A 72,089-nucleotide genomic window follows, 5' to 3' on the forward strand; every position below is an offset into this window, starting at 1 on the left:
AAAATGTCTACCTCCCACTCATGCATGTCTACCATCATGTGATGTTTTATTAATTGCATTAAGATCAGAAACATTTTAAGCGATTTCTCTCTTTATATATTTGTTACAACTTCTTTTATATTCTGCCATATGGTCCATTTTTTAAAATGTTTCATGAATGCCTGAAAAGAATGTGTTTTAGACAGGTAAGATCAATAAATAGATCTATTAAGTCCAACTGATTTATTGTGTAGTCCAAATTTTCAGTATCAATTATTTTAAAAGATGTATCAAAAATTTTGCTATGATTATGGATTCATCTACCATTTCTTTTTCTGTCAAATTTTGCTTGATGTATTTTGAGACTATGTCATCAAGAGCATATAAATTTTAAATTAATATTTTCTGTGGAACTGAAACATTATTTTGAATCACCATTGGTACTAATAATTTTTGCTTTAAAATCTCTGTGATAAAATATTATTATCACTATTTAAGTATAGTTTTTGAATAGTATTCAAACACTTTCTTTTTGTACTCAATAATATATGTGTGCCTCTTGCAATTATTTGAATGGCATTAAGAGAAAACATTGAGGTCTTCTTTCTTTTTTCTTTTTTCTTTTTTTTTTTTTTTTTTTTTTTTTGGTGCTTGGGGTTGAATCCAGGGCCTTGTGCATGTGAAGCAAGCACTCTACCAACTGAGCTATATCCCCAGCCCAAAGTCTTCCTAAGAAAGAAGAAATTTCTGCTATGTATTACAACTTCTGTTTCAGCACCAACTCAAAAATTTTCCAGCCTGCCTGCCTACCTTTGGGACCTCAGACTCCATAGACCTAAGCATCCATAAGCATGGAAACTAATTCCTTGAAATAAATTATATATAATTGTGTATTGTGTGTATGTATATATAATACCTACATATATATAATACCTACATATATACACACACACACACACACGCGCGCGCGCACTACTGGTTCAACAACACTTGGTAGCTGTCCTTAGGTCTTGAAAAAAATGAAAAAATTTCCATGTGATGAAAATGTGGCGTTTATAATTAGGATTCCCTTTCTTTTCAAAGTTCCTTCCTGAAATATTACTCAGTGAATGGGTCAGTCAATCCACTTGCCAATTCACTGGCTAAGAAAGAAAACCTTGTTAGCAAGGAATTGTTTTGTTTTCAAAATTATTTTGATTGATAGTCTGAGGTTTCTGAAGTTCTCTTTGAAAATTCTCTTTTGGCAACCCTGGAAGCCACCAAAATCACTGTCTACTATTATTCCCTCCCATCAAGCCAAACCCTTCCCTTTTCCTCCTCCATCCTTCCTTCCCACTAGGAACACAATTCAGCCTTTTAAATCTTCTGTGATCTCTTAATAAGATCATATAATCATAAAAAAATTTCAGTGTACTTCTGATCAATAGTGCCTTCTCTGGTCACACATTTATATTGTTAACTTTTATTCACCTTCTCTCAAACCAACAGCTAACATCCCATCTCTGGAATTTTAGTTTTCCTCATTGAAATATCTGAAAGCAGACCAATATAGTAATTACATGATAGGTAGATAGGTAGATAGATAGATAGATAGATAGATATAAGAAAAACAACCTCCTTAGCCACACATGATAGATTTTAAAAGATAACAAACCTGATTTCAAATATACTGCCTTATTGTGCCTATACATCATTCACTTCTGTTTCTCAGAGATAACTGAAATTTTTCCTTGAAGATAATTACCATAAAAGTGACCTTCCCATTGGTAGCATAAGAAAAATAATAGGTCCGGTATCTTTAAAGCATTCTTCTAATTTTGATGTTTCTGCAAATATGAATCTGAAGATTTGATGAAAGAACTGAAGTATCTAAAATGCAGAGTGGGGCTGGGGATGTGGCTTAAGCAGTAGCGCTCTCGCCTGGCATGCGTGCGGCCAGGGTTCGATCCTCAGCACCACATACAAACAAAGATGTGTTTGCAGAAAACTAAAAAATAAATATTAAAAAAAAAAAAATTCTCTCTCTCTCTTCTCTCTCTCTCTCTCTCTAAAAATAAATAAATAAATAAAAATACATCCTTGCCCCAACCATGTGGCATGCAACATTGTGGGAGGGAAAAATGAAGAATTTATCAAGAAAACAAATAGAAACAAATTATGAAAATTTAAAAAAATAAAATAAAATAAAATGCAGAGTGGTAAATCAGATTGTTGGGATGGCAGAAGAAAAAGGAAGAAATGGGCATTTCCAGTATTTTCCCTATGAAGCCCAAGTTATACACAGCTGGCACAAACTAATATAAGCTTACTGGTTGTTAGAAAAAAATAATAAATCACTTTTGTACTAGTTGGTAACTACTTTTCTGTGTCCCCTAAGTTCGCCCCACCTGCCCCAGTCCACCCCACCCCTTGGGGCCTCCCATGCCCCACAATCCAGAAACTAAAGTGCCTGACTCAATATCTGGCTCAGTGTTATCCTAAAAGTCCAGCCTCCAGAGCCCTCAACAGCTTCTCCTAGGAATCCCAGGTGGTAAGGAATGCCCACCCAATCTTAGGCAGTCCAGGAGGTACCACTGAGCACAACAGCCAAGTCCTCTGCCTAGGCACATGAACTCCCACCATTGTGTATCTCCCCAGCATGGCAGGCTCTGGCAGCCCAATGACGAACACAAGGTTCAGACCTCTCAGACCCATAGCCATCTAACTCTGCTGACAGTATTTCAGGATACTGTCACATGGTTTTGTACAGGAGCTGTAACTTTCACTATAGGCATCGAATTCTACCCCCATTTTATAGATGAATTTTTAATACCCACTCAATTCCCATCCTTCACTTGTAACAACTTGAATTTTGTTCATGGCATTGAGAGCTAAGGCAGCATAGGTCTGACTATGCCAATGATTCTTCTAAAGAAATATTATAGTACTGCATATTAACTCACTGCAGTACTATAAGTATAGTTATCATGACCCCTGCCCCCCATAAACATTTTACAAGGACACTGATAGGCAGGGAAGTTGTTTAAACCTTGAGTAGGTAAGCCAGGATTTGAATCACTACTTCCTGACAAGAGAGCCACATATTTAACTATTGGACTACAATGTCTTCCATTTGGCAGAAGCAATTAAGTTTGACATAACTAAAAACTAGTCTAATAAACATTTTTATAACAATAATAGAGATACTAAATGTATTTTTATTTTTAAAATTATTACATCATATGTATTTATACACATGCGCATATATGCACATTCATTCTCTTGAGTGTAACTGCTATGAATTTATCAAAAGAGTATTCAAAACAAAAAAGAAAAAATTATTGATGACATAAAGAGAAATTTCCTGATTATTAAGACTACTAGTTCCTTAATAGGAAAGTTCATAAATTTATTTCATTTCTGTATGTAATTTCAAGCTCCATTTAGCTAGTAATAATAGTGGCAAACAAAACATTACACCAAAATCAACAAATAATTAGAAAATTATTAGATTGGATTTGATAAATGCTTTGCACTATAAAATATACATCACTTGATCAGTAGTTTTGTAAAACTAGTGTTTAATTTATCTATGGAATAGATTTTATCATTATTTATTACATATTAATTTATATTAATGTGCTAGTTGTTGAATATATTTAAAATTAATCTGCCTAACAATTTCAATCAAATGCATATGGCTAAAATTTCTAAATCTATGATCATTAATCGACACTTGTGTCGATTAATGATCATAGATTTAGAAATATTCATCAACTAGCACAGTGATTGTTGCAGGTTCCAAAAGGATGGGCCACCTCTCAATACACCACCAAAACTAGTTTTAGGACCTGCAGAACTGAAGACAAACTCTGACTTCCAAGGATCTCACCTGTTCCTGTGGGTAAATATGTGGTTTCGTCCAAATATCTGCATCCTATAAAGCTCTATCTAGGATTACAGTCTGTATTATTATGATGTAACTGTACTAAAACAGTATTTCCTTCTTCCCTTTGAGGGAAGAGTAGGTGGGGTAAAGATATTTATTAGTGAAGGATATCCTACTCCCTAACTTTTCAAACAAAAGCATTTTCCCCTTGGGTTGTAAAAGTAATACAAGTTCAGTATCTCACTCTTTTCAGAAAAGTATTCAACATAAGAAAGTAAAATTTAAAATGTTTTAAATGCCCAAAAGTCTGATACCTACAAACATCTTCATACACTGACTTCATCTTTTCCCTCTACGTAATATCTTACAATTCATGACTCTGAACATACTGAATACACCTTTATGTTCCATGTTTTTTACTGAAAATTACAATGTATTATTCTATTACACATCCCAATTTTTTTTTATTGGCTGAAAATATTATTTCCAGTAGGTGAGCCAGAATTGGCAATTTTCCTATCATTGTTTGGTTTAGTTGTCTTTAATTTTTCCATTATAACAACAACGTCATTAATATATCTTCATGTACAGATAATTTTATTTCTTAGGATAAATTCCAAGAAATGGAATTATAATGCCAAATAAGAGAAAATTTTTAAAGACTTTAACACACGCAGTACAATATTTAAAATCAAAGAACATGTTCATTTGTTTCACAATTGTCTTCTTGAGAAGGTCCTTTATTTTATTTACTAGTTCCTTTAGCTGCCTTCTTAGACGCAGAGAAGTCACTGTCTCCTAGCAGAGGGCTCATAACTAGATTTCACTGGTTTCCTAGAAACAGCCGGGTTTCCAAAGACAGTTCCATGATCTTTGGCAGTTGGGGATATATCTCACAAGAATAATTTAGTATAGTCAATAACCAAGCTTCAGTATAGGTCATTACTTATAACTTCTATCCTCCCTAAACGCTAATGAAGATCTAGTGACCTGAAATGCTTCCAGTCCATTTGCCTTGGACTGCAGTGAAAGTCCTAATAAACAGTGAAAGAAGTACTAGGGAACTGAGAAATACAGTCGGAATGAAAACCAAACTTTCTCAATTCCCCTCCAGTCTTTCTTCCCTCCCTTTCCCTGGGCGCCTTCAGGTCTGGCAGAGGAGGGGGCGGGACTCCAAGTCCCCTAGCAACCGCCGCCTACTCTTGATTGGGTGATCGCTGCGCAGCCGCCATTTTCAAATCCCCGGATGATGGTGGTGGTGGCGGCTCTCTAACAGGCACTTGCTGCCTCATAGAAGCGGCGGGCACTGTGCCCGTCCCTGTCGGTCTCCCGGGCACCCGGCCACCGCCCCACCCCCTCTTCCACGACATGGAGCTAGAGCCGGCGGCTCAGAAGCAGCCTCGGCCGCGAAGGCGAAGCCGCCGGGCCTCCGTACTCAACGGGGATGGCGCCGCGGGTCCTTCGGCCGACACCCCCCGGCCAGAGTTGGACGGGAGGTGAGTGCGGGGTGCCGGGGAGGATGTGGGCCTAGGCCGGGGATGAAGAGCGCGGGGACCGGGGTAAGGATGGGCAGGGCACGGGTTCCCGGGGGCCGAGTGCGGTGGGTAGCCCGAGCGACTGAGGGCTCGGCCTGGAGCTGACGTCCGTGAGGCCCCGACTGCGGCTGCCCAGCCCTGCGAGGAGGGGCGGGCTTGTTGACACTCTCCTCCTGGCCCTTCCCAGAGGCAGAGGAATAGCCACACTGGTTCTGTGCTCCACAGCCGATTGGTCGTGGGCTGCAGATGCTCCGACCAAAACTCTCACGGAGTTTGAACCTAAAAGCGAGTTTTTCAATAAAATGTTTTTCGAAAGCCGAAATCCTTCTGCATGTCGGAGTCTGGAAAGGGTAGACCTAGACTGGGGTTTCAGAAAGCTGTATCTGGAAGAGGAGTCATGTAAAAAATAATGAAGACGTTGCTTTCCATTGCAATGCGGTTGGTTCCATTTACAAAATGAATGACCTTGTTTGAGTTGCTTACTATCTCTTAATGTCTCTGCACAGTGCATTATAATAGTACCCAAGGGCCATGTGAAATTTAGTGAATGTGAAGTGCTTAGAATGTGCCTGTACACAAAAAGCTGTCAAATAAATGTTAACTTACTTGTCCTGTTGACTGTCATCTGTCTGGTTTTTATCTGTAAAAATAGTAATTGCTGTCTACTCCATCTTTTCAGAAGTCCCTGTTGTTCACTGAACATTATTTTAGATAAACTACAGTCCTTTATATAACTTACATTCCCATCAGGATATGTCAGTCCCTTGGATATGTCAATCCCTTTTTGAGAAATAGGGAGGGAAAAAAAAAAAACCTAGTTTCAGCAACAAGATGTTGATAAGCCCATTGTAAGTTACTCTGCAAAAAGCTAGAGTTCTTCACTCAAGCTGATATTTATTTATTTGTTTATTTGTTTGTTTGTTTATTGGTTTCAGATGTTGAACCCCCAGGGAGTACTTAACCACCAAGCTACATCCCCCATCCTTTTTATTTTTTAAGACAGGGTCTCTTAAGTTCTTAGGCTGGCTTTGAACTTATGATCCTCCTGCCTCAAGCTGGTTTTTACTTGAAGTTTAGGATGATCTTTATCTGAATATATCTTTCTGAAAACTTCCCTAAACCAATTATAGCCTATCATTAAGAAGTAGTGAAAGAGCAGAGAAAAAGAAGCTACCATCTCTTGAGACTAAGAAATAGGAGAACCAGGAAAAACTAGTTCAGGGAAAGTAAAATTTTAAAAATATATATCTACTGGGAGGCAGTGTTAAATTCATTCATTCAGTATTACTACTGAATACCTACCTGGTATCAGACATTGTTGTAGATAATGGGAATTCTACTGGGGGAAAAAAAAAAAACAGATGAAATCCTTTCTTTTGTGCAAGTTAGTTGGGGGACAAAATAGTAATCAAATATATAAAATATCAGGTGGTCACATAAAGTGAATCAGGCATGGTAGGAAGACTAGAGTTAGGAAGAGGGTAGTTTGTTATTTCTAAAAGATCACAAGGAAAGTCTCTGATGATAATAACAAAATTGGAGCAAAGACTGAAGGAAAGACCTAGACCATGCAGTATTTGGGGGAAGAGTATTCTAGACAGAGAGGAACAGTAAGTGCAGAGATTTTGAAGTAGAATTCTATTGGGTATGTTCAAGTAACTTCAAAGAAAACAAGGTGTTTTAGTTGGCTTTTTCGCTGCTGCAGCTAAAAGACTGGACTAGAACAATTGTAGAGAAAGAAAAGTTTCTTTGAGGGCTCACGGTTTCAGAGGTCTCAGTCCATAGACAGCCGGTTCCATTCCTCAGGGCTTGAGGTAGGCTGAACATCTTGGCAGAAGAGTGTGGTGGAGGAAAGTAGTTCATATAATGATCAGAAAGCAGAGATAGACTCCTCTGGCCAAACACAATATATACCTCAAAAGCATGCTCTTAGGGAACCATCCTCTCCAGCTACACCCTACCCCTCTCTTCAGTCTCCACCCAGTTAATTCCATCATTGGATTAATTTACAGATTGGATTAAGGCTCTCAGCCCAATTATTTCTCCTCTAAACCTTGCATTGTCTCACACCTAAGCTTTTGGGGGACATCTGACATCCAAACTATAACACAGGGTGACTAGAGTTGAGTGAAACAAAGTGAGGAGTGATAAATGAGGTCAGAAAGATGACTGGGGCTAGATCATGGAGTAACTGGTGGACCATTGCTAAATTTGATTTAGCCAATCGGGAAATAAGCGGAAACAATGTGATATATATTTTTAAAGACTCACTCTATTATGTAGCAAAGATGGAATTACAAAAGGCCAATTAGGAGGTTATTGCAGTTGATACAACATGTGAGCATGAGAGGTGGTGAAATGTGTTTATGTTTGGGGCATAGTCAAGGAACAACAAAGTTTTTTTGATTAAAAGCTGGAACAAGACACTTTAATAAAAAAAAGTCTTCTGAAATAAATTATAATTCATGTCACTTAATAATATGAAGATATGATAAATGATAAAAGATTATGTGGATGACAGGCTCTCTTTCCTATATAAGTGCACAGATTAGACTTTTAAAAACACTGCTCTAGAAAAGTGGAGATGGAGAGCCATCTGTGAGGAGTGGGTTGAGAATCAGCAATTAATGATCTCAAAAGATTATTTTTAATCTAATATAAATATATGTTACAAAGTAGCATTCACAGTGGCACTTAAAATATTTAATAAGCATTTCCTTTTGGGTATAGGACAAGTATTAAGAAGAATTACAAATCTAAAGCTATTAATACTTTTTATTACACAGAAATAACTGTACTGACCTCAGAAAGGTGTTTTTGTTTTGTTTTGTTTTGTTTTGGGGGGGGAGTTGGCATAGGGGATTTAACCAGAGGGGCGTTTAACTACTGACCCACATGTCCACCTCTGTTTATATTTTATTTTGAGACAGGTTACTAAATTGCTGAGGCTGGCTTTGAACTTGTTGTCCTTCTGCCTCAGCCTCCTGAGCTGCTGGGATTACAGGTATACACCACCATGTCCGACTCGGAAAGAGTTTGATGTCTAAAAGTTGGAAAGAAAAATAGCTCTTAAGGATTCTTAAGACATTAACGAACAGAAAAACATTTCCAAGTCAATGGTAGATTCTTTCCAGTATTATCTGTAATCAGCTTTACAGTAATGCTATTTTCCCCCATTTTAATAATAAGCGTCTATTTATTTTGAATTCCCATGGAAAAAAGAAACCTAAAAAACAAATTATGTCCAGAAAGCATGTGTGACAGTGCCAGACTTCCAAAAATCTTGGAAAGACACATATTTTTTTTATAGAAGGCAGACTCAAAATCTAGTATCTATTTTAAATTCTTATGGGAAAATTTTTTCAATTTCATAAGACTTTAAGATTACAAGTGGCCTTTTTATAGGCCCCACAGGACATTCCACTTAAAAAGTGGGGGAGGGGGTTTAAAAGATTGAAATGTAAGCTAGAAGTGGTAGTCCTTCATCTTTTCGAAAATTTCTATCCATATATACAAATATTTTTGTCCATATATTGAATATATTTTTAAATATACCCAATAATAAAACTGAAGTCAAAAAATAATACATTAAGGGGGATGTGGCTCAAGTGGTAGCGCGCTCACTTGGCATGCGTGCAGCCCGGGTTCGATCCTCAGCACCACATACAAACAAAGATGTTGTGTCCGCCGAAAACTGAAAAATAAATAAATAATGGTAATAATAATAATAATACATTAAGGAACTAGCGTGGTTCATTACATATTGAAGTCATAAAATAATACATTAAGGAACTATTGTGGTTTATTACATATTTTTTTTATTTAATGCCACTATGATTTCCCTTGACTCCAACATACTTTCTTTAATATTATTTGATGTGTTTCTGAACAATGTAAATTATTTTTGCATTAACTAGTTTTAATACAAATGAAGCATAATTAGAAATGGTAAGGCTGCTGTTTGAAAAGAGAATCATTCTATTAATTCTTCTCAAGCCAAATTATATCTTCAGAGATTTCGATGTGTCATTGCCTTCTTCTACTATGGCAGATATGAGTTGAAGCAGAATTATAAATAGAAGAAAGGTATTAAACAATGTATCAAACAACATGATTGCCAACAGGAAGAAAAAACACATTCTTAAAAACAGAATTATTTTCAAGATGTTTCATTGTAAAATGTAGAATGGAATGATGGAATGAAGTTTAAAACAAACAGTTAAAAAAGCAATAGCTAGTTATCATTTATTGTCTACTATGTAACAAGCACTGTATATATAAATATATATATATATATATATATATATATATATATATATATTTTAACACACACATATATATATCCTTATGAAAACATCACAACTCTTCCAATTAAACTACAAAACTATAAAGATACTGACCTATCATAAAGTACACACTTTATTGAACTTAGAAAACTACAGAAACCCTTGAATTGATTTAAACTTGCAAATTTAAACTTGTAAATTTCTGCAGGAATGACAGCCATCTGTGGTATTTTTAAATTTATTATGAACAAAGATCATGAAAGTCAAAGGAAAAGACCAGATTCACAAATGGACTATGGCCCACAATCCAAGAAGCTAAATAATAACTTCTATAATACTTAGCCTAATAATAGCCAGGACTTCATTAATAACTGTCAGTTTCCTAACTTTGGTCCCATTTCCTACTTAGGACCAATCAAAGTAAGTGAGATAGGCATCTTATCCAATCACAATACACACACACACACACACATTCTTTTAGTTAGCTCCCCTACAACTTCCCTTCAATGACATTCTACATTCAGTTCATTTTTGAACCTCTCCTGTTTTTTCATTATATCCTCTGTTAAAATGCAAATGATGATAGCTGACTCCATTGCCATAGTAAACTTATAATACTCTTTACTTTTCTCATATGGTTGCTCTTCAGTTATTTCAACATGGTGGTGGGATCGGGGATATATCTCTGCTTTATTTTTCTTTACATTTGAATTAATTTAACAATAAATATAGCTTATAAACTGCCTTTATCTCCTATGCTAGCTATGTTTGCTTTTCTACGTATTTTATAAACAAAGAAGTTTATATTTTTTATATAGAGAGAGGTTTGTATTTTAGAAAGGTAAAGCCAACTTTTGACATAGAAATATCTTGATTTATTTCTTTAGAGTGAATGGAAAACAAAATCCTTAAGGAACAAAATTCTAACCAAAGTTTAATCTTACTTGAGGCCTTATCTCAAATGTATTATTCAGAGCTTTATATATAGTTTAAAATTGTAATTTTTAAAATCAGCAGGGATTTTCAATACCAATGTAAATAACATGGATTTAAATTGGTGGTGAGGGGCAGGTGGTACTGGGATAGAACCCAGTGGTGCTCTACCAGTGAGCTACCCAACCCCCCCCCCCCTTTTTTTTTATTTTGAGACAGGGTCTGTCCAAGTTGTCTATACTGGCTTGGAATTTGCAATTCTCATGACTCAGCCTCCTGAGTTGCTAGGATTATAGGTGTGCACCATCACACCCAGCTAGGTTTTACTTGTTAAGAATATTCTTCTGTTTTTATTTGTTTAAATATTAGGCATGAATGAATTTCATATTTTTTAATCTAAGAAAGTTCAACTTGCTGGTTTTTATTTAACCTATTAATGCAATGTATTATATTAATAAATTCTATATTATTGATCTCTGTGTTTCTAAAATAAACTCTGCTTGGTTTGGTGAACTATTTTTTTATTCTCTTTTTTGGGGGGGATTGAACCCAGGAGTGCTTAACTACTGAGCAACAACCTCACCCTTTTTTATATTTCATTTAGAGACAAGGTCTTACAGTGACTTGCTTATCTGCTGAGGCTCACGATCCTCCTGCCTCGGCCTCCCAAGTTGCTGGGATTACAGGTGTGCACTACTGCGCCCAGCTTGTTCACTAATTTTATATAAGGTATTTTACTCTAAAGATTTTGAACATGACCAGGATCTGTGCCCTTTTTTGTTTTGTACTCTGTCCCTCTTATTTCCAAGATTGAATGACTAATCAGGCAATTTTAAATGGTTTTAAAACTATGTAGTCTATTTATTTATTGTTTGAATTTTCTCTTCATAGATATTCCCTTCGGAGAGGTAGCTCCTTCACATTTTTAACACCTGGCCCCCACTGGGACTTCACTTTGGTAAGTACATAATGGGATTTTTATTTCAAGGCATTAGAATTAGTTCTTGGGTTGTCTTTCAGTCTCTTCTATAGCTCACTTGTCTTTACTTCTGAATATCTTGAATAGAATTTCTACAGCCATCTTTTGCAGCCAAATTTAGTCCTTTTCTTTTCTGTTAATAAGCTGGAAGAATTTTTTTATTTCAAGTCAATAAAACATTTTGCAAAGCACTCATATATATATATATATCAATCTTTACTCTATATAATCCTTTCTCACTTCCTACCAATGTTAAATTTAAGATCATGTTATGAAATATTGATTAAAAAATATAAGATGTTTGATTATACATATATAAAATTACATATATACATATTTAATGTAAACAAGTCATTCGAAATAAATATACATATATAAGATCATCTCAGGATGGAGAAACTGATGCATTATTTTTAAGGCAAGATTTTACAAAGGCATTTATTTTTGTGTGATGTGACACTAGAAAACTGATTACAGTATAATACATATATAAATAAATTATACAAATAGATCATATAATTCTTATGCTTTTATATTTGGGGAAGATAGCAAAAATGGTTCTTTTTGTAGTTTGCCAGATGTAACTTATGTATCTTTTGATAATGTTCTAATGAATTAGGCAATACAGAATTAATTTGCATTCTTTTCTGTTTAATATATATTTCTGTTGGGTATTCTTGTTGAAGATTTCTGTGCTTTTATTCCCATTACATGTGTCATTTAGCCACTAAAGCATTCATAGCAAGAGTCTCCTAATTTTTAGTGCAATTCTATATTTTCCTTTGAAACGTTTCCCATCTTGGCCCTTTTTCCTTATAGGTTGATAAGCCTAACCTCAAACAGAAATCCAGTAAATAAGAGTCTCCATACATTTGATTGTGCAAACCTATTAGCAAAAATATATTGAGCATGTACTCCTAGTGTATATTTTAATTTATGTAGTAGTATTATGAGCTACCTTAAAGCACCGTATTCACTTAGGGTAAGGTTAATGATAGTGGGCACCAATCAGTATGACTGTCTACAGAGAATACCATGTACATAGCATCTACTAAAATAATAAAAAATTGAAACAAGAATCTATATATACTAGCAATAAAAAAATCAAATGTAACTTTTAAAGACCTATATGAATATAGGAAGAATTTTTTTTAAACTAGCATTAAATCCATGGAAGAATGTATGAGAACTTTATGGAGAAAATTAGAAAACATTAAAAAAGAATATAAAAGACCTAATTAAATAAAAGAAATTACTATTTTCATGCAAGAACTCTATCATAAAAATGACAGCTTTCTGCAAATTACTCCATATTTGGTGCAGTTTTAATAGAAATACTATTGGAGTTTGATAGATCTCATTCTATAATTCATGGGGAAGAGTAGAGGACCCAAAAACAAAAAGCAGTATACAAGATAGGAAGTATATGACTTAACTTGTATTGTATTAGTTATTAAAACACAGGGTGATATGGACACAGGAATGATAAACAGACCAACAAACAAAATAAAGAACCCAGATACTTACCCACATGATGCTAGAACTTACTGTATCACAAGCATAATAAAGGAGTCGTAGGCACTCAACAAATTCTGTCAGGGTGGGAGTAACTGACTGTCCTACCTCATGCTACATACATATAAAAGTAAATTCCAGATGGCTCAATGAAGTGAGATTTCAAGATATTTTTAAGAAATTACAGTGGAATGTTTCAAAGTCTGTTAAAGGTTCTTCATGCATGTACTCATACGTATGCAATTTCACGTGACATTTACATGTTTTCTCTTATTGTAATCTTTTTGCTAGGCAATTTTACCTTTCCCTTCTTTCTCCCTGTCCTTCCCCATGTAAGTCCTTCCTTCCATCCCCAGTCTCTACTCTAACCCATAACAATAACACCATTTGTATACTTCTATATTTTGCTCATATTATAATTAACTAATACACATATGGGCCTACAGATGGATACACATATGCAGGATATCTGGCTAGTTGGCTTTTCAACATTGTGATCATACTATTCATACTTTTCTGTATCATCTGGATATGATCTTTTGTTTTTCATGTTGTCACCTTATATTAATTTTTTTCCAGTTCTGATTTATATTGTTCTTTCGTTTCTCGTTTCATTTTCTTAATTTCTTTTAGTTCAATTTGAAATAGCGTATTGCAGCTTTGTCTGCCTCTTCAAGCATTTCCCTCTGCTGTGCCTTCATTCCTTAAAAGGATGGTAGTCTGCCCCTTATTCTTTTTTTTCTTAGAATGATTTTGTACAGGATTTAACTTTGAGAATTTTTGTTCATCTTAATGTGAATTTTGTTTTCCTCCACTTTTACAAGGAGGCTGGGTTTAGGTAACTTTTCTAACTTCACAGGGCTCCCTATTTTTGTGTTGGCTTGCTTTCTGAAACCTCCTGGTTCCATTATTTCCCCCTTTCCATTCTGTACTTTGTCTTTCCTTTTTCCTTTTCTCTGATGACTCTGTGCTACTCAACTCTGATTAGACTCCTAGTAGTTTCTCTTCTGTGTGGAGCCAAGAACTCTTAAGGGAGTCCTGGTTGATCCATTTTTGATATTTCACAAGAGCTAAACTGGTCGCAAGTACAAGTTATTTTGAGATGAAGTGTTACTTAAGGGTAGTTATTCAATATTGACCGTAAACCATAAATAATAGGTACACAATTTTTCTACTGTTTAGCACCAGTAGAGCTGAATGATACTGGAAAGTAAATCCAGGGATATCAGTTTCAGCTTTCACTTGCTAAATCCTGCTTCAGGCAACACATCTTTTAGTTACTTTACTTTGGGCCAGGAAGAAAAAAGGACTTTTTTTCCCTAGTGAAAATTTCCCTCCTCTGCCCCCAGGATAAACAGTAAGTATTCCTTTAAAAAAAAAAAAAAAAAAAAGTGTTGCCTTTCTCTTATAAAATCTATTTTACTTTTTCCTCGAAGTACAGACAGACCAATAACAATATGAGTACTATTCTGAGACCTTTACATAAATACACTTTTTTATATGGTGGAATCACTTCACAGCAAGAGATCACTTATTGGGGTGGGGGGGGGGGCTATTTTGATAGTACATGTACCAGAGACGATTTATAAATGTTCCTCATCAAAATACTTTCCCTTTGCATATATACAAAAGCTTAACATTTTTAAGTTATTTTTCTATTCATTGCAGTTTGTTTATGGGCTAACATGTACCACTTGTACATAAGGATGAAATCTTTTTATTTTCCTTATAGAAAAGAAAACGAAGAGAGAAAGATGATGATGTTGTGAGCCTTAGCAGCCTTGATCTGAAGGTAAGCCTTGATGCCCTATTAAAGAAAAGCACTTTAAAATTTGTGGATATCCTTTTATTTCTATGCTACAGGAATGAATATCAGGTTTTTAGGGGGAGAGATGGTTTGTGGAATTTTTAAGTGCAAAACTGAATAATATTGGTTCACAGAGACCCTCTTTTTTGCTATTCTACTTCTTGGTTAAAAATAAGGGGAAACCACTCTCAAAACTGTTAGATCAGGGCTAGTGTGTAGCAGCCAAGTCTGGTGAAGAGGAAGCACTGTGGTGCTCTAGCCTTTAAGGAATAGCAAAAATCCCTTAATATGATCAGATACAGTTCATACTTGACAATCTGTGATTAATTATATCTAAGTGTTTTTTAATTTGTAGATTCCCTGTTGCTTTTTGTTTTCTTATAATTTGTTGTTGTTATTGAAGAAACTGTCATTTTTTTTCCTTTAGCACTTTCCACATCCCCATGATATCATTTACCATGTTATGATATTCCCTACATTTCTGATAAGTTGACCAGCAAGTAAATGGAAACTATAAAATGTGAAACCAGGGCTGGGGATGTGGCTCAAGTGGTAACGCACTCGCCTGGCATGCGCGGAGCGCTGGTTTCAATCCTCAGCACCACTTGATAAAAAAATAAATAAAATAAAGATATTGTGTCAACCAAAACCTAAAAAATAAATATTAAAAAAATTCTCTCTCTCTCTCAAAAAAAAAAAAAAAAAATGTGAAACCACTGGGCACAGAAGCATATCCCTGTAATGCCAGGAGCTTCAGAGTTTGAAGCAGGAGAACCACAAGTTCAAGGCCAGCCTTAGCAACTTAGTGCAACCCTGTCTTAAAAATAAAATTAAAAGGGTGAGGGATGTAGCTCGGTGATAGAATACCTGGGTTCAATCTCCAGTACTACCAAAAAAGTGAAACTGCAAATAAGGGAGGACTAACATTGAATTATCTTTTAGGAAAGTGTGAAAAAAGACTGGAGACAGTATCTCTACTGTCTGCTTTTAGCTTTCATTGAATCAGAATTTAGCTTTTTCTCTCCATAATGGCAAAGAGAAGGAAATAGAGGGAGACATTTTCATAATTATTAGACAATGAGTGCATATTGACAGATAACAGTGCTATTTCTACACTTTATAACCTTACTAAATTCTGGCTCTCTGAAAATATTACCAGAACAACTTGTTGGTAAGAAAAAGTTGAATTTATTTATCTTAGTAATGTTTTAGAAGGGGGGAAAGTAAATCTGGTTTTAAAATGAAGCTTTTATTAGGGAAGAGGACTTGATTAATTTGAGTAAGGATCATGATAAAATATTGTGGTAAAGGATTTTAAATATCTGGACTATTTTGTTTCACTAAAAAGTTGTATATTGTTTATATGCCAAACGTGATGTTTACAGTGTTTGAACAAAATTTTTTAAAAATTTCTTTATATCAAAATTTACTTGATATAAAGAAATTTGCTATATTTAAATTATTAAAATTGCTAATGAATCTGTTTTCCCTATTACCTCTTGTTCATGCTTTGTAAAATGACTTAAGATGTTAAAATGTTAAAAAATTTAGTCATTTGGATCCAGATGATAAAGAGTGATGACAGATTTTCCTAGTGTATTGAAGGTAAAGATATTTTTCTTTGCTCTTGTGTTTTTTCTAGGTTAGTCTTTTTTTGTCTAAGCTGTTTTTTCTTTTATTTCTAATTCTTTCCTTAATTCTTATCATCTAATTCTGATTTATGTTGTGTCGTGGTTAATTTTAAAACATTGTTATAGTTTTTTTTTTATGTTTGGGCGCATATTTTTCTATCATGTTTCTATGTTGGGATGTTTGTTTTTCTTATAAAGACTTTTATAAGATTTGACTACAATTCTTTACTACTGCTCATTCTGTGTGGAAAAAGGAAGAGTGAGTGAGTTCAGGAGATCTTTTTTTAGCTTCTTGACTCCAAAGCTCTTCTGCTCTTCTGTTTTTTTTGTTTTGTTTTGTTTTGTTTTGTTTGAGAAATAAATGCATATATTTAAATACATGTATTCCTACTTCCTGAGTTTCCCCCCCAACTTTTATTTCTTCTTCCTTTGCTTCCATCTCCTCTGTCCCACTCGGTTTGAGCTCTACTCTCTAAATTATCTCCATAGTATAGAGCTTTGTCCTGTGAGTGAGCTTTGAGAGTTTCTAAGGTTGGAGTGTGCCAGCCATGAACCCCTTACCATCACCCTTGCATATGTAAAACACTTCATAGTTTCAGCTGCTTTTCCCAAAATGGCTTATCTCACTTTGCTTGAGTACCTGTTGATAGTTTGGAATTCTGTACTGAGATCTGGCAGAGGCCTCATATTTCTCTGCTTTCTTCGCTTGCAGTTGTTTATCCACATGAACTTGTAATTTTGGATTGTCACATAGTGCTATACATACTGACTTTGGGTTTTGGTTTTGCAGTCTTTGTTCCATGTGCTTTCATGGGCAGATTCAGTGAATCCGTAAAACTGCCACTTCCACAGCCTTTTACCAAAGTTAAGCCTTACATTATACATATTGTGGTAAAAGGCAATGTCCAGTTTCTTCTAATTGTAGCAGAATTTATTGATACTGAATTTACTGGTATTATTTTAATTACTATAATCTTTAGGAAAAATAATATGAATACTTGTCAGCTAGCCCAAAGTTTGGGGCAGTTGTCATGTGTCCAGAAAATAAAGCTACTACTATGATCAACCTTGCCAATAGGAACTGAAAAGAACACATAGGCCAGATTAAAGCCATATACCAAATGCTAGAGAATTTGTTGTCTGTTCCCATTAAAGATTATATATTTTATATAATAGCTGAGAATAGAACTTTAAGTTTGCAGTGGTCCACTGTCATTCACCACAGTTCATCTCATTGTAAGAGGCACTCAGATAAACAGAATGAGCATATAGTGGAGACCAACACTCCTACTTTCTGTACCTTGGTTAATGGCTAATCTCTACATTTTCTCCTGGTATGCAATACTGTTTCTGATTTATTTTGGCCCAGGTGGAGGTGATGAAATTTCAGGTACTCTTACTTGACTGTTCCCACCTAATAGCTAAGGACAAACATGAAGGATCCACCAGCTGCTTTTTCAGGGTTTTTTAAGCAATTAATTAGTAAATGCCAGCCCAACTCTACAGTGCTTAAAATTACCACTGCCCCTTCTCTTGTTCATTTGCTACCATGAGTACCTAAGCCATTGCCTTTACTGCTTCATCTGTACCTCATCTTGATCCATACCATGTCACCATTTTACTAATGAGAAATCCTATTCCAGAGTCCTGTGTCTCACCACTAGACCAGTTTCATTGTCAGTGTCTTAGCCTAAATTCTTTCCAGAAATCAGGGCCTGAAATGAGGGCTCATTTGACAGGTGATCTATCTTGAGGTGTGATGGGGAAGTAAAACAGAGGAAGTTCATGCGATGTCTACAATTAATCTGGACACCACTGTGGGCAACTGGAATTGGTCTTACTGGGGGCTCTATCAGGGAACTGAAGAGAGGACCTTCTTTCTCCACTAGTCATTGGTGGCCCTTGGGGTATCCATCACTTACCTTGTAAGGCTACATATACATATACAGAGCCTCCAGTAAGCAGGTGGAAGGCAAGGGATGCACGGTGCAGCTAAGACCAGGAGCTGCAAGGAAGCTGGTTGCTTCAGCAGTGAGTGAAGTGAGAATGGGCTGAAAAAAGTGGAAACTGGGTTCAAGACACAGTAGTGTTTTGTATTTAATGTGGAGTCTTAATTAAAGTCAGGGAAAATGAGAGGGATCCCACCTAACATCCTACTACGTGAGCATAAGTGATCATATTATACTGGAAATTATTTCTTAACCTGTATGTATACTTGAGATAAAAAGTCATCACTAAAATCCTGTGTACATTATTTTATTTACTGTTTCTATTATCACTGCAAAAAGAACCATTGCTTTGATAAATACTTCCTAGCCTGCCAAACTATTTTGTTTATATACCTCTTTCTAATAGTATTTAATTGATCCAAATTTATGATCTTTTCCTAAACCAAATTCCTAATAAAACATAAATAGGACACTCAAATTTTTATCCAAGTGATATTAAAAACCCAAATCCACATATAATTTAATTACTAGTTTCTTTCATACTCATTTAGTCCAAATGTTGTAACTTCCTTTTGTGTTTGTGTATGTTGTTTTTAACTTATTGCTAGATATTTTAGAGCTCTGATTTCTTAAAAGTTCCATTTTCTAATCAATGCTTCCTTTTTTAAGTAAGATTTTTAATTCTGTTTTTAACCAATTTTTAGTGAGATATATAGTAGTATTTGTAATCTTTAAATCTATACTTTTAAAGTGGAACATGGTTTTCTTATTTTAGAAAAGCCCTTATAATATTTCTTGTGAACTGTGAAATTTTAATATGCTTCATTATGATTGTTAAGTCTAGTTTTCATGTTTCGTATTACTAATTTAAACTAGATAAGAACTGAAGATACAAATTTTTCAGTCATTCATATTTTTATACAGATTCAAAGATTGTTGATGGTAAGTCATCTTTACAATATCTTTGCGAACATAATTACAAAACTGAAAAACAAAACAGGTTAAAAATTTCATTGAAGTTCACAATATCTCCTGTAGAGGGCAGAAGAGAACTTAGATGTTTTTCTCTGCCCATAATATGACTTTTCTAGCTTAGTATTCAAATGCTCATTATTATTGCAGATATAAGTAAGTAAAAATAGTACCTAGACCAAAATGATAAGGACTATCCTTTTTCTTTTCTTTTTTTTTTTCCCTCAGTACTGGGGATTGAACTCAGGGTCTCACACATGCTAGGCTCTCTACCACGGAGTTACATCTTCAGCTCATATTTTTCTTAAATTCTAATTTATTTCTACATTTCAAAACATATTTCACATTAAAAGAGGGAGAAAATAGGTAGCCTAGCAGTCATTTTTTTATAGAGAAGGTCGAAACAATATTCTCTTTATCTTATTCATATTTTAGGAGAAGAAAGCATTTTTAAAAGCTCCATACAAGCAAAACAGAGGCTACAACTAAACATGTCTTTAGGAACCAGTATTTTAAAAAATTAAAAAAGCTTGATCCCTTTTACAAAACTACATTATTATTTTTAGATAACTCAGTTTGGTTTTTAGGTTTATAAATTCTAGATTTTCTACACAAAGACAATTAACCAATCTGCCTCTATTATACCATTCATAGAAAGTAAAAAACTGTTGCTATTAACAACATAATTAAAGTATCATGATTCTTTGAAATAGGATCTCTCTTAAACTGTTTAAACACCTGGAATTGTATTATCTTTTTGCCTACCCTGAACCTTGATTTTATGGAATCCAAAGACTCACATTCTCTCAGAATACTAATTGAACATCTACATGTAATTAGACTACAAACCTACACATTTTAAATGAAACTAAAATTTCATTGTTGATGAACCAGGAATTTTTTTTTTAATTTGTTATCACTAGAACCTTTTTGTTTCATGTATGCTTTCTGTTTGTACATAGAAAGACTTCTACCTTTACCTCTTGGGTCCCCAGCTAAAAGAGGAAAATGAAAGATATCCCTTCTCCCTCATTAACTTGGAATAACTTCAAATAGAACTAAATTGAAAAACATAATTTTGAGAAAGATATCGGGTAAGAGACCCACAAGAACTCCCTAAAAACCTCTTTCCTAACTTTCTCTGCACATTATCCTTTATTCCCTTTTGAGACCAAGTGACCCTAAAGTATTGGCCTCACTGACACCATTTTTAACTGAGAAAGCTAACTGAACCAAACTATAAGGTTCTAGCCTAGGCTATTCCTATAGCTCTTGAGAACCTGAGGAGATTAGTTCTTTACCTGTAACATTAGGGAACTAGAGTTCACATTGTCTAGGTGCTTCCACTGTAATACTCTATAGAAATATCTTCTACAAACAGTTCTTCACTCGTAACACCAACCACATCACACCTAGTTCCAAAATATGTGACCAAATAATAGAGAATAGATGGTAAAATATAACCAATCTCTTTTTTTAAAAAAAAATCACTTAAAAATTAAAAAATTCAAAGCAGAAAGATAAAGCATTAGCATCATCTTATATACAAAATACATCAGTGGTAGCTACAGAAGGGCAATGATGGTCCTTCCTGCAAAAAACTAGCACTATTTCACATACCCTAATAAATTACATTTTATAGATTATTTACTATTAGCAGTATTTATGCCCATTATTTTTCTCTGTTCACTCTTGAACACCTATTTATTCACCTATCTTTATTCCACTTTACTAGCACTACTGAGAACCTCATTAAACTTGTAATCACTAAGTCCATGGATCTTTTCTTACCTTCCTTAACGTCTTTGCTATAATTTATACTTTTTATGCCCTTGGCTTCTTTCTTTCCTTCCAACTGTTCCTTTTGCAAAATTTTCTTTCCCTTGGCAGTCCTGCAGAGTTGGGTCCTTGGAGCAGTGTTCTTTTTGTTCAGATTTTCCCTCTGAAGCATCTCATTCATTCCCAAGGCTTTAGTTCTTATCTCTGTGTAGCTGACTCTTCAGTTTAAATTCACCCCAGCCTTTTTTCCAAGGCCTTGTCCATCATCTATCAACTGAATAGTTTCATTTATATGTTCTTCACTGCCTCAGGTTTGGTATGTTTAAAGTGAAATAATTTTCCCTTGAAACTTGTTCCTCTTTATTTCTTTATTTGCATTTATAGTCCTGTGCTTAAAATCTTAGGCATCTTTGACTTCTTGAATATATTCTTTTCCTTTCCCGAAGCCCCTACCTTAGGCAAAGTTCTTGACCCCTCCTTGTGATTTTGCATTATTTTTTCAGTTATTTTTTCAGTTTCAACCACTTTAAACACCAGTCACATTCTTATTACAACATGGTTCTCATTGTCTCTCTCACTTGCTTAGTAAAGTCATCTGCTCTTATGTCTTTACCCACAGCCTGTTACCTTATAGTGTGAGTTTACTCCCTCATCCCACTTGCATTTTTCTCTTGCTTAAACCCCTGAACAAATAACATGGCATTCAAGGCCCTACTGAAATAACACCTTACAGCCTGAGGCACTTACTAAGTACACCATTTATTTGCAGTTTGCAAAAGCCATATTATTAGTATCACTTCATGGGGCCTGCCTTATAGGATAGCCTATTAGCACTTTAGGAGCAGAATGAAACCTACTTGTTTTTGTTTTAGTCACCCAAGCATCTAAAATGGTGCCTTTTATACAGTAAATTTCTTTTATCTTAAGACTAGAAATTTAGAAAACTGTCAGTAGTGTATCACTTCAGGGAGATCACTTTACCTTCATTAGCCTTATTTCCTCACTTGTGTATCACAAGACTTTTTAAGCAGGTCTTTTGATTGACTCTATTAGAACTATATCAAGATCAGTTCTTTTAATTTAGAGAGGGACCCTATTATACATTTTTAAAACAAAAATCATCTTTTTTTATTTTACAAAACATTTGGTACACAGATTTTAAGTTTTTTAAATATTACAGAAAAAATATCTGCTGTAATACTGATCCTAAAAGTTACATTTTACCCATAATCCAGTAGGAGATTTTCTTCAGCAGTGGAGTAAATATAGTTTGTCTACTGTATTACCCTGCTAGTCTTGGGGGGAGGGGGGAGGGGATGGTAAGAACCATCTTATAAAAGACTCTCATAATGTTAAAATTGCTAATATGCTTACACTTATGTATAATAAATCAAGCTCTCTGGATAATTTAGGCTTTTCTTAAATATATTGTTACTTAACTCTAAATTCCTTTTTCCTTACTAAAGTTGATTCTATTCCTAGGCAATAGAATGTTATAGGGAAAATAAAAAGGAGCCCTTGTGAAAGAGTAGGTAATTTAGATAGCATTTCATTTTCCTTTGAGAATACATTTTAAATCAAGGAGAGACGTTCTGCCCATCGTTAACCCCGCGTCTTTCCCACTTGCCCTCCCACAAGTCCCATACCTTTTGATAGAGCTTTTTCTTGCACTGTGCAAGCTGAGAAGCCTAGGTGTACCCAGCAGGCGGCTAACTCAAGTCACGTGGCACTGGGCCCCGCCCCTGGAGCCTGGCTGGCTGCAGCTCCACCCCCAGAGCCCTGAGGTCTGAGTGCTTGCTGCCTGCGGTTCGCAGACGCGGCCAGCCCCACCACTAGCAGGAGGCATGGGCGCATGGCTGCCAGCGGAGGCTGAGCACTCTGAAGAAAAGCCTGTGCTCCCCCAAGGTGCTTCTTTACAGGGCTGACTTGCATGTGGATTAATTCAAGAGATTTGAAGGGATACTCGGTAAAGCATGGTGGCGCATGATGATATTGGAGGTCTCTTACCTATTAAAAGGACTATCCGAGTCCTAGATGTTAATAACCAGTCCTTCAGAGAACAAGAGGTAAGAATTTAAGAGAACTGGCCAGAGGAATGTTTTCTAACTCCACGGAACATTTGGGAATTTTTAACAATTTATGAACTATGGTTTTAAATTTTTGGTCTTATTAAATCTTAAAATGTATGGCTTTGATATGCAAGTTTGAAATACATTTAGGAGCTGTGGTCTAAATTGAAATAATAGGCTTATATATAACTGCTTGGGTATACACAAGACTTTAAATATATGTACTTTCTGGTTTCATTTGTCACATTTCTTTCTGATGATTAATGTGGTTGTGTTTTGGGTTTTTTTGTTTTGTTTTGTTTTTTTAACTTGAATTTATATTACCAAGTCTTAGGAACTCCTTTAGTGGAGTAAGAAAAATAAGAATCTCTTCCTCACAAATTAATGCTAGTGAGCAAAATGCCAGTGAAATGTTGTCTGAACTGATTCAGTTGTTTGTTTTTCTTTCCACCTCTAATAAGCTCATTGTGTGCCACTTTTTTCTCAGAAAGAAAAAAATGTGTTAAAATATTTAAGCCACAGTAACATTATCTAAGTTCTTTCTCCTTGCTTAAATATTTCTCCTTGCTTTAATTTTCAGATGTTATTTTGGCTTTTTAAAGTCTTTATGAACATTTAACAAAATTATTTTTTGACATTTTATATAATCTTGGTATTTAACACTATATGGTATTCTGTATGTATTATGTACTAGCAAGTACTTGTACTATGTACTGCAAAGTATGAACTGTTGGTGTATACCACATTGTTACTTATGTAATAGAAATGATATTCCTGAATTCAGCTAACTGTATAGCTCTGGATTGTGGTAATGGGTCTGCAGATGTATACATATGTCAAAACTTATACATTTTTACATATGTGCAGTTTATTGTATACCTCTGTGAAGCCATTTTTCATACATATCTACACACCTTTTGGCAGTTAAAATAGCTACCATCTTTAAGAGAGAGGTATGCATTTATTTGGTGTGGATTGCCTTGGATATTTATTTGTTTGGTTTTGGTTTTGGTTTGTATGCTTCAATGTTCTTTAAATATATAAGTGGTTTTTTTTTGAGTAAAACAACTCATACATACATGGTCATCAATGTTAATTCTAAAACTGATCATCTTTTGGCCCATCAAGAACTAGGCTTTTTTATTTAGTATTGGATATGAGCCATGTTTCTGGCATACCTTTATTTGAAGATTAAAAACACTGGGAATGTATTGTTTTAGAACAGCTTAATAATTTGAGTATTTCTGTTTCCAAGTCTAAAGGGGAAAAAACCCATGTGATCATAACTTATTTTTATGTTTTTTGAAAATAAGTTTATTTTTACTCTTCTGATTTTAAAGTTCTCCTTAGGTAGGAAAGAATTGTTAATCTAGTAACCCAGGACGAATAAACCCAGACACAAACTGACTTTTTTGTCTTGATTCAATTGACCATAGAAAAGTCAATGTCCTAAAATATACTCTCTAAGTGGCATGGTTAGAAAAACCCTTCTTGGCAAAAAAGCTAAATTCAGACTTTAAATGTATGTGCTTCTGTGGTGTTGCATTTATCTGTAAAATATATCCTGATAAAAAACTAAATTAATCTTAACAATTTTCTGTTTATAGACATCCAGAAAATATTTTAGGGCACAAAAAGCTGACTATAAGTGAATTATGAAAAGTAAGTATAAGCCCAGTGTAAAGGCAGATTTCCTGTGATAATACATGGGACTATCTAAACTGGATAGTCTGATTAAAAATTAACCAAAATAAACAACATAAACTTATTGTGAGGGCACTGGGTTTTTTTCCCCTTCCAAGTGAACTTTATCCTTGGTAAAAAATTGTCTACAGTAGAAAGTCTTTGAGCATGGAAACCTTATTGGTATTCTTTGTTTATACCCATGATTTTCAGATTATCTTTTGAGGAAGAAGAGTTATTGAAATGTCTTTTGAGGAGAGTTATTGTTTCAATATCCACATCTGTTCTAAGCTTCTTGTATTCGCCATAACATGCCTCCAGCACTTTGAAATAAATACACCACCACCACCAAAATTATCTGAGCCTTCTTTTGGTGGTGGGAAGTTATGCATATTCCTATTCAGCTTTTTTTTCATTGCCTCCAAATACCTTATCTATTTCCTGTAAGTATTAAGAAGTGAATATAGGTGTAATACCAGTTCTCTAAAAACCTTGTCTTAGAAATATGTTTTGTGACAGTGACACTTATTTGGGTTTTTAATAATAAAATTCAGATCACTGAAAGGTTCAGAGGACCTGTAAAGAAAAACTTTTTTTTTTTTTTCTACTAGAACTACTTCTTAAGTTTCTAAGTCACATGGGCCAAATCCTAACCCGTGTTCCAAAAGGGACAAGTTTTTTTGTCCCTGCTTTTTAGGTAACCCATGAATGCCTAATCAATATTACTTTTCCACAAAAATTTTCTGCATTTTTTTTTAAATAGCACATGAATTCTGAAATTGGCAGTAGGCCATTTTCAGTATTGCACTGTTAAATTTCATAATCACACTTTTAAAGTTATTTTATTCCTTAAAATTTAACTCTTTTGAAATACATGTATGCTAAAAGGCCTGTCTTGTATCTGACAAACTTTCTTCCTATATGTTCTTTGACTAAAGCAGGAAGGTTTTTATTGAATCCCAAAAAACATGTACAGAAAGTGCAGAGGTGTCCTTCTCCTCTCCCTTCCCCCACTCATATTTTATGACTTAGCATCATCCTTTCTTGGCAAGCACTTTAGGTTTGATAAACTCTGAAGAGTAACATGTCCTTTGTGGAGAAATGAGATTATAGTTGTTTTTAAAGAACCATGCAACTTAACCACCAAATATTGCTTGGCATGATATCCCACCACCCTAAGGAGACTGAATAAACAAAGTCCATATTAGTGTCAGAAACATGCTGTGATATATTTATATCTAAATCTAAATTCTGTCATTTTTTTAATATTACCTAATTTTTAATTGCCAAGAAATTAATAGTTGTATGATAACTAATTCTATAAAGATAAAAAATTTTAACATGAATTTGATTTCATGTAATAAAATAATATCAAAAATTCTTTCTCCCCAAGCTAAACTAGCTTCTCCTTTCAAATTCACCAGGAAGAACACCTTTTCAAAGACTTTTAATTGGATTTACATGTTTAATGATTTACTGGGAAGTCAAATGTGTTACACTTTAAGCAAGGAAGAGCAGCTAACTTCTGTTTCCAAAAAGCAGAACAGAACTTTCTGACAACTGCTTTGTTTCTAGTTAATGTTGGCATATCTTACTTTGTGAGGTAATCCTATCTTCATTCAAATAGAAGACTCTTTGTACTGTCTTTACTAAATGGAAAGGAATGCCTTGCACTGGCCTCTGCACACGTGTGTGTCACTCAGTCTGCACAGATGTGTATGGTAAAAACATTCACATGTCTTCCGCTGCACAGCCTGTACCATCTTACTGCATATCTTGAAGGTTTCTTTTTTAGTTCATGTAACATTTACACACCAGCTGTTTCATAATCAGAATCTTACTTTGCAGTGTATTATTTGGAAATTGGGGAGTGGTCTAACATCTCTGACTTGCTCACTTGTTTCCTCTCTCCCAAAGTCAAGGTTCTGAATTCTCTTTAATTATCTACAGAGTCTCTTCAACAGTTTACATTCCTTTCTGATTAATATATGTTATATATGTATTATACATTTAGGAGCTTCCATAAGTATAACTGCTGCTTTGGATATTTCAATCATTAAGTTCCTTTACAGTTTTTAATTTTTTTTATTTGGTTTCCTCATCCCTTTTTATGAGACTTTAGTTATGTCAAAGAATTTTTAGAAAAAAAAAAGTTCTACAATTTTTAAGTGACAATTTGTATTTTTAAACAGTGATCTTAATAATTTTTAATGATATATCTTTCTGAATTCTCATCAAAATCATGTTGTTGAGAGTACCAAATACAAAAAAAATATATCCCATCAACATTATAAAGAATAGACATTCCTGTTTTGTGACGAACCATTTTTATCTGAATAACTATGTGAGTCACCTAATGATATGCCTGCATTTTGCTAGCAGTAGACTCAGAATAATAACTATTTCTTCTGAATTTGTATTTTCCTTTAAGTTAATAAATTAATCATGTGAGAGAGGACTTAATTTTTTATAAACCCTTATGTTTAAGTAGTAAATGGAAATACCTTAAGACTGTTAGCAGTAACTAAAATTTGGTGTGTACCAAGCACTGTTTTGATCCCTGTTTATTCATTTAATCTTCACAACAACAACATTTAAGAAGTTATAATTATTAGCCCAGTTTTATAGATGAGAGAACTAAGGCCCAGGGAATGCCTGAGCAAGTACCAGAGCCATAATTTGAGCCAAACATTCTGACTCCTAGAGTCTGGGAGCCTTTGTAATCAGCCCCCTGTCATGGCTTAAATATTTTTTTGATTCACTCCAATACCAGACTTGTTTTTATAAAATACTTTTTAATTGAAGTCGTTAAGAATGGAATTATATAATGTCTAGGATTTGCTTTAAAATATTCAGATAGGGGCAGAAATGAGACAAATAGTTATACCAGAAATTGTTGAAGTTGAATGACTCATTATGCTTTTCTCCACTTCTCTGTGTGTTTGAAATTTTTTATAAGGCCTTTTTAAGTTATTTTCCTCATTAAACTAAAAAGTTTTATAGGATTTTTCTTTGTTTTAATCTTAGTTTTTCTTCTGAGTGTAAATTTGTTACAGTGTTAAACTAATATTCAGATATTTGAATGGCCTTTCTTACAATATTCATTTTTTAGCAAGTTATTTAGTAATAGTCTGTTTTAATGGTGAAGGACAATATTCATTTTTTGAGTTCTGTGTTTCTCCATCTTAAAACGTACAAATACTGTTCTGTGAGAGGGCTTAACTTTGTCCAGGCTTGTATGAAATCATTGCACCTAAACACACATTTAGTGTAGTCTGGTTTTGTTTTTACAGGAGCCAAGCAATAAAAGAGTTCGACCTCTTGCTCGGGTCACGTCCTTGGCAAACTTAATCTCTCCTGTAAGAAATGGAGCAGTCAGACGTTTTGGTCAAACAATACAGGTAAAAAAATATTATATAAATAGATACAGGGAAGGGTAAAGGATACAGTCAGGAGACGTTCTATAGGAGCCTAAAATTTTTATTTTTCTTTGAGCTATACAAACATGTTTGCACTGTTAATATTCAAACATATGAGTTTTCTATTTGAAATCTGCTGGTAATAGTATTAGCGGAACAGTGTTTATATAACCTGTATTGAACTAAGATGCATCAAAAGATAGTCTTAATTTTTATTCCCAAAAAGTAATTTGAGCTGACAAGTATTTATATAAATTATAGATTGAAACTTTGGCAAATGATTGATTTATGCATTGAGGAAACTCAGGACTTTTTCTTCTTTTTTCACTTAAAGAACGATAAGTAGCTTCCAAATCTATTTTTTCTTTTATTTGCCTCTTTCAGTCATTTACCCTTCGTGGTGACCACAGATCCCCAGCCTCTGCCCAGAAGTCATCTAGCAGATCAATAGTCCCAACGCCAGCCAAGAGAAGAAGCAGTGTGCTATGGTCAGAGATGTTAGACATCAGCATGAAGGAGTCTTTGACAACCAGAGAAATCAAACGTCAGGAGGTATGCTGGCTTTCAGCACCAAGAGCAGCTTTATTGGCTTATACTAAGAAAAAAGACATGCTTTTTAAATGTTTTGCCAGAAGAATAGCATAGTAATGAGTATGACAAAATAAACTTGCATTTTTTGTATTTGAGTAAAAATGTATAACTCATTGAACAGCCTTTGTGATGGGTGGTCGTCATCAACTTTAACAACTCTAATGGTAAAATTATAAAATGTATGACAACCTTTTATTTGAGATTCCATTCCAAATTATAGTTTTCAGACTTAAGTCACTTAAAAAAGAGCTGTTCAAAGCATTAGTTAAATATAAATATCAATTATATATAATTTTCCTTTCTCAAAGAAAGCAATGACCTCTGATGTTTGCTGGGTGTTTTCTAGGCAATATATGAAATGTCCCGGGGTGAACAGGATTTAATTGAGGATCTCAAGCTTGCAAGAAAGGTTAGTAGATCATTTTTTATCAGGAACCCAAGTTTTTAAAAATTACATTTCAAAAAATTCTGAAGAATAGGTTTAAAAATAGTAAAGGAGAAAATATCTACTGATAAATATAGTTTTGGGATGAAATTTAGACATTTCTCTTCAAATGAGTATTAGAGAGCCTTTGGGGGGATTGATATATACTTTATATACTTTAATTTCTTCTATGTGTGGCAAACAGAGTCTACACTAGCTTTTATGTATTCATATACTTTCAGGTGCATCACTCATCACATTTGCTTTGCTTGATCTTTGTATGACACATTTCTCCCTCTGATTAGGCCTACCATGACCCCATGTTAAAGTTGTCTATCATGTCAGAAGAAGAACTCACACACATATTTGGTGATTTGGATGCTTATATACCTCTACATGAAGGTTAGATATACTACTTAATTTTCATAAGTATCTAAACAGCAGTAACACAAGTAATTTTAAATCTAAACAAGTAATGTAGTTCTCACCTATTTTAAAATCTTTGTTCCTTTTGCTTTTTTGAACTTCAGATTTGTTGGCAAGACTAGGAGAAGCCACCAAGCCTGATGGAACAGTGGAACAGATCGGGCACATTCTTGTGAACTGGGTACGCGTAGAGTTGTTGATCCCCCTCAACTTTTTGTAGATTTGCCCTACAACAGTTTTTGATGGATATCAAAACAATTTGATCGCATAACTAGATTCTACAAACAGAAAAGGCACTAAAACTAAGTAATTGTATGATAAAAAAGGTTACCTTTCTTTTTTAATAAATAAATAAAACTTCATTAATGGTATAGTTTAATCATCTTACAAATATATTTACAGATATGTTCCTGCTTGGACAGAATTTCCACATTATATGCTGTTGATTACCTGTTGCATTCCTTCACTTAAAAATTCAAGTGCCTGCTAAATGTTAGATACTATTCAAGGAAGGGACACTGGGGATTCCATAGTGAAAGACCTGCATTTATACCCTTGTATAAATAGTTGAACCCATAAACAGTCTCAGGGTCAGTGAAGAATGTGATTAAAGATGCTCAGGTGTCCTAGAACTCCCAACAGCTGACATCAAAGTGAGATTGGGGGAGTAGAAGTCATATGAGTGAGTCTTTAATTGAATTTAACCAACTTAAGGAACTCATCCAAGAGTGTTGTGATGTTGGTCCAGAATACTTTTCTGCTCCCATTATCATCTCTAGAAAATGTTGACAGCTTGTTAAAACTCAAGCATAGCTATACTGTCATTCTGCATTTCATATTCACAGGCTTATGGATACACTCGGTCATAGCAGGAATGCATCTTACTTGTTTTTATTACTCTTCAGTTACCAGGCTTGAATGCCTACAGAGGCTATTGCAGTAACCAGCTGGCAGCCAAAGCTCTTCTTGATCAAAAGAAACAAGATCCAAGAGTCCAAGACTTTCTCCAGCGATGTCTTGAGTCTCCCTTCAGTCGAAAACTAGATCTTTGGAGCTTCCTAGATATCCCTCGAAGTCGCCTAGTCAAATACCCTTTACTGTTAAAAGAAATTCTTAGACACACTCCAAAAGACCACCCCGATGTTCAGCTTCTGGAGGAAGCAGTAAGTAGTCCATTAAATGAAGGATGCCTTAGGAAAGTATAGAATGTACTCTGAAATCTTACATGTATTGAATCAGCATAGCAAAGGGTTTTATTGTTTTTAAGTACCAAATAATAAATGTAATGTGCACTAAGTAATAAGGAGATGCACGTCTTCATAATTATGTTTTATATTTATATTTTAGTCTAGGGACTGGGTTTTAATCTAGTTTTTTCCGCTAGTTGTTAACTTCAGACAAATCACCCAGTTTGAGACTGATTTTCTTCATTTGTATAATGAAAGGACTGACTGAATTAATTGATTCAAGCCTTTAATTCTGTCATTTCATGTGACATTATTACTCCATAGGGAAGCAGGATAAGTTAATATACAAAAGTTACTCCATCCATTTCTTAATTATTTGTAGGTAGTGATAATACAAGGAGTTCTCTCTGATATCAACTTGAAGAAAGGTGAATCTGAGTGCCAGTATTACATTGACAAGCTAGAATATCTGGATGAGAAACAGAAGGACCCTAGAATTGAAGCAAGTAAAGTGCTTCTGTGCCACGGGGAGCTGAAGAATAAAAATGGACATGTAAGTACATCTCAGTACTAACAGGAAGTAAGCCATATTTTCCTTTTCACACCCAGCTTAGTTTTTTGCATGTAAATTATGAAGCAAGTTTGTGAAAGTAAATTCATAGCATAATGAAAGAAGGTAACTGATTTTTATTCTGTTATCAGTTTTGATAAAGCAAGCATTTGGTTTCTGCAGTAATAGAATAACTGACTTAAATGTCTCAGAGAAGAATTAGTAATATTCATTTTCCAGTTTTGAAGTATAAATCAATTTGTTTAGCTAAGGGTTCTTTCCTAAGTTCTGTAATGTTTAATAAAAAGAATCCTTTAAGAGTATAGAATTATGGAAGTAGTTTTTAGCACTACTCAACAAAATTCTACAACAGATTGAATGGAAGCAAATTTATTTTTGAAATATTATTTACAAAAGTACCTACTAGAACTAAGTTTAGTCGCGAAATAATATTTTCATTTTATTATATGCTGTTTAAAAGCACAGTGTGTAAGTTGAGGCCTACTTAGAAAAGTTGAAAGCTGACATCTCCGATTTCCATCACAAGGCATAATTGTTTTACAAAGGTTTAAATATCTGTGGACAAAATGGAACCATTAACATTCATCAGGCTTGCATTTTTTAATTCCTACTTTTTTAGAAAACTGAAATGAAATAGTGGCGATTCAAGTCATGAGACTGCTAATAGGTCTTTGTGATACAGTTTACTCAACTGTTGCCTGATAGCACACAACAATAAAAAATTTATCAAATCTGGATTGAGTTTTCCAAATAAAACATGCATAGTCATGAAATCACTATTTTATAAAGTCAGAGAAAGATCTTAGTTAAATAAACTTGATGAAATTAGTAATGTCAAATCAAGTTTTTAACAGTATATTTCAGTCACTTAAAATCAGTGAAGTTTCATATTTAAAAAACACTTGTTTCTCATTTCTCTAGAAACTTTACATATTCCTGTTTCAAGACATCTTGGTTCTGACCCGGCCTGTTACACGAAATGAGCGCCACTCCTACCAGGTTTACCGGCAGCCCATCCCAGTCCAGGAGCTGGTGCTAGAAGACCTGCAGGATGGGGATGTGCGCATGGGAGGCTCCTTTCGAGGGGCTTTTGGCAACTCAGATAAAGGTAGAATACAAGTTTTGAAATTTAAGCTCAGAATCTAAATAAATCTAGTTTTAACCTTTTTAAGAATTCTAAAATGAAATGATTCTCTTATCCTGTGCTCATTACACACATTGAGCTATCAGGTGCTTCGTGACTGTGATGACTCACTTTAACAGTGTGCAAGTTACAGATGTCCTAGTGCCTGTGTTAGGACAATATGACCACTTTCTTTAAACAGTTTCTTAAATCTCATTTCCATTTTTTTCAATTTTTATTTTTACAGCTAAAAATATCTTTAGAGTCCGCTTCCAAGACCCCTCTCCAGGCCAGTCTCACACTCTGCAAGCCAATGATGTATTCCATAAGCAGCAGTGGTTCAATTGTATCCGAACCGCCATTGCCCCTTTCCAGCAGGCTGTCAGTCCACCAGAGCTTCAGGGTTTGCCAGAGCTCCACGAAGAGTGTGAAGAGAACAACCCTTCTGCTGGGAACCTCAGAGCCCAGAGAAGGGCGTCCACAGTTTCTAGCATGATGCAGGTAGAAGGTGATGAAAACGCCTCAGAATTTAGCTCCAGCTTACAGGCGGCAGACATCAAGAGTGCAAAAACACACCGGACACAGGCTGGCTTCCGAAGAGCCAGGGACAAAGCCCAGCTCTGCGGCAAACGGAAGGAGACTTTGGTGTAAAGGAAGCTCTGTGTATTAACTGGTGGAAAGATTGTTTATTTATAAATGTGTACAGTTTTGTTTTCCTTGTAATGGGAGCATGGGCTCATCATAGGGTTACTTTGTACCAGTTGTAACATTTTCATGGTTTGGGGTTCTTTTTATGTCTTGTTTTTGTTTTTGTTTTAATGGCAGCTAAAGATATGCAGATTACTGTTAAATTGCAGACTTTTTTAAAAAAGGATATTTCTCAGATTATTTAGATTGTGCAAGCCTGGTATTTTTGATCAAATGAAATCTTTACAAACTGAGTTTTATCCTAATTCTGAATTTATCATAACTTTCCAATAACAACAATTACGATATTTACAGTGCCAGCCAAAACAGAATTTTCAAAGACTGGAATTCTACCAGTTTCTTTATTAAGGCTTGCTTGCAAAATTTGAAATTTTGACATTGGCACCTAGATTTTATGTTTGAAGTATCTCAAAATTTATGTTGAAACAGCTTCCTGGAAAACAAACCACAAAACTTAACAAGTTTTCCATTTTATCAACTGGAATACTATATATTAGCTTGTTTTTCACTGCACATTCCTCATTTTTCATTCATTTATCCTGCCAGTTATTTAATTTTTTTATTGTAAAGTAGTTTTTAGCATTTGCTTTTATTTTTTTACTTTAATGCCTTTTCAGATTGGCATATCTTTATTTTTCTTCCTGATTAAAAATGTGTGTATGTGTGTGTGTATGTGTGTGCGTGATATAAATATATATATATTTTTTGTGGGGTTTTTTGTTTTTTTTAAATTGTATTAACTTTGCCAAGTGAAACCAAGCCATACTGTTTTTGAGCCAATTAAGAAATTGAAATTTTTACAGTGTAGCATTTCAGGGTGGTGAAGACGCATGAAATGACTCCATATAATCTAGACTACTGAAAGAAAAACCACTTCAAGGAATTCATTGAAAGTTTTAGTGTTGTCTTTAAAGCAAGAGGGAAGGCAATTGACTGGTACTAAGTAAAAGAAAACAGAGGGGAAAAGAGAGTAGTATTGTCTTAAAGTAAAAATGTCTGGTTGTGCCAGAGGATGAAAGGAGATAGAAAAGCTCTTTTTGAGGGTATGTAGTAAGTTGTAGAAGGCTCGAGGGGATGTGGACTTTATTTGCCTTGGTTTATGATACCTGCAAATAAGTTTGAAAAGAAACAATGAAATGTGTTGAAAATTTGGCCATGTTAGGTCAATTTTGGTGGATTTAGTCATAAAGTGGAAAAAAGACTCCTGAATCTTAACTGCAAAATGTTTCTGTTATAATGAGATGGGGAAAAAAGACTAAAAGTTCTGTGTCATTGCAGGTTTATAATGGTGATCAGTTCAAGTCAATATTGACTATTATGTGAAATATATTTGCCAGTAGAAGTGAAAATTGGAAAAAAATGTAAATAGATCAATCAAATGATTTCTCTGTATAAACGAATTATACAATTAAAAAAAAAGCACACACATAATCACTGAAGATTTCTTGCCTGGTGAATGTTTTGGGGCACTTGCTAGAACATGTTTGTATGGCAAAGTAAATAGATGATTGGCAAGTCTCAGAAAAAATTATAAAAATATCACAAATAAGTCTTTGAAATTAATTGATGAGTAAGAGAAAGGTTCACTTAGGTCAGGTCTATGAATCTTGTGTAATCTTTTAAGATTACACTGCAATCATACTGAAGACAACTGCACACCTGATCACTTTATGGATAGAATAGTAAAGCCAACAGCAAAGCATTATGATCTGCAACACTGGGAATCAAGATTTCTGCTCCTTTCTTGGAGATGTTACATAGAATATCATTCCTTAATTACCTTAATCAACTTCCAAAGTTATAGAAGCAAATGGTAGTTCATACATCATAAATAGAAAGATTCTATATCTGAAACTATATCTTCCTTTGGTTCCCACAAGGGAGAAAATAGAAAACAGTAAATACATGAAATGAATGTTCCTCAGAAATGACATTTATGTTTGAGAGCATTGGATGATCTAGCCCAGTAGTTGTTACAAATTTTTTTCCCCCATACCAGGGATTGAACTCAGGGGCACTGGACCACTGAGCCACATCCCCAATCCTATTTTGTATTTTATTTAGAGACAGGGTCTCACTGAGTTGGTTAGCACCTTGCTATTGCTTAGGTTGGCTTTGAACTCTAGATCCTCCTGCCTCAGCCCCCAAGCTGCTGGGATTACAGGCGTATGCCATCATGCCCAGCAAGCCCGGTAGTTCTTAAACATGTTTGAGCATCAGAATCACCAGGGATACTTTCAAAAGGTAACTTGAGGCTCCCCGCCCCCCCTCCCCCCCATAACCTCACACGCATTTACACCATTTCACTGAAGTCTTAAGGGTTTTGTGTGTGTGTCCTCCCAGTTTGTTTTAACCTGTTCAGACTTGCGTCTGAAGAGAATCTAATCTACTTACCTTCTTTCAGTATGCTCACAATTTGCAGCAAAGGATGGTTCTCTACCCACAAGATCTTGTTAAACTCAGTGCTCCATCTCAGAATGTATGCACACAAAGTAATGAGGGGAAACCAAGTCATCCAAGTAGCAATCAGTGGGATGACAGTATCACTAAATAACCCTGCAATCTATTGATTCACAGCTCCTCCACTGACCCCATAAGTGTTCAGCTACTGTGTGCTAGTTAGATCTACTTTGTGTTTAATGCTTTTCTGAGTATGCAGATTCAGCAGGATACATTTTTTTTTCCAGTATATGTGACTATAATGTTAATAGTTTTGCAGGATTCAGATAATGCCTAGTTAAGGCTCACATCTGTAAATATTGATGATTGACATAAAGACCTAAAATGGCCATCTTTTAAATTGTATTAACTTTGCCAAGTGAAACCAAGCCATACTGTTTTTGAGCCAATTAAGAAGTTGAAATTTTTACAGTGTAGCATTTCAGGGTGGTGAAGATGCATGAAATGACTCCATATAATCTAGACTATTACACATCTCATTTGAAATGCTTGCCTGTCCCTAGAGATGAAATTGGTTGGTAATAAGCATGTCCTAAGGATTCAAAGCATAACTAAACCTACAGACCAGCTTTTTCAAATTGGCCTGAAAGAACACCTACAAAGAGTTAATGCCACTTTGTCCATGGAACCGCTAGTCCCTCTGAGAGGACATCCCCGTAGGTCCAGAGTAGTTTTATTTTTTCTGTACATCTCAGCAATCCTCAGACCCAACCACAAGACAGACCTCATACATTGATGGTTACTAAACCCAGTTGTACTCAAACTCTCTTATTGCATATTTTGAGACTAATAAAAACTATAGACCCTTTTTCCAAGAAAATGTGTCTATGCATCCATACGACATAGGGGTTCAGGAAGATTCCAAATCACTGTGGTCAAGTTCAGATCTGCTCAAGTCTGCCCTGACAAGGACTCTTAGAACACCTGCTGGAGAACAAGAATTTGCTTTTTCCCTGTAGATTCTAAAAACATTGATACTACCCTTGCTATGCAAATAATAGATGAAAACTTTCATCTTCCATACTTCCAGTTGGTCTTCAAAGCCTCACTTGTGACAAATTTGACTGTTCTGGATATAATTCAGGATGATGCAAAAATACAAGTGTGTCTTTTGTATAATACTTTCAGTGTGCTATCAGTCCCAGGTTCACAGTGCTTTGCCTTTCTGAGCCTTGTTCTCTCCAGAAACTGCTCTGCTTTCCCAGAAGATGGGCTAATTGTGAGGAGGTAAGCGTAGACTTGAATGAAACCAAGTTCCTTTCCTGAGCACGAGGTGACTGTCCAGTATCTCAGTACACAGGTGTCTCATGATGAATAATGATTATTTTAAAAGTATTGAGGCAGAACATCAGGATAAAACTATAATGGATTAATTAAAACACATCAAATATACTTAAATCTGTAGCTTCATAATGACTCTTTAATCTTATGATCCCCTTTGGAATATCTCAGGGAACCAATTTACTGCTTTGCAACCTGGTAAATAAAAGAATCAAGCATTTACCCTAACCTTTCCTCTACAAACTAACCCTCAGGCTAACATAGTAGCTGAGAAAGGTCAGATTCTCCCCATAGCAGAAGCCCAGCTGATGGGGAATGTGTAATATCGCCACATGTAACTTTCATGAACCATGGACCAAGAGTTCCTAGTGTGGCTAATGAAGGACACAACACAGGAAGGCAGGCACTGCTGCCTCCTGAGAAGTGCACACCACCTAAGCAGTCATGACAAGGTCAGGCCTGAGCCGTTAAGACAACAGTTGCTTCAATAAAACAAACAGTAAAAAGAAAAAAAGATGGAGGAGATTGCAGAATCTGACTTAGATCTCAAACAACTGCATCATATTGACCTGATTTGGATTTAAACCAAATAAAGCTTTTCAGTAAAATCATCAGGGAATTACCCAGAATCAAGTGTATATTTGAAGTAGTTACTTTATGTTTAACAATGGTAGCTCAATGGTAGACCATCTCCTTAGCATGCATGAGGCCCTGCATTCAATTCCCAGCAGCAAAAAGAAATATAATAAATGATGTCTGGGATGTCCTTCAAAATATGGGGCAGGAAAATGGTTGAGAATAAAAAGGAAATGAAATTGGCCGTAAACTGTTCTTTGCCTATGTCTTTGTACATGTTTGGAAATTCTTCTCTAAAAAATGAAGTTAAAGAGAACATGAAATTTCAGCTATCACTTATGCTTCCAGCTCCTCGACCTCTTCATTCCCTCAGAATCTCCAACCTTTACTTTCCAAAATAAAGGCAGAATGTTCAGTGATGTGGCTGCATTTGCCATCTCACAAAAACACGTCTTTTTCCTGAACTTCATACTTGCGCTCTCTCCATTACAACTGGGCCATAGTATTAGTCTAACCTGATTCTGGCTTAGTCAATATGGCCGTGATCCTCCTCTCCCTGTCTTTCTCTCAGTATTGTGTGTTGCCTTTGCCTGTACTTCTTTTTCCTCCTCCACACAAACATCTATGTGCGCCAAGGATTGAAGCAGCAATACAGTGGTTCCTCGTGGCTTCCCTATTTATGGTCGGCCATGATCCAGATATAGTAAATGAAAAATTCCAGAAATAATTCATATGTCTTAAAATTGCTCACTGTTCTGAATAGCTTGATGATATCTTTCTGTCTATCCTGGATGTGAATCACCCCTGTGTCCCGCACACCCATGCTGTATATGCTGACTGCCTGTTAGCCACTTAGTCGTCATCTTGGTTATCCTATTGACTGTCACAGTATCAACAGGACTTGTGTTCAAATAACCCTTATTTTCTTTATTCATGGCCCCAGAACACAAGGGTAGTGATTGATATAAAGGAGGTCCCATTAACTCTAGGAACACTGATGGACATATAGGAAAAAATAGGATTCAGTACTATCCACTGGGAATCTCAAAACCTTCCCTATGGACAAAAGGAAACTACTATGTTAAGTTTCCAGGTCTTCCAGGGAAGCAACTGCATTCAGCCTGAGAATTCCTACCAACGACCAGTTTACTAACTATATTACATCTTTAAAGGAGATAGTGTTGCAATATCTGATAATATTTGTGCTGTTATTTAGATCTGAAAGTAAGACAAAATTAGCTAGATTCAAAGAGTTCTGATATTCTCCCATAGAATTCAGATTTCTCAACAGCTGCTCCTGGGGGCAGGTGGAAGGGTTTTTAATTTCCCTCTTTTACTGAACTGACAAGCAGGGACAGATCTATCAAGTTACACCTGGAAACCCACATAGATCATTTAGTCTGATCCTCTCTTTACCAGCTAGTTGAGGAATCGGAAATCTACAAACAACAAGCGACTTACCCAAGACCACACAGCTGGTTTGTGGCAAAGCTGAGATTAAACACATCTCCAATGTTTGTTCCTCTGCAGACACTGCCTCTTTGCTACCAGCACACTCTAAAGCTTGGCTCAGTTTATCTGTCTTATGCAGACAGACCTTGGAAGTGAAAACAGGGCCCTCAGCATCCAGGGGTTCTGCATTCAACTGCAGATTGAAAAATACACTGCGGGGCAAAAATGTGTTTATACTGAAAATTACAGACTTCATTTTCTTGTAATTATTCCTTAAACAATTCAATACAACAACTATTTGCATAGTGTTTCTATTGCATTAGGTATTATGATTCATCTAGGCATGATTTAAGCACATGGGAGGATTGCTTAGGTTATATGCCAAAATTTGTATCAGGGGATTTTGATATCCACAGGGGGCTCTGGGACAATCCCCCTTCAGTTACCAAACTTCTATTCCTTACCCTTTTTTTCTCTTCAAACACTGGGCTTCCCTGGGTTTCAGAGACATGACACTTTCACATTTGGCTAGTACCTGAAGTCATTCACTATAAGGGTCAACCTACATGATAATAATGTGGCTCCCTGGTCCCATAACACACAAACCACTGATACAGGCCCAAATCTGCTTCTTGAGATTCAGGACCAAAGATTCTGCCGCCTGGTGCCCTTTATCTCCACATCGTGCCACGAGCAAGCTTGACGCTCTACTCAGCCTGCCCTCTTTCCACCCTGATATGTGGAGTCTCCTGTTGCAGGGGCTCTCTGCGCTGTAGTCCATCCTCTCCAAATACAAGACTCTTCACCCAGAGGTGCTCCAAAGGCCTGGCTCAGGCACAAGACCGGCTCCTCATCAAGCAGAGTTTCCATCCAGGATTCTTCCCCAGATGCCACAACTCAGGGATAGGCCTCCTAAGCCTGGGTGCTTTCCTCTCCCTCTGCCCTTCCCACCACCATCTTGAGCTTATGCTACTGCACTTCCAGGCTCTGCCAGCCAGACTCCCAACTCCTTCCTACCTGACCACCCAACTTCTAAGAAATGCCGACTGAACGCACTGCACCACCTATCCCCAGTGGCCTCCACCCTCCCACGGCAACTGATCAGACTCAGTCTCCCAGCTGCATATGCCTCCTTTTTTCTTAGAACACTTTTCTGCAGTTGCCAGCACATTCTCCTTGTTCTCCTTCGAGTCAGACCCATAAAAACCTCCCCATAATCTCTCCTGTTGGCTCTTCTGAATGTGTCCCCTAAAAATCATAAGTTGAAACTTAATGGCCAAAGTGATATTAAGAGGTAAGGCCTTTTGAAGTCGGTTTGGGTCCTTGAGCTTGAAGAAGTGGGTTCATTCCCTTTGTCCCTTCTGCATATGACAACACAGTGTTCACCCACTTCCCGAGGGTGCTGCTACCAGATGCCACCTCAGAAGCAGAGCAGCCCTCCCCAGACATGAAATCTACTGGGGCATCTTCACCTTGGTCTTCCCAGCCTTCTGCACTGTAAGCAATAAATTTCTGTTCTCTACAAATCACCTAGTCTCCCTCCAGTATTTTGTTAGAGCAGCACAAACCGACTGACAGTAGGTGAATAGATAAATAAACCATGGGACATTCAAACAATGAAATGTTACCCAGCACTCAAAAGAAATGATCTCTCAGGTTGTGAAAAGACACAGAGGAATGTTGAGTGCATGTTACTCAGTGACAGAAGCCAATTTGAAAATTTACCCACTGTATGATCCCAATTAGGTAACATACCAGAAAAGGCCAAAACTATGGGGACAACAAGAAAATCAGTGGTTGTCAGAGCTTGGGAGAGAGGAAGGGGACAGACAGAACACAGGGAATTTACAGGGCAGTGAGACCATTCTGTGTGATTCATGTGTATTGGTGGATACATGTGATTACATATTTGCAGAAACCCCTGGAATGTCCAAGAGGGAACCTCACATTACACTGTGGACTTTGGCTAATGATGCATTCATGTGAATTCATCAGCTTTACCAAATGCACCACTCCAATGCAGGATGTGGATAGTTAGGGAGACGATGCCTGTGTGGGTACAATGGTGTATGAGACTCTCTGCATTTAATGTTCCATTTAACTGTGAATGTAAAACTGTTCTTAAAAAAAAAAAAAAAAGGTATATTTTTTAAAAGAAAGAGGAAAATTTCCCAAACCCAGAAAACATGGGCCATTAGTATACTTAGTTCGAGTCATATCCATAAAAACGGGAATAACACTGTACAAATTCCACAAACACTGAATATAAATGCTCAGTGAGTGAGCTGAGCCTGTCCATCTGATGTCTGGGCCAGCACCCCTCACTCTCAGGCCACAGTGGCTTGGGGGAGTTTCCCAGCCAGAGCACTGGGAGCCTCTGGGCCTGAGCCCAGGCCCACCCAGCTTCCCAGAAAACAGCCTGAACCTCCAAGCAACCTTCCACTGGGTGTGAATGTAACCGCAGGCTCCTCCTTCACAAGCAGGGCAAAGCCACCATGCAGGGGAGGAGAGGGCAGTTTCCAAATCACAGTCTCCAATGCAACACCCCATCTGGGGAAGAGGGGCTGCATGACCTCTTAGTCCTTCCCCAGCCAAGACTGAGGCTGTAACTGGCCTCTGTCTCTAGCTGAGCTGGGACGGACCCATGCCCATGCCTCTGCATCCCCCTCTCTTCCCGGCCTTGAGGTGGGAGAGGCAAGGCTCCCTGTCGAGGCAGAGGCAGGGCCTCTTCTCTGTCCACCACAAATGGGCCCAGAGTCACTGCCTGCCCTCCTCCCCAGAAGGCTGAGCAATGAGGTCATGAGGGATGAGGCTGGAGTCTTCGTGTTTGGGGCTGTTGTGATTCTCTTCCCCCGCAGGTCCCTCTCTCCACAGTTCAAACTACAACTGTCAGTTGAAGGAGGCTGGAAAGGTTGGCATCAGTCCTCCCTCCACGCCCGGAAACTGCTGCAGGGCTGGAAAAAGACATCTGTTATCTGATGTAGCCTGCCTTTGCCAACCTCGGAGCATAACAGGCCTTGCCCATCCCACCCCGCCCCCTGCAGGCTCAGGCATGCGCAGTTCTCTCCATCTTGGGTGGTTTCCAGGTGTGAGCTCAGCCTTCAGCTCCCCACTCCACAGTCCAGAGAAATGCATGGCTTCTGCCGTGGCTGGGGGAATGAAGCTGTGGAAGGAGAGAAACTAGCCCTGAGGGACTCAGGGAGAGAGGAGCAGGGATGGGGAGCCGGCCAGGCCTCCCCGGATAAGGGGAAGCAGATGTGTAGACTGTAGTCTGTGCTCTGGTGTCTCAAAGCTAAGAGCCAAGAGCCTCGCTGTGTATGGGGGACAGGAGGGCAGGAGTCAGCAGAAAGTCTCTGCCCCCAAGGAATAGATGGTCTAAGGCAAACTCAAAGCAGACCACAGGGTGAACCTTGAGCAGGCTCACAGAGTACATGTTTCAATAAGTTGACAGCCTGTTATTCTTCATTGCATCAGAGGGGTGTTTGTATTTTACAGATGCAGATGTGGCTGAAAATCAAATACAGCCTTTCAATTCTCTGGTATGGTAGACCTGGGAAGGCCAGGTGTCTTTTGGGGACCTCCACTGATCCCAGCAGGCAAAGCTCTCTTCCAAGACAAAATAAAATGGCACATCAGTCTGTAAATACACACTCAAGAACAACCCCCCAGATAGCAAGTGGGAACCGGTCCCTGGAGCTCCGAAACCATGTTTGCCTCCAGCAAAGGAGCATGAGACAATCTTTTCCATGAATGGAAACTATTTCTGTCCTCTGCTGTTCTAACAGCCAGGTCCTCCACAGCAGAACGACAGCAGAGCTACCCAATGAGTTTCTTGGTTGCAGGAACACACAAAGCAGCGATGAGCAATGTGCTGTTGGTTTTAGATGATCCTAAAATTAGGGCACGAGGAAAAATGGCATCCTAACTCTGGCAGTGCTCAGGGCAGCAATCGCTCTGTGCCTTTGCTCACTGTGCCCCTGTGTGGAATGCCATCCCTCCCTCCTCCACCCTTGCCTGGCGACCCCAACGGAGTCTCACCTTCCTTGAGTCCCTCATAGAACCCATCACTCCCTCCACTGGCCCCCACTCACTCTACCCAAGGCCCTGCTGCTGCCCCTGTGGTAGTTAACACTGTCCAGGTGGAGTGTCGCCTTCTCTACTAGTCTACAGTTTATTGGTCTTTGGGTCCCCCAAGCCTACCATTTTGCCTGACACAGAGAATGTGTTCAGACTTGTTTGTTAAATGAACCAGGAAAGCTCTGCACGATTTTAGTTCCCCATCAACAATTATTCATGATGCCAGGAACAAGTTAGCCAGACACTCAGAGCTTTTGGGACCTGAGAGGGCTGTATGGGGGCCAGCCTTCAAGATGGCCTCCAGGATCCCACCTCCTGGGACTCACACCCCCCCACACAGTGTCTCAGGGTGGTATGTTAGAAAAAGACCAATTAAATAAGATGGAAGTGACTGAGTGTACCTTCTAAGACCATGTCATGACAGGTGTTACCATACTCTGGAGGAAGCCATCATGTCACAAGGACACTCAAACTGCCCGTGAAGAGGTCCAGGGGTTCAGGAACTCAGGCCTCTTGCAGAGGGCCAGCACCCACTTGCCCACCATGTGAGGGGCCCCAGATGAGCCTTCAGATGATACAGCCACTCTCCCCTGCCTGGCTTCCGGACAGCACCTCAGGGAGGACACTGAGACAGAACCGCTTGGCTGTTTCCCCACAGAGATTGTGAGATGACCCATGTTTACTGCTGCTTTAAACCACTAGTATTTTACGTAATTATGCAGCCACAGATAACAAATCTAAGTCCTCAAGGTTGGGCCATGCTGTAGCTCTGGAGCCAGGTCAGCAAGGGCTCATCAGTACCCCAGCTCTTGGAACAAACAGAGAGAACAAACAAGAAGTAAATTTCAGAAGACTTCAAGACCTTGTCTCCCCAGGGCCCAAAACCGAGGACCAGGCCACAGAAACATTCACCAGGCCTTGCTGTGGTCTGAAGCCAGAGGCCTGTGCCCTCTGTCCCAGTGGACACCAGCAAATAACCTGACCTGGAATGTTCCAGAATTACTCAATCTCTCTTCATTTCACAGGAGAGACACAGACCCAGAGGGGAGTCCACTTGTTGACGAGGCCAGAACCCAGTTCCTCTGACTCTTTGCTGCACTGCCCCACGCAAATGAATAGAGAAGCTTCCCTCGCTTTCCCCACTCCCTGCCTCCTCCTCTCCCTCTGTTTCTTCCTCTTGCTGTCTACTTCCTTCTTCCCCCTACCTCTCTCCCACACTTGAAGGGTCTGTGTTTTTGTTCTTGTTTGCAGTAATAGGGGTTGAACCCAGGGATGTCCTACCACTGAGCTACATCCCCGGTCCTTTTTATTTTTTCAAAACATTTTTTTTTTTTTGAAACAGGGTCTCACTAACTTGCTATCCTCCTGCCTCAGCCTCTGGGTCACTGGGATTACAGGCACACACCTAAAGTTTTCTGATCATCCTAATTCTCCATCCATAGCAACAAGACAAGATCTGCTCAGCCTGTACGCAGTCGGATCTCTCTCAGAGAGGCATCCTTGACATTTTTCTGCTGGTCCCATGAGGTCCCAATCACCAGGGCCCAGGGAGAAACTCCCTCCTGCCTTAGCTGTGTGTTCACTTTAGAATTTTAGAAGTGACCTTCTCTGGAAGTGGCTCAATGGCATCATCTCAGGCTAAGGGAATGGTTGATGCTCCCCTTGGCTTGGGAGGCCTGGAGCTGAGTGGGTGGCTATGGTGACAAGGACCCAAGAAACTAACCCCCAATTCCACAGAGGGTCCTGCATCACAACATCTCCCCCACAAGACACCCTCCTCTTCTTGCAGTCAAGGAGCATTGGAGCCAAGTCAAGGACACAGTGACTGGTGGGAACCTGTGATCATCCTATAGTATTCCAAATTTTAATTCCATGTATTCTCCAAAATACCACCTTGCTCCCATTCATTAACTTGTGTTCATAAGTATAATAAAGTTTTTATTTATTACTGCATCACAAGAAAATTCTTGCAAAGAGATATTTTCAATGAATTTCAAGGTCAGGGTTGGAATGGTCTGACCTAAACTCATAGGCTAGGTAATCTTACAATCTACTCTGAGAAGCTTGGAGGGTGTTCAGCAGACATCCCCGAGAGATTGACAGTGACCCTCAGCACCTGCATGGCCTTGCCATGGGACTGTGATGGGAATAGATGGGGCTTACATGTCCAGATGCTGTAGACAGAGATAACAAAAGGGGGCTTCAGATAATAGCCACAAAACAGAAGTCACAGTGCCCCATGGTCACTGAGAGTGGCTGCAATTAAGCACACCTCCTCCCACGGGTAGCTCATCCGTGCCTCACCGCGGGATGAGAAGCTAAGGTCTTGAGCTTACCTAACTTTGTTTAGCAATTTTCCTGGGAAAGGCCAGGGATGCCAGCTTCATCTAAATTCATGTTATCAATCTGACATTACGAATATGTTTATACTAATCCCTAATTACTTCTTTCCAGCTCCTCTGCACATGATTTGAGTTTTAAAAAATGTTGCACCGTTAAAATGTTTGGAATCTATTGAAATGGTGAACTGTATAACCAACCACCACTAAGGGAATTTTTCCAGGAACTTAAAGCCCAGTTAAGACCCTGAAAAGGGATGATACCTGAGAGTATTGTAGTCCAGAACCTTCCGCACATTGACTGCTCTGATGCCTCCAAGAAGCCACCCTCGGCCTCATCCCGGCCCCCAGGCTAACAGACTTACCCACTCTTTGCTCAGCCCTGTTCCTGTCCCCACCCCCTTGGCCAGAAGATACTCTGTCCTCAGAGACGTTAATCTAGGAGTGGGCTTGGGAAATGCTGACCCCAGCCATATCTCATGTCCCCTGAAGATCCCAAGTCATCAGCAGGTCATTGCTCCTTCCCATGCCGGTCCTGCAGGGTGCCCCTGGGAGTCCTTGTACCTCACTGAGGTCCCAGTCTTAGAGTTTCAGACAGTGAAGCCAGCCTCACAGCCTGAGTGGCTCTGTAATCCACAGACGATCTGGTTGTCCCCAACAACTGAACTCAGACACGCTTCCCCAGGCCTGGGCAGGACCTCAACCATCCAGTCTTTGGTGCCATTTATGGTTCTTGCTCCCCACAGAGAGGTCTTCACCAGCCCTGAGCTCTATGCTCCTGTATGCAAAGGAAGCCCCCAGGGGAATTAGGTGCAGTGAGAAGGGCTGACCCTGGGGAAAATCCCTCACTCTTGTACACCCACTCAAGAACCTTCATTCTAGAGAGACTTCCAGAGGCACTTAGTCCAAGCTCCTGGCTCCAGGGCTTGTGCAGGTTTACCAGATGACCTGTCTGCTGCTGAGATTTCCCAGACATTTTTCCAAGGTCTTGCTGGGCTCAAGGTGGATCTCCAGTGTCTTCCTTTCCTGGACCTCTCCCTCTTTCCTTCCTTCAGGCCACACAGCTCCAACCCCTGCAAGTCTCCCTGCTACTCTGCCTCCCCTTGGGTGGACTACAAATATATTTACGGACAAAACAGTGGCCCTAATACTTTTCATGATAAGCAAAAACAGAAGTTGTGAGATCTCAGGGAATTTTCGGAAAGCTTTGGTGAAATGAAACACAAGATTTGGAACTGTACCTTCAGAAAGTCCCTTCTGTGGCTGGGGCCAGACTAGCCTCTGGTGTGGGTCATAATTTCTCCCCCAACCCTGAGCAAGGACCAAAGGCATCTGCTGGTGCCCCATCTCCGGCTGAGTCCTCACCCACAGGAGTATCCAGGAGGGGGCCATCTACCAACCAGGCCTGGGAGGTGGGAGGCTCCACCATCTTGGCTCTCTCCAGTTCCCCAGCACCTGTCTCTACCATGTTCTTCTCTCTTGAAAGACGCTCTGTGACCTCGGTCTGCTCCTCAGTAACATGAGAGGTTTGTGTTACATCCTACATCCTTGTCTTTAAAAGTTCACCCATTTGAATACCACATCACAGTGTTTCATTCCAAATGTATCATCTACTTGATCTCTTTAATCTGAACTTCCCGACCTAGGTGGGTTTTAAATGGACACTTTATATCACTGCTGGGAGTGAAATTGCTCTGAGTGTGAAGCTGCTTTCCCTTGCTGAGAACAGAGGGAAACAGTGAACCCACTACAAACAAAATCATGTGCCTAAGCTCGGCCTGGATATTTCTGCCTCTCAGGGGAAGGCCACCTTCTCCACTCTTCTCTTTGCCCGTCTTAAAATCATTTCTGATGCCACAGGTCATACATATCCCAAACTTGGGCAAACCTATGGATTTGAAGCTCTCTGTGGTCCTTTTCAGGGCCATCATTTTAGTTATTTTTCTTTGTTTCTTTCCCCCTCTCTTTCCCAGTTGCTCTATCCACTTCCCTGCCATAATTATAACACACACAAAAACAACTCTCTAGTCTAAAAGTGCATTCTTAAAAAGAACTTTTTTTTTTCTTTTTTCCATAGTCAGCCCAAAGAACAAGGGGCCAGCATTGTGTTCGAGGAGAGATAAAGGACTGTTTCACAATCCCCTCCCCCTGGGTCCACAGATACCATGGTGGTTCCTGACAGGAAATCCCCTTTGCCTCATGGAAAACCCACAGAAGGAAGCCGCACAGCCCCACTGAAGCTGGTCGGCCTCCACCCAGGACTGCACACGAGAAACAGGCCCACCACCTCTGGCCAGGTCCTGCTGGAGGCAAGCGCCACACACACTCAGAGGGACACCGAGCCCATGTGGAGACACATACACACACACAACCATGACCACCTCCCCCTGTGGCATTTTTACTGTGGTCACCAGGCCCCAGGTGGTTTTGAGTCTTACAACCACTCGACGCGTAGCCTTAGAGGAAGAGGTCTCCTTTTCCCAAGCAAGGAACCACTCAAGAGGGTTTGCTCAAGAGGGAACTCGGGTGAGCTTTCTTAATTCAATCAGAAACACCTTGACCCTTCTTCTCATAGTTTGTCATGGTGTTCTTTCCCTTTGAGTTTATTCAAAGGTGGTGCCAAGATCAAGGTCAAGATCAAGGCCACGCCCCCCACCCCCCTGGGATGGAGCCTCTGCTGCCTTTGCCTTCCCTCTTCACTGCTCTGCATGAGGCTCCACCCCAGTGTATCTAGCCTGGTGCCTTCATGAACTCACCCAGCTCAGCCCTCCAAGGCCACTCAGGAAGCTGATCTGGGCACCCAGAGAGAGAAAGGGAAGAGAGAATCCACAGGAAGAGGAGAGTCTGGGTGTGTTAAAGATCCCCGCTCCTCCCACCCCTCTGCGGCCGCAGTGGGCCCAGGACTTTCTCTGTGATGGTGGGCTGGGCTCCAGTCTGTCCTGTCTCCCCTCTCCAAAGAGCCGTGGCTGCTGCCCTTGCCTTCTCCAACAGCCCCAGAGTACAACTGAGTCCAGGTACAGAGCTGGACACTACCCTGAGTCATGCCCCATCTTCCTGTGCCTCGGGTGGGCCCCTCAGGAGTCCAGGCCCTGAAGGACTCGGGCACTGACTGGAGCCCCTGGAGCTCTGGATCATTCCGTGACCTCAGGGACCGAATGGGAACCAGGAGGCCCAGCCTCAAGACTGACCCTACTTAAAAGCAGTAAGTGGAGCCAGGCTCGGGATGAAGCCCTCGGTCAGACACAACCCTGGCTCTTGTTTGCCAAGCCTCGCGTCCAGTCCCCTCTGTGGCCTGGGAAATCTCTGTCCTCGCAGCAGAGGGAACCCTTAAGAAGCTCTCCTCCAACTGCTCCCAACTATGTCTCTACCAAAGATCCCTTTTATTTCCCAAAAGCCTTTTACCAAACCAGCCACAATGATGTGTGAGGATTTGTTCTCTTTATTTGTATTCGTCAAGGACTGGAGAGGACACCGCGGACCTCCCTGTGACGACGATGCCCACAGGCTCCTGGGTGTCCCGCTTCCAGACTCTCATTTATAAGGAATTAGTGTTTCCTTTTTACCCCCGTGCCCTGCTTCCCCACGACTGTAACAGAGGACCACACGCCGAGTGACTTAAAGCAACAGGCATTTGTTTCCAGGGCTCTGGAGGCCAGAGGTCTGAACCCACCATCCCTCCCCACCTTAGCTTAGGTGGTCAGCAGGCCTGCGGCCGCATTAGTCCAGTCCCTGCCTGCATCTTCACATGGCCTTCTCCCCTCTGCCTCTGGGTCTGTCCCTCTTGTCCTGTCTTTTCTTCCAAGAACAAGTCATTGGATTTAGGGCCCAGGGTGATCTCCTCTCGAGATCTTTAGCTTGATTACATCTCAGAAGACCCTTGTTCTAAACAGAATCACACTCATGGGTATTAGGAAGACTCTTCTGGGGACACCATTCAACCCAGTGTACCACGGACCGACTGTAAGTTCCACACGGACAGAGACAGCACGGGTCTGGCTCATTCTTATATCTTCCGTTCCTTAGCAATAATCAACCAAAAATATTTACTGAGTGTGTAAATTCAACAATTCAACTCAAAGGCAAAGAAGTTTGAGACTTTTCTCAGGTTGGGTGAGAGAAGTCTCTGTGATACTTTTGGATATGGTTTGGGTATGGTCTGTGTCTCAAAGCACATGTGCTGGGGAAGATTTCCCCCAGTGTAATGGCATTGAGAGGTGACGGGACCTTCAAGCAGTGGGACCCAGTTTAAGGTAATGGTTCATGAGGGAGCCACTCTCAGAAGGGATTGATGTGCATCTCAAGGGGGCGGCTTAGGTCTCTTGGATTAGCTGAATTACTAAAAGAGTGGTGGCTTGTCACAAAGTAAGTCCACCCCACGAGTTTAATCTTTCCCACAGGCACAGCTCCCTTGGACACGCTTCCCCCATGACACATTTGCCGTGTTATCACACAGCATAACACCTCACCATCGTGGATTAATCCACTACCTCCCACTAGCCTACCTGAGCTTGGACATTTCATCCTCCAAATCTATGAGCCAAAATAAATCTCTTTTTCCTTATAAAGTACCCAGTGTCAGGTATTTCGTTATAGCAACGCTAAATGGACTTAATTCCTTTCTAAAATAAGGTCAATGGCTGTTTCTCTGGAAGTCTGTGTTTGTCTCTCCACCCCTGTGACAAAGTACCTGAGAAAATTAGCTTGAAGGAGGAAAGATTTATTTAGGCTCATGGTTTCAGTCTATAGTCACTTGGCTCAGTTGTTTTTGAGCCTACGGTGACTCAGAATGCTGTGATGGAGCACATGGCAGAGGAAAGCTGCTTACCTCATGGCAGCCAAGAGCAAAAAGACAGAAAGGGTCCTGGGATAAAACATAACCTCCAGGGGCACAACCTCAGTGAGTGACCTGCTTTCTCCTGCTAGGTCCCACCTCCTTAGGATCTACTGCCTCCCACTGGCCTAGTAAGCTATGAATCCGTAGTGGATTAATCCATTCATGAGATCAGAGCCCTCAAGACCCCATCACTCCAAAGGCCCACCTCTGAACATTGTTGCACTGGACACCAAGCCTTCAACCCATAAGATTTGGGGGGACATTAAGATCCAAACCACAGCAGTCTAATCAGCAGAAACATAAAAATAGCAAAGTCATCTTTGAAAGTACTCAACATGAACATCCATCCTGGTATCCCTGCCACCGTCATAAATAACAAGGAATGACAAGGATAGGGATGGGACTGGCGTTATCCACCTCACCTGGACAAGGAGTCTGTGGGAATGGCAGGTCACCTGACCACATGACACAGCCAGCAGTCACATGGGCGTGCTGACGCTCGGGGTTGGCTGAGGAACACATGCCATGGCCTTGATTACTTCTCCCCCAACTTTTCATCCTAAATTTCATACAGTAACCTAATATGCCAGATCCAGTGTTCTCTTCTCAGTTACTGGGATTGTTTGCAGTTGGACGTCTTTGAATTTGAAATATTCACTTGGTTTGCATCAGGGCCTGAAAGCAGTGAGCTCCTGGGTGGAGGTTGTCTGCTGCCCCCTCCTCACATCCCAGCCTTATCCAGGTCTTTCCTCTTGCTTTCCTCTCTTCTGATACCCTCCTGTCCGAGGGCAATAACTCAGGGGGTGCTGTCAAAGCAAAGTCAAAACTGCACAACCGATTCATCCCAAAAAAACCATTAAAACCCTCTTATACAAATAGGCAATCTTCATAAAGTTCCCCTGCAGATTTGAAATTGAGTAGGAGAATTCCAGCTTTAAATGGCTTTTATAGGCATCTGCATATTCTCAAAGCTGATACGACTTCAGCCCTACTGCAAACATTACATAGTTTACCTAACACAAAACCTGCAGTGTTTTATCTGTGACATACAACCTTAATGTATGTGGAGGAAAAAAAAAACACCGATTGTAAAGCTCTGTGGGTTATATAAAGCTTGAAAATTTGTTTTTATGGGTTATTTACAGATTTTTTTGCAAACTGTTTCCCATTCTTTTCTACTGCCTGAATATTTTGTATTGCCTGGTTCAGGATATAAATAGTGGTATACTGGAAAATGTTTAACAACCAGTTTTCTTAGAGGGGAGAGGGAAAAAAGCCTTGATTTATGACATTTGTTGATTTCTGTGGTGTAGATATTCCCGTCATGACCAATGTCATGCTACCAACATGATGTCAATGATTCATTTGGTTTTAATATGACAGTCATTACAGTTGGGGAAAGATCCATGTAATTAGTCTCAAGAGGCAGAAGAGCCAGCTCTGACACACACCCCTGGAGGTAAATAAATGCACCTAAGTTATTCATAATTTAGAGGTTTTTGTTTGGTTTTGGGTTTTTTTTTTCAACAATAGAAGTACATGTTTATCAAAGAAAAATTAAAAAACACACATAAACAAAGGAAATCCTTCATCATCTCACATCCTAAAAATGATTACTGTTTATATTTCAACATGTAGTGTTCTATTTCATGTATTTCAAGCTTATATACACATTCAGAAAAAAAAAATTCGATAGAATCCATATTGTTTTGTAAAAAAAAAACTATTTATGCAGACTTTTATATGTTTCTGTAAGAACGAAATGCCATTGTAGCCCAACAGCATCCATGAATCACAAAATAGAAGAAAAATATCAGGAAATACTATATTGACTGCAAATGGGCAGTTGGCTTGGTCTTAAGAACCAGTAGAACGAGGATCTTTGCACTCATCTTTGGAAACATCATTCGGAACCACTGAATCTCAGAAAAGGAAGTGAAGTCAAAATCCATCCAACCCAACCTCCGGTGAGATGGTCCGAATCTCCTCTGCCTGTTTCATTCCGCCTACCCAGATGTCCCCAGGTGAGGGTGCACACCGGGCAGTTCTGCAGTTCAGGAGCACTGTCCTCTGTTAGAGACCAGCACTCAGCAGCTCCCACTCAGCCAAATTTCAGCCTTGGGGCCACTAGAGCAGGGAATCCTTTCCCAGGCAGCGACATCAGAATGTTAGATGCTCTGCAGGGAGTTAGGTTGGGTCCTATGATAGAGTGTGGCAAGGTGACAGCTCTTATTGGAGGGTTTGGTCGATCTCCTGAGGGACTGCCATTTATGCTGAAATATGAGTGACAAGGAGGCAGGCAGAAAGAACAGCTAAAGCAAAGTCCCTGGAGCAGCAGGGATCGCCTAGCCCGCTCCCCTTCCTGCACCCACAGCTTGCAGTCCTTGTCCTGCCTGGCTGCCTACTCTTCAGATCTTGGCGTCTCCCATCTGGGACCAACCCAGCAGGGTGTGGTGGAGCCACTGATGTGGGCCCGCCCTGATAATCACCCAAGGAAAGAAGCACACCCTGTAGAGACGCTTTGGATACTTTTAAAAATAGAAATTTCAGAATGGATCTTCAATGACATTAAAGAAAGAGGATTGGGTAGCCTTACAGGCGTCCCAACCCCTCCACAACAGCACTTGCTGGATGCTCTTCTCAATGGCACGAGTTTGATTTCCAGAGAAGTTATCCAGAAATGGGGTGCTTCATAGCCCCTAAATCTCCAGAGCACCCCAAACTCTTCCCTGAGCCCGCAATACCCAATATCCCATTGGTCTCCAGAGCTATTGGATGCTAAGACCCAACTGAAATGGCCGGCAACTTCTGACCCTCTGTGGTGTGGCCACAGCTCCCACAGTCCAGCCCTTCTGCTCTTCCCTGACCCTATCACTCAGCTCCCCCAAGCAGAGTGGGCACTTTCCTGAATCTCCAGGCCCAGTGCTCTTCCTGGTAAATAGTGGCTGGGAAGAAAAGAAACGGGGAGGAGGGGAAGGTGGAGGGGAAGGAAGGGAGGACGGTGAGCTCTCCACTCCCTGGCAGGGTCCAGCTCAGGAATGGGTCTTGTTTTATGCCTGCATATTTGAGAGCCTCCTTATCATATCTTATCTCTCCCTCCTGACTCCCCACCCAGGAGAAGACCACAGAATCTCAGAAACTCCCTTTCCCTGCTAACGGTGCTGGGAGTGGTAGCAAGGTGTGAGGCTGGGCTTCAGACCCTGTCTTGGGCAGGATGCACTGGGAGGGCAGCAGCCCTGGGCTTGCAGGGAGAGGGGAGGTGGGTTGGCCTCCTGACCACACCTCCTCCTCCTTTAACCAGTGCTGCCCCAACTCCCACTCTAGGCCTGCATAGTCAGGACTTCAGGGAAGTCCTGGGCTTGTCTTCTCTCCAAATTCTGGAGACAGGCCACAGGGCCCCTGGGGAGGCTCAGGGGCACACTCTGCCCTGTTCCTATCAAAGGTTGAGCGCTTGGACAGCAGGCCCCCGAGGCTCTCAGTGGCTCCAGGATTCTGAGAACTGTGATGTGCTTTCACCATCTGACAAGGCAAGAGGCCAGATGTCCTAATATTGGCCCTCTCCACCCCTCAGGGCACCAACAATAGCCAACAGCAGTAATATCTGACCTGACCTGGGATGGATGGACCAGCACAGGGACGAGGCTCACCTGGCAGAGACTGGGTATCCTCAAGACAGCCTTTCTGCCTCCTCCAAAACTCCCTGAGGCTCCCTCTCAGGGCATTACAAATCAGGCCCGGTCCCTAGAACCCCTGCACTCAGCTCTCAGTTAACCAGCAGGGTCCCACAGACCCCAACTGCCCCTCTCTGTTCTGCACAGCCTCCAGCTCCCCCTCCTCCCTGCCTGAGGTCTTTATCTGCTCAGGCTTGATGGTCAGTTTCCCCTCCCATACCCGCTCCATCTCCCTACACTACTTTGTCCCGCACACTGCTGCCAAAATCATCTTCCTAAAGCACAGACCTGACCACATATCTCCTCTGATTAAAGACCTTCTTGGGCTGGGGACGTGGCTCAAGCGGTAGTGCTCTCGCCTGGCATGCGGGCGGCCCGGGTTCCATCCTCAGCACCACATACAAACAAAGATGTTGTGTCTGACGAAAACTAAAATATAAAATATTTTTTTAAAAAAGACCTTCTTATTTAATTTTCTAGAGAAAAAAAAAAATTGTGTGCTAATAACAGCAAAACAGATCAAACACTTCTGCTCCTCTGCTGACACCATCCTTAGCACTCTCTGTATCTCACTCATTTCCTCTCACAACATTGAGACAGAAGTCACTCTGACCTCCCATTTTACAGTTGAGCTAACTGAGGCACATGAGTGTCACTGACATGTCCCAAGGTCACATGGTAGTAAATGACTTTGTTGGGATTTAAAATTTCTGAGCTCCTTTGCCCAACCATGGAGGTCACTAGCAAGAGTGCTCCAGCCTCTCCCTCATCTCTGTGGCAGTGTGGACTCCCCAAAAAAGGCCCTCACCAAGTTCCCTCACCAAGAATGTCCCTTCACCTGTTGGAAAGTTTCTCCATCTTCAGTGCCTGGCTCCAGTTCCATGTCCTCTAAGTCTTCACCCTTCATTGAGCACCTGGGCTCCATAACAAGGCTCCTGCCACCCACTGTCTTCATCTCCCTCAGAGGGCAGAGGCTGATGTGGTATCTCCAAGTCCTCTTGGACCTACAGTGAGGCGGGGCACCCAAGAAAGCACTTGTGGAATGACTGAGTGTACCCAACTCCTAACGCCATGCAGTCATGACCACAGGGCTCCACATGCAGGAAAACATGGCCATCAGGAGCAGACAATTGAAGTCCATCACAGTCAAAGTTCACTGGGCAGTAAGTTCAGAGCTTTGAGATTAGTGAGCACCCCATTCAAAGCATTTAGAGGTGACGAGGGGGCATCGGCTGGCAGGCCACCCACATAGCACCACCTGATCCCACAGGGATCCCAACACACAGCCTTCCCACTGGTGGAGATCTGTGAGCTGAATGCTCACCCCTGGATTCTTCCCTTCCTGGGTGCCAACCTGCCCAGGGGTGCTGAGGAGCGGTTGGGTGTGGGGAGTGCCAGGTATTGTCATAGTTTCCAGGGACAAGTTAGAGCAGAAGTTCTTAATCTTGGTTTTCCAACCTTGACTGCAGGAGCACCTGGGAAACTTAATAAAGACTGTCATACCTGGGCCCAGGCCCACTGGGGGGTCAGGCATGGGTCGGCCCACAGATGGCATTTTTCAAAAGCTCCTGGGTGTTTTCAATGTCAGCCAGTGTTGAGAGTCACTAGATTATAGCAAAAAACGGCGGGAGCTAGAGGGAAAGGCAGGGCTGAGATGGGAGGCAGGTGCCCATCCCCGGGGCTGGGGCACCTGAAGTGGGGAAAGAGAGGTATGCATCCCTGGAGACGTGAACAACGACAGATAAGCAAGAAGGAGCTCGCCCAAGGAGGCCTTTGGGCCCTTTTCCAGATTATCATCAAACCAGAGAGAAGCCCAGGGAGGAGTGAGGTGAAGTCATCTGTGGGCTGTGCCAAGACTATAGGTTCAAGGTGGATCCTGATTTGACAGACACTAGACTGGGAAAGGCCACATCTGCTCCCTCTAGAGGACAACTGGGTGCCGTTCCAGTGCATTATGGGTATGAAAGCCAAGTTTATGATCTCCAAACTCAAAAGCTGGACTCGTTTTCAGAGAAAATGGAAAAGAATTGTCTAGTCTATTTCTGAAAATCTGAAATAGACAATACCTTGTGGGAATCTGCCCCTTATGATTTTTTTTGGGGGGTGGAAGATAACCCACTATGAATCAGAAGCATTAGTCTGAGATCTTGTAAACTGATTCAGACATAGAGTGATGTCTAAATCTTTGATTCATTGGGTTACATGCTGTAGAACCTCATTTCTTCCAAAAGAAAATAAAGTTTTGGAATTTTAGGATCATAAGAGGATTGTTCTTTGTTCTTAGGTAATAGGATATAAAGCAGAAGCTCTCTTTAGTCTCACCTTGGGTTTTCCCTCTTCTTGATGAGTACACTGCTGTGAAAATTCCTTTTACCTTGTAAAATCTTGGGAGTCATCCCTCCTGGACTGGAGATAATGCCTGTGGATGAAGAAGTCTTGGGTCTCCTGCTGTCACAGTACATGTGCTAGAAGGGTTTTGTACTTGAAGAGTCTGTAATCTGGCTATTTGAGTCAACTTTGTGTTGTTGTGATCTAAATACCTGACAAGAACAATTTAGAGGTGGGAAAGTGTATTGGGGGTTCACGGTTTTGGAGGTGCAGTCCATAGACAGCATTGCTCTGGGCCCAGTACAGTACATCATGCCGGAAAGATAAAGTGGAGGAAAGCAGCTCAGCTTATGCTGGGGTCAGAAAGCAGAGAGGGAGAGAGGGGGAAGGGGCCACATGGATGGAAGATGTACCCTTCCAAGGCAGGCCCCCAGTGACCCATCTCCTTCAGCCGTACCCCATCTGCTTACAGCTACCTTCAATTCAAGTCAGTTCAAGCGAGGATGGATTGATTAGGTTATAGTTCTCATAATCTAATCATTTCACCTCTGAATATTCCTACATCAATACAGGAGCTTTTTGGGGCAGGCGTGGGGGGCACTTTGCATCCAAGCTATAACACTGGTCTAATCCTTGATGGGTTTTATTTTCATATTTGGTATTCTGAGGAAGAAGACTAAGCCTTGTTCACCAGGAATTTTGTGATGCAGGAGGCACTTTGATAAGAACTGTGCAAGAAGTGAGTTCACATTCATCATTCGCTAGGAAAGGGCACATTGAGGGTTGGTCGGCTGTGTCAAGACCTGCTCTGGAAGGCTGTCTCTGCTCTGGAGGCAGATAATATGCACCTGAAAAGACAGACTGGGTTATCAGGCCTTTCAGGAATGAATATAAGTTAGGATTTAAAAGATCCAGGGACAACCCAATGAAAATGGTGTATTATTTAATATTTGGAGTTTGAATGTGTATGCTGATGTACCTAAAGTCAGTTTACTAATTAACATCACGGAAGTTTGGGGGAAATTTTGCTTGAATTGAATTAGTTTTGATTTCATCAAAGCTATTTCACCTATCAGTTCTGGGAGAGTCATCTGTTTCATTCTAAATGTCAGTTTTGGGTGTGATTCATGGTTCAGATACTGAGCACTTACCAAGTACTTAAAACACATGCAAAATATTCATTTGACTGAGAAAGTTAACGCACCTGGGAATTAGGAGAAGTACAAAAGCAACAACTATACTGAAATTTTTTTAGTATAGAGAAACCTGCCTTATCTATAATTTATAAAATCCTTGACTTGGAAGACATATACAAAAGCTGAATCTTGAAATGAGTTACAAGGTCTCTCCTTCCCCGAAATCATAGACCCAAAGTATAAAAGCAAAACAAAAAGGACCTCACTCTCTGTCAGGGTTATGCTGCAATGATTAGGTGAATTGACTGCAGCTACAATTATTTACTAAACTCAATGTAAAATTAAGTGAACTAAAAAAATTAAAATTGGGTAAATAAAACTTCAAAGAGAAATTCAAAAATTATTTCAGTAGCTCCTCCACTGTGAACTAATTTATTCAGTTCCTTCGGGAGTATTTTTGTTTTATTTTTTGTTTGGGTGATTTTTGTTGTTGTTTTCGTTTTTTGTCTTTCGGTACATTGGGAAATAATAGCAGACTGACCGTTTGTGGAACTTGTCTTTTGGCAAATTGATTTTCAGAGAAGTGGCTTGCAGAGAATTGGGTTTCCCTGAATGACCTAAAGCAGCTTTGGGTCCTCATACGCTTCACGCACACGGGTCTCTTCAGGGGGTTGTAAAGCCCTGGCCACGGAGTGCAGCCGGCTGCTGTCCCCAGAGGCCTTCGGGCAGTCCACAGCCCACCCAGAAGCCTTTCCTAGGTATTTTGCACCGGCTGTTGGGTGGAATTCAGATGACCAGCTTCTAGAAGTTATCCCACCCTCCTCCTGGACTCCCCCAGGTGACTGCGCTTGATGGGGCTCCCCGTCCCTCTCAGGCACTGCTGGGAACAGGAGGTGGCCCTTCTGAGCACATGAATTCCACTCCAGGTCCCTTTTCAGCACCTCCCTGAGACCTGAAGAGAATCACTTCCTCTCCCGGATCCTCAGATTCCCTTTTTGGTCTCCTGAGACAAGAGATAAAGAGAAGTTTCTGCTTAGTTGTTTTGTGGCCCCGTGAAAGCCCTTCTGGGAAAGGGCCTGTCAGTGATAAACGAATGGCCTCCAATGTCCTGTCTCCAATGTCCTGTCTGCCCCAGACACATCATTCACCTGCCTGGGCTGTCTGGGGGCCGGAGGGCCTTCGTTCCTCTTCTTTGGTCAGGGTTTCTTAAAAATGGGGATGGTCTTCTGTCTGCCTGGCCATTCCCCAAACTGCATCAGTACAGAACTTCCTGATATAGCCTCACCCTGGTCCCTCCCCTGCCCCCTGGTGTGGCCTCACAGCCTTCCTGATACCAGGGGATGCAGGCCTTGACTCTGGAAACCCAGATATTTTTTCCCAGGTAACGCTCCATGTTCTGACAGGGACAGAGACCAGGAACTCAGTCCAGGGTTCTCTCTCCTTCGCCCACACCCTTGGCAGTTCTACACAATTAAGAGATTTGTCAGGAACACCCACACTAGTGCTGAGCACACTAGGTGTCAGAAACTGCCCTGGGCCATGTGTGGAACCCCAGAGGCAGATGGCCACTCTGGAGAGCACTCTCTGTAGCACACTCCAAAGGCTCAAGGTCCTGCTCAGTGGGGCTTCCTCAGGAGTGGGCTTTGAGTCATCTCTAATGAGGTGCAGACATGGTGCCAGGTGCTACCCTCATGCTGTCTGGTGGCTCAGGTGTCAGCATGTCAGCTTCCAGGTAAGAAAACTGAGACTCAGAGAGGTGAAGGTAGGTGCTCATGGTCACATTGGTAACAAGTGGCCATCGAGACTTTACAGACTTTCCTGGCTCATTCCAAAGGCCATGGTGAATTGACTGCCACTAAAATGGACGTGACGATTTAGTGGGAGATTAAGTGACCACTAAAAGCAATGATGTGCATCTCTACTATTTTTATAAGAAAAGGTGTCCATAGGACTCTGGAATCATCTGTGTGATACCATATCTGGGAAGGGAAAAGTATCTACAAAGAGGCGGATGGGAATGGGTAGAGACAAAAGAAAAAGGCAGGACACATTCCAAAATATTTCCCAGTGGGTGAGCATGTTTTCCAGTACCTCTCCTGGTGAGCTGGCCCTCCTGATCTCCCTCCCTTGGCCTAAGAACCACTGGTTTAACACAGTTAGAACATAAATGTGCCATCGGGGGTCATTTGAATTAAAATTTCTCTCAAGCAAAAACAGAAGAAAATCCCATTTCACAGAGGATGAAGCGGAAACCTCGGCTTGTTAAATGACAAGCTGCCTGGTGGTCTCATGTTCACAGCCACACACAATACCCTATGCCAAGTTCAAAGAGTGGCCCTGCTCATGGCCAGCATGCCCGTGGCAGCCACTGGCCGACCTCAGTTTTCCTTCTCCATCATCCCCCCTCTCCCCAACTCCTCTCTGGGATGCACTCTTCAGACAGAAGCTCTAGAAGCAATGCCAGAGCCTCCCAAGGCCAGGAGGTCTGGAGTCCTCAGAGAACAGCCTCGGAAACACCTCAGCTGGGGATTTCTGCCCTTGTCCTCTAACTGGCAAGTGGCCCCCACCTCCAGGGCCACTCCCCACACTTTTCCCATCACAGGGCCCTGATTTCCGGCCACTTCCTGACCATCTGGCTTCCATTCATGCAAAGTGGGTCTCATCTTCAGGACCCACCTTTTAAAAATATCTACAGCATCCTGTATTTCAGGTATAGGACATGTGTACACAAAGACACAGAGACACATAGAAATACATACACAGACCCAGAGTCATGAGCATAAACACAGAGGTACACACACACACACACACACACACACACATCCACACAGACCATACACAGATTTTCCCTTTATTGCAGACACACACAGAGACACAAACACAGGCAGACACAAATGTATAGAGATGCACCCCATCTTTTTATTTGAGGTTAAAACCCAACAGGCTGCATGCATTGGACCTCATCCTTCCTTGATGGACATAGGTGGTGCTGCCCACCCTGGTCTCAGACTTGGCCTGGTCCTCACCCAGCAGCTCAGGCAGATCCTAGGGCCATGACACCTGTTTCCTCCATCCTCCCCACCCCCGTAGCGCCACCCATCTTTCCCTTTTCTGGTGGTATCAGGGGAGGCAAGAGGTGGACCATGGGGCTTACTCAAGCCAGTATTCCCACCAGGTCCAAGTGAAGAGGGACTGAGTCCCCAAAGCATCTCAAATATACTGTTTGTGTCCCTTGGACTGTCTACTTTACAATCAAACACCAAGCACACAGCTGGACTTATCATTCCTTTTATTTAAACCATTGTGACAGCCCTATGAGGTAGGGAACACCCATTCCACTGCAGGGAGACGGGGAGGGACCAGTTCAAAGAGGCTACCTTCTGCCCAGGGTCTCAGCGGCAGAGAGGAGCTCGTGAGCAGCCCCGGAGAGCCCAGCATCCAGACCAAGGACTGCACAGTCTTCCTCATGGATGAGGAATTTCCCATCTACCAACCCAGATTTTCCCTTTATTGCACCACAACAGAAGCAGGGGCCCAGAGAAGGCAGAGAAGCCAGTGAGCCAGAGTCAGTCGGACGGAGTGAGGCCCACACCCTGGGAGCCTTACTTCTGGGTGAGGATCTGCACAAACTCCTCGTAGTTCACCTGCCCATCCTTGTCCACATCAGCCTCGCGGATCATGGCATCCAGCTCCTCCTGCGAAAGCTGCTCCCCCATCTGGGCCATGGCCTGCTTGAGCTCCTCCACGCTGATGTGGCCGTCACCGTTGATGTCAAAGGCACGGAAGGCGGCCCTCAGGTCCTCCTCACTGCCCCAGGCCTTCATCTTTTTGGCCACCACTGCCAGGAACTCTTGGAAGCTGATAACACCATCATTATCTGTGTCTACCATGGCGATGAGCGCCTTCAGCTCCTCCTCCGATAATTTCTTGCCCAGCATCTGCATCACTTCACCCAGCTCCTGGACGTTGATGGCACCATCCCCATCCTTGTCGAACCTGGAGAAGGCCTCCTTGTACTCCGCCACCTGCTCTTGAGACAGCTCCTCAGCCATGTCTGTGACCCTGCACCTCTCAAAGCTTCTGAGTTTGCTGACAACCTGTTGCTCCCAGGGATCGTGGTTCCGAGCTCAGAGCAGCCACTGGGCTCTGAGGCAGTGTCTGTCAGAGGGCAGAGCTGCAGGACAGCCTTGCCTCAGAGTGGGAACCCCCTCCTTTTCTGCAACTGGAGCAGAGGGAGGAGAAAGGCTCCCCACCCTCCACCTGTCCTCAGGCAAGATCCTCCTCCCAGGGAGGGACAGACCTGCTATAGACAAGAAATGCAGGAATTGGAGTGGGAGGGCCCATGGGAAGAGTTGGGTGGGAAGCAGCTTGGAATTGCAGGCCTAGTGACCTCTCCTGGCTCTGATGGCAGACCACCCCACTGCAAGGACACCTGCTCAGAGCACAGTTCCCTTGCAATTGATTCTCACAGAGACCGGGACCCATGGGTTCAGGACAGCTTCCCCAATTTCGCAGAGACTGAGGGTAGAGAGGGGAAGGGGTGCGCAGAAGCCTACTTCAGGAGAACAGCTGTCCCCAGGAGGAGAGCTACTCTCTCTCTGCTCTTTCCCTATGGGATGGGGCTGGTAGAGGGGTCTGTGGGAGAAATGAGTCTCCATGGGTAAAACTTTGGGCTTCATCAAGCTTCCAGGCCAGGGCAGGCAACAGGTCTAGAGCAGCAGATGGGTTCCCTTCACTTTGGGAAGTTTTTCGCTTCCAGAAAGCAAGGAGCCATGTTCCATTTAGAACCACAGCTGATGCTAAGCTGTTGCTTATCAAACGAACGTTCAAAGTGTCATTTCAGAGGCAGGACAAAGGCTTTTATATCCCCCTTCCAGGAGAGCCATCCAGCTCAGTGATCCCTTCAATTCTCTTCCATTGCTAAGTCCAAGGTCCTCAGTGTAGATACCCTTGGAGGGAAGCGGCTGTGGTCCATTCACAGGGGGATGACACCAGGAGGCTGGAGTCTTAACAGAGTCGCCTGGAGACTGGCTGACCATAGAAGGCCAGTCCAGCTGATGCTGAGGGGCAGGAGGAAACAGAACAGGCACTGCAGTGTGGACTTGGCCTGCCTCTGGTTTAGCTGAGCATCAGCACTAAGCGTGGTTACTTATCGGGGACCCCAGAGCCCCCCCATCTGATTCACCCTGTGGAAAAAAAACTCATCCCTGCCTATTGCCTAGAACAGCAAGGTTTAGACCAAGAGCTCAGCCCTTGGCGGACCATCCTCAGGTCCTTCCTCCTACTTAGGGGAGGTTTGCCATGGACTCCCCACAGTGACTTTCTAAAGGAAGTTTCCTCTTGATCTCTATGGATTCTCACCCCCCCCCCCCATAAGGAATAAACTCCTTTACTCTCCTCTGGTTCAGCCAATCAAATAGAGCATTCTCTCCTTCCCTAAAGTACAGCCAGACAAACAGCCCTGTCTGCTTGTCATGGCACCCCCACCCCCATCTCATCCAAGAGTCCAGGGGGGCTGAGAGAGAGAGAGAAATGTTACAGTTGTCCAACTCCTTTTTTTTTTTTTTTTTTGGTACTAGGATTTTATTTAGAGACAGGGTCTCACTAAGTTGCTTAGGGCCTTGCTAAGTTACTGGGACTGGTTTTGAACTTGCGATCCTCCAACCTCAGCCTCCCGAGGGGGGATTACAGCTGGGCAAAGTGTCCCCCAACTCCTTTTATAAAGAGTCTTTGAACAAGAATTGCTATCTCATCTCTACTGGAATAGTGCTGAGAACTCAATATACATTAAGCAACTAATTTCTCAATAAAACTGGCAACCAGTTTCAGGTGGAGACATCATTCCAGCCTGTAGACCAGAACACGGAAGCATCCTGCTGGGTAAGGACACAGGAAGGGTGGAACTTTTAATAACTAGATTCAACCCAGCTCCTTTATTTATTTTTTTAAAGAATATTTGATGATATCCATCAGTATTTGAAATTTCCTTTTCTTCTCCTCTTGTTAGAAGGACCCATGATTAAATCCAAATGCTTCATAATTATGGTCTTATTATTATTCCCTGGCTGTTAAACAAACTTTGCAAATAGAAGACTCGAGTTCCTGGTTCCAGGTCGGTCACCGATGTGGAAACTTCCATCTCGATATCTTTACCTATTAACTAGGATGATACACCCACCATATCTAATGAGAGTACTTAAGATCAAAGTTTAAAGTTCAGAACCACAGAAGGTGTCATTATTCTGTGATGAACCTATATGTTCAAGGACAAGCTGGCTCACCTTTGATGTGAACCTCAGGAAGATATCCACTTCAAGAGGGAACACACTGTCAATTCTATTTTCATACCTTTGTTGCTTGACCTAAAAAAACAAGACTTGTCCACCTTGCGGTTGTTGAAGATGCCATTCCACGAGCAGCAGGGGCTTCATTCAGAAAAGCATCCAGCTGATACCCACCATGGCATAGCAAGGTGATCATTCTTACTGACTCTCATATTCTAGATGAAGAGATGGAGCTACCAGAAAGAAAAGTCCTGTGACTTCTGATTGTCTTCTTCATCCTTGGTCTGCCATGTTTGGATCCTGCTTCCTCTGCAAACCCATGCTTTCTCTTTTGAGAGCAGATATAAACACTGAAGTGGTTTCTTTACTCCTTCCCACCCAAACTCTTGCCTCGGTTAGTGAGCAGTCAATAACGTGGGCTCAGCCTCCAAGAGTGGGACCCACTCTCCCCTCCACTTTGGGTCAGTCATTCATGTGTAACCTACACTACAGAGCTTGATACTAGAGGTCAAAGTAGGTGTTAGAAAAGGGGACAACACTGCCTTTGTGGCCAAAATCGAGGTAAGCTTGTGCAAGCCCTTTTCTTCAGCTGTTTTATGTGCAGAAGCCCAATACAGAGCCCATTCCAGCTGTGTAGAAGAGGCAGTAGAAACCTAAGGATGACATAGTTCCATGGGTTCCTTCCCAGCTCAAGTTCATTCACTAGGCTATGCTTCCTGAAGGTTCCCTATGTGATAAAAGGAAGGGATACTGTTCACGCAGTGAGGGTCTCAAGGCGAGGGGGACCTGGCACTTGCTCCCTGTCCCCTTGGGGCTACTTGAGAAGCAAACTCAGACAGATCCATCCATCCCCAGCCATGGTGGCCGAGTAGGAGAAGCAGCACCTGGAACCAGGCGAGAAAGGAGAAGGTTGTGGGGTTGGAGGAGAGAGCAGGGGTGTAGGAAGGCCTGAGCCTCTTGACTGAGTATCAAAGGTGGATTCTCTTCTTCAAGACGTGTCCCCTCTGCTACCCCTCACATGTCATCCCCTGGTGAAGATACAGACTCTGCCCAGAGAGAATGACAGTGGCGCTGGAGGAGAAGGTGCCCCTTCAATTAAGAGGGCTGAAGACCTCTGAGGGAATTGGAGGAAGGATGAAAACCTCTCCAATACTGCTGGAGCTCCCAGGGCAGGAAGGGGAGCATTTGTGGCCAGGGGGACTGCCCTATGCAATAGCTGTGTGCACTCATGTGTACTTGCGCATGTGGATATGTGCTTGTGTGTGTGCAAGTGTATAGGTGTGCATGTAACACCTATGTACACCTATGTAGGTGTACATTTATGTATGTATGTGTGCACTGTGCGTGAGTGTGCATATATGAGTGTGTTTATATATGTACATATGTGTGTGTGATTACATGTGCCCTATGTGTCTAATGTGTGTGCACTGTGTGGGGCGTGCATATGTGTGCATGTGTTTAAGTGTGCGGTTGTGCACACAGGTGTTGGGAGGAGGCGTGTGGGATGGTTGTCATTTTGTTCAGATGTTTGGAATAAACGGCTAAAGTCGAGTCCTGCTTTCACATGAGCTTGGCCCCAAGAACAAATACACACTCCAGTGTTCCATTATTATTTGGCTCCTGTGAGTGAAACACTCATAAGAAACCCGTCAAACAGGTCTTGGCTCCTGTGACTTGCAGGAACCTGATTTCACCCTCGCACCTGAGCAGAGTCTGTGGTATTGGCACAGCCTGGCTCCCCACCGGGAAGTGAAGAGAGGTCTGTGTGAAGTCCCTGCACCTCTCCAGGGCGTGAACCATGGGAGAGAACTCCTGGGACCAGCTTCACGAGCTCAGGGCCATCAGGATTTTCCTTGGCACTGGGCAGCAGAAATGGTAGATGAGTGTGGTGTTCCGTAAAGAGGACAGCTCCCAGCCCCCTCTGCCACAGCCCCTCAATGCAGCACAGTGTCCCCTCTAGCAGCAAGATCGTGTGGTTCAGTAGCAATGTGGGGTCAAGTCCTGCCTCCCCCGTTGTCCTCCCTGTGCACCTGGGCAAGGTGCTTCCTGGCCCCATCCCTGCCTCATAGGGTCACTGCAGGGATCAAAGAGCTGCCAGGGAGGATTAGCTCAGGGCCTGGCTGCAGTGACATAGAAGCATCACTATCACCTGTCACCCAATTATCCCGCACCAACTTTCTGCTAGGTCCATGCTAGTCTTCCATCTCCTCTGGCCTATCCTCTTCCTGGATAGAAGATAAATCTCCTCCCAGCAGGCCAGGGTGGCCATTCGAAGGGCTGAGAACATCTCCAGCAGAGGTAAGAAGTGCTGATTTCATGGGCACTAAGGACAGCGTTGGAAGTATTCCTGCTAGTGCCCACCACAGTGTGCTCCATGAATGTCAAACAGATTGGACAGATGGACACAGCCAACAGGAAATGCTCACGTGGTAAGGACTCAGAAGTTGCAGGTCACTGTTCCATCGCAGACCCCTGTCCAACCAACAGGGTGATTCTTGAGCTACAAAGTATAAAGTCACACAGGGGCCCCTGGGAAATGGCAGAGGCCCTCCTCTCACGGAGCGGGTCTGTGCTTTCTCAGGTGAAGGCAGCCTTGGGGCTGATGAGGGCTGCTATTTATCCAGTGCCCACAGTCTGGCCTGGACTTGTCGTGTTCGTTGGTGAGAGCAGTCCTTCCCCATCCGCACCATCGTTGACACACCTGGGAACTTGGCAGGACACACTGCTCCGTGTCCCAGACCCAGGGCCTACTCATCAGTCCTGACACACACTCGGGCCCTAGTCATCCAGCACTTTCTGTGAGAAGTGTTCGAGCGAGGCCCATTTCCAGAAAACTGAAGCACGAGAACTGACCACCCTGGACGGAGATCCTCCCAAGGTGGATCACATGTTTCCTTCCCCATCATTCAGAACAAATGAGATGGAGGGTCACTCTTGTGGTGGAAAATGATCGACTCGGCCCTCAGTTCTGTCGTCCCACAGCACCGGGCACACCGTGCATGTCAGGCATGCACAAGGAAGTCCTGGTCTGCTCTGACTTTTCTAGGGGATTGTCCCCCTGTCCCTCTCCCATGGATCTTATCTCAGTGTGCCCAGTGTTCCTGTTCAATTCACAACTGCTAGGGCAGAACCTAAGGCAGAATCCAAAGTTTCCAGGATAAAAGAGATCAATCAAGCTTGTAAATCAGCAACTTTAATCTAGAAACAGTAATAAATCAATTGATCTGAGAGTGGTGTGGGGGCTGCCGATGTATTTCTGGATTCAGGACTGTGTGAGTTTTTTCCCCATATTTTTATTGGTACATTACAGTTGTACATAATGGTGGGGTTTGTTATTACATATTTGTACATGCGCACAATATAACGATATAAGGTGGCCAGTATCATTCCCCAGTATTTCCCTCCTCCCTCTTCAACTCCCTCGCCTTAGGACTTATTCTGAAGCCTGGAAATTTCCATGAGCTTTAACACTGAATAAAGAGGGATTATCATTATCGCACCCGTTGCTGGGACACACATATCCAAAAATCCTTTGGGGGAATTGAGATCTAAATGACTAAAGGCAAGTAGATGAATGCCAGAAATATATTTCAATAATTATAGAAGCCCAGAGTAAACAAAAGAAAAGGTAAACAAAGTATGTACAGTTGATTTTTCTCATTTGCGGGTTCTGCCTTTAACCAACTACAGATAGAAGTTGTCTTTTAAAAATTGTGTCTGTCCTGAACATGTACAGACTTTTCTTTGACATTATCCCCTAAAGAATATAGGATAGCAACTGTTTACATAGCATTTGTAATGTATTATACATTGTAAGTAATCCAGAGATAAAGTATACTTGAGGGTTGGATGGGTAGGTCATATGCAAATACTATTTTATATAAGGAATTTGGGCATCCTTGGATTTTTATATCCTGGGATGAGGTCCTGGAACCAATTCCCCATAGATGATGAGGCCAATCTGGTGCCTTTTATTGTTTCCTGGGAAATATTTAGCATGTCTTGGAAGTTCCATTTATGTTAGCTATTCTTGGCCTGCTGAAGCAAAGACCTAGGCCTACACAGGTGTGTGGGAAGTGGTCTACTCCCCAGTCCCTTCGCACTCCCTGGACCTAGAACTCATGTGCATGGCTTAGAGAAATACTCATTTCCAGGTGTGCCATGCTGCCATGGGATGGCACTACATTGGCTTTGTTGCCATCTGATGTGACGTCATTGAGACTTGGTTAGGATGAGGCAGGGTGTGAGGGGACATTCACAGGCGGAGAAGGCCTCCAAGATAAGGCATTTTTCAAAAAAGCACAAGCCAAAAATAGTTCAGTTAAATCAGGGAGCTGGCAGGCGCCTTTACCCTCAGGGTTGCCCGCGGCAGAACTCATAGGACCTCCATAAGGGGAGCATTTCCCAGGGTCTGCTCTTCTATTTCTAGGCCAACCCCAGGGAAAGATTCTTCTGAATCTCCAGCTGTTCAAACACAAGGAATGAAAACAGGCCCTGTCTTGGATAAGAGAAGAGGGTAGGCGGGAGGTGACCAAGAAGCTTAGTTCCCTTGGCCTCGCCAAGCCTGGGTCCCAGGGAGACCCTCAACCCACAGTCAGAATACTCATTGTAAGCTGGCTGCAATTTACTAATTTAGGGCCTTTGGAGAAATGACAGTTCCCTGAGCTTTAGTTTCTGTCAACTGTAAAAGAGACCAGTAATCCCTTTTCCGTATACAGTAGGGGGCCCTTGTGAGAATCAAGTGGAAAAGTGCTGTGGCAACGCTTGGCAGCCCGTAGCACACCACACAAAGGTGAAGGTTTGACTTGGCCATTTTCATGTTCAGCTCAACCCTTTAGACTTTCCGTCCTCCCAGTAGGAGCTAAGGGGTGCTGGGCCAGCTGACCGTCTAAGAAACCAACGACAGCTCAGAGGCTTTACAGATTTGACAGCCCTCTCCTGGGCTTTTTATAACACAAATGGTACAAAACAAGGAGCAATGCTCATGGGTCTGAATGGGGCCAGGAGAGTGAGAAAGACCTCAATGTGTGTGATAAGAAAGGAAAGGAGACAGAAGCTGTTTAAAACTGTAGGACCCAGGGGGCAGGGCTGGCATAGACACTGTTTCTTTCCCCAGTGGCACTTGCTCTCCTCTGTGTTTGTCCTTGGGGACACTAGCCTGGGAGAAACAGAAAGGGCATTGGCTTCAGTAAGTGGGAGCAGTAAGACCTGGGAAGACAGCATCTTCTCCCTGAAGCCTGAGAAGAGCTTGGTGCCCACCCCGAGAGGGGACTCGGTGATTCTCCGAGGGAGAAGCGTGAGTCCTGATGAGTCCCCAGCTCAGTGCCCCTCATCAGGAGGGCTCTCCATGCACCAGTTCCAGGACAGGTGGCCTTGCACACGCCCTTCCCACCGCCTGTTTGGGCACTGTTTCCACAGCAAACCTGTTCTGCAGGAGCCCAGCCCATCCAGCAGGGATGCCATGCTTCCTCCCGGGGTGTCTCTCTGGCGCTCAGGCCAGGGCAGGTCCAGGCACAGTCAGCCCTGGGAGGAGCTGTGTTTATGGTGGGAGAGATGGGCCGCCCCCCAGAGGGGGAGAAGAGGACACTATATACCTGCCCAGAGACAGGAAGTGAGGTTTGTCAGCAGGTCTGGCCATCCGTCTGTAGTTGAATGAAGTTGGGTCAAGATGGGTCCCAACAAGTGGTCAATTAGACACCAGACCAGAGCCTGTAACTGCTTGGGGGTCTGAGAGCAGGAAGATCACCCCGGCAAAACACCCACCACCTCCAGACTTGAGTCCTCCCGCTCCTGTCTTCCCCACACTGCTCCTCTGCACCCTCTCCTCTCCAAGCCTTCCTTTCCTAGCCCATGTCCAGATGCGAGCAGTGCCACAAGCAGCCCCATCCCCTTTTGGTTGGTCCCTCCCTGCCTCCGTCACCCATGGCATTTAGTTTATTGTGTCCTGGGATGGAATCTGTGTGGACTGCCTGCCTCCCTGACCAGACTTGAGAGTAGGCACATGTGTCCCTCACATGCCGGAAAGTACCCCCAAAGATGTCCCTGACAGATGGGCACTCTCTCTGCAACCCATTCTATCAGGGAGGGCTGGTCTTGTCACAGACGGCCCTCCAAGGGCTCAAGTAAACTGACCAAGCTAACCAGGTCCATAGCAGAGCCCTCCCCTCTGCCGTGCTGCTTCAGCCCCAGGGTTTGGATGCCCTTGAACTGTGTGGAGCCAATACAGGGGCTCCCAGCTCAGCAGCAAGGACAATGGATAGCAAACTGGGACTCTTTCTTCCAATTGACCGGTGCTGGTCCAGTTGTGAGGAGACCCTCGGCCCCTTCTGTGATCCTTGGATTTTCTGACTATGCAATGAGTGAGTTGAAGAGAAGGACTATGCTTCCAGGTGGACAGTCCCTCATTTCACATGGACTTGCTTAATATCCATTTGTTAATGACTCTTTTCTCCCATTCCACTGGCCAGTTTCAGGATGGTAGTCATGGTTAGCCCCATTTCAAAGACTGAGAAACTGAAGAACACAGAGAAACCCTCTGGGGAAGCTGGAATTAAAATACATGAGTCATGACTTACTTGGTACTTGTCACACACAGACCACCCTGTGGATGTGCCTTCCTGACCAGACGTCCAACTGCTCTTTGGATCCCCTCTTTCCACCCCCAACCCCTTCTGGTTTCCAGGGTTGACCACCAGTGTCTTGGGTATCTTTAACATCCTACTTCCAAAGATGACAGGCCTTTCCCACATATTTTTTTCAGGATTTTCTTAAGTGTCTCCAGCGTTGAATAAATGTTTAATTATAAAAGACATGGACCCTTTGGACATTTTTATCTACCACTAAAATTTTCCCAACCACGACATATCACTTTCTTACAAACCCAAATGAACTTCACCCCTAGCTTTAATTTCTCTTCTCATTCTCTCTCTCTCTCTCTCTCTCTCTCTCTCTCTCTCTGATGGGCTCTAGCCCTGTGCCTATGCCCCCTTCTCCTCTTAATTCAGTCTTTCAGAAGTTGTTTGTTTCTGTGGCCTGACAATCTGAAGTCCCCCTGGCACGGTTGGCCACGTCCCCTCTCCTCTCCCCACATGGTGAAGCTCTCCAGCCCTTTCTGTGTCCCCATGGCTGGCCTTCCCTGTCTTTCCCACAGTCCCATCCAGCCACCTGTGAGTTTCTATTTTGTCTTCCTGCTTTCTTCTTTGGGGAAGTTGCTCTTCCCTGTTCTGAAGCTTCGTATCTGCTTTAACTAGGTCGTGAAAAGAAGTGATGGCGGGATCTTTGTACTTTTCCCCGAAATCTCCTAGTCATAGGTCCTCTCTGTGCTTTATATGACATGGCCCCTGGTATTCATGGCACCTTTGGCAGGAACATTTCTGGAAACCTTTTGCACCAGGGTTCAACAGTGTCAGCAGCCACCACCTACTCCTCTGATTAAATGTCCATCCCAGCCTGACAACACCTCATTGCCTGGATTCCACTGGTGTCCCATTTACCTGAGAAGGAGGTGTGTTGCTGTGTGCCAGGTGCTGTGCTAAGGGCTTCATGCATGACCTCATTGTGTCCTCACCATTTGTCCCTAATTCATAGATGAAGCAACCAAGGCTCAACGATGCCACTAAAACTAGTTCATGGTAGAGCCGGGACTTTGAATCTAGGTTTGCCTTATTCCAAAACTCAATATGCTATCCACGGCATCGCAGATGTTGTTCCTTATCTGATAAGCTCGGCTTCCTGCCTAAGGTACTGAAGATAGCCTTGGAGAGTTGATAGGACTTGGCAGCGAGGCTTTCTTGCCCAGAAGCACCAAGCACTGTCACTTTGTCATGTACACACTAGTAAAAAAGCACATGCATAATCAGTTTTAATCAGGGCCCTGGCACTGGTCAGGGGTCCATGGGAGGTGGCTGCCGAGTGATGGCAGGATCACAGGGTGTGACTGGGGAGGTAGCCATGTAGTCTCTCTGCCTCTCACCCATTATGTGGCTTTAGCAACACACTTAACTGCTTAGTCAGTTTCAAAATTTAAAGCCAGTCATCTGGTAAAGGTACTTTGTACATAGAAGGTTCTCAATACCTTTTTATGCAATTCTTAGGAACAATTTCATCAAGAACTCTATCATTTGCAATGTCCTTTCAGCATCACCTAAAGCTGTTGGTATTTAAGTTTACCAATATCTTGTGGAACATTCTATAATAAGCTGACCTCTAATTCTTGCT

At 41.5% G+C, this 72,089-nt stretch overlaps 2 protein-coding genes across 3 annotated transcripts; one reads left to right on the forward strand and one right to left on the reverse strand.

Moving 5' to 3' along the window:
* The first annotated feature begins 5,200 nt into the window (after window positions 1–5,200).
* Net1 (neuroepithelial cell transforming 1) lies at window positions 5,201–34,873 on the forward strand. Of its 2 annotated transcripts, XM_076831356.1 has the most exons (12): window positions 5,201–5,343; window positions 11,493–11,559; window positions 14,828–14,887; window positions 28,279–28,386; window positions 28,789–28,956; window positions 29,342–29,404; window positions 29,725–29,821; window positions 29,950–30,026; window positions 30,751–31,008; window positions 31,415–31,585; window positions 32,525–32,711; window positions 32,974–34,873. In XM_076831356.1, the coding sequence occupies exons 1-12, from the start codon at window positions 5,216–5,218 to the stop codon at window positions 33,375–33,377; spliced, it is 1,788 nt and encodes a 595-aa protein (XP_076687471.1). In that variant the 5' UTR covers window positions 5,201–5,215; the 3' UTR covers window positions 33,378–34,873. The 2 variants fall into 2 exon arrangements, with proteins under 2 accessions (XP_076687471.1, XP_076687470.1); XM_076831355.1 differs by lacking the exons at window positions 5,201–5,343; window positions 11,493–11,559; window positions 14,828–14,887 and adding an exon at window positions 23,038–23,299.
* A 26,317-nt stretch (window positions 34,874–61,190) lies between these two features.
* On the reverse strand, window positions 61,191–61,640 carry LOC143379660 (calmodulin-alpha-like). Its single transcript, XM_076832389.1, has one exon. It carries the CDS (start codon window positions 61,638–61,640, stop codon window positions 61,191–61,193), a length of 450 nt encoding a protein of 149 aa, XP_076688504.1.
* Window positions 61,641–72,089: the final 10,449 nt, after the last annotated feature.

The sequence above is a fragment of the Callospermophilus lateralis genome, chromosome 13 (genome assembly GCF_048772815.1).
Source record: "Callospermophilus lateralis isolate mCalLat2 chromosome 13, mCalLat2.hap1, whole genome shotgun sequence".
Taxonomy (NCBI): domain Eukaryota; kingdom Metazoa; phylum Chordata; class Mammalia; order Rodentia; family Sciuridae; genus Callospermophilus; species Callospermophilus lateralis.

Bases quoted from the DNA above. Each gene is read 5' to 3' on its own strand.
- Net1 (XM_076831356.1), top strand. From the start codon at position 5,216: ATGGAGCTAGAGCCGGCGGCTCAGAAGCAGCCTCGGCCGCGAAGGCGA. The intron at 29,822-29,949 runs GTTAGATATACT...TTTGAACTTCAG, and splicing joins TTATATACCTCTACATGAAG to ATTTGTTGGCAAGACTAGGA. The intron at 32,712-32,973 runs GTAGAATACAAG...TTATTTTTACAG, and splicing joins TTTTGGCAACTCAGATAAAG to CTAAAAATATCTTTAGAGTC.
- LOC143379660 (XM_076832389.1), bottom strand. From the start codon at position 61,640: ATGGCTGAGGAGCTGTCTCAAGAGCAGGTGGCGGAGTACAAGGAGGCC.